This window comes from Nelusetta ayraudi, unplaced genomic scaffold (genome assembly GCF_046127955.1).
Source record: "Nelusetta ayraudi isolate G7.1 ecotype Tasmania unplaced genomic scaffold, CSIRO-AGI_Nayr_v1 ptg000082l, whole genome shotgun sequence".
In the NCBI taxonomy this organism is placed as follows: Eukaryota; Metazoa; Chordata; class Actinopteri; order Tetraodontiformes; family Monacanthidae; genus Nelusetta; species Nelusetta ayraudi.
In genome coordinates this window covers 2158598-2227265 of record NW_027466132.1, presented here as the reverse complement: position 1 = coordinate 2227265, position 68668 = coordinate 2158598, and the positions used below count along the sequence as shown (strand labels likewise).

The 68668-nt window shown below is 46.2% G+C and overlaps 5 protein-coding genes across 10 annotated transcripts; 3 read left to right on the top strand and 2 right to left on the bottom strand.

The window, feature by feature from the left end:
• The first annotated feature begins 29653 nt into the window (after positions 1-29653).
• fkbp3 (FKBP prolyl isomerase 3) lies at positions 29654-31455 on the top strand. 2 transcript variants are annotated; one of them, XM_076044699.1, is made up of 7 exons: positions 29654-29803; positions 30164-30265; positions 30354-30455; positions 30563-30698; positions 30799-30863; positions 30945-31042; positions 31158-31455. In XM_076044699.1, exons 1-7 carry the CDS (start codon positions 29699-29701, stop codon positions 31210-31212), a joined length of 663 nt encoding a protein of 220 aa, XP_075900814.1. In that variant the 5' UTR covers positions 29654-29698; the 3' UTR covers positions 31213-31455. The 2 variants fall into 2 exon arrangements, with proteins under 2 accessions (XP_075900814.1, XP_075900813.1); XM_076044698.1 differs by having other exon boundaries at positions 30796-30863.
• Positions 31456-32036: 581 nt separating this feature from the next.
• Positions 32037-33796, bottom strand: faua (FAU ubiquitin like and ribosomal protein S30 fusion a). The gene is made up of 5 exons (XM_076044702.1): positions 33675-33796; positions 32962-33043; positions 32680-32824; positions 32439-32494; positions 32037-32270 (listed from the first exon to the last, which is right to left on the bottom strand). Exons 2-5 carry the CDS (start codon positions 33034-33036, stop codon positions 32145-32147), a joined length of 402 nt encoding a protein of 133 aa, XP_075900817.1. The 5' UTR covers positions 33037-33043; positions 33675-33796; the 3' UTR covers positions 32037-32144.
• Positions 33797-34156: 360 nt separating this feature from the next.
• prpf39 (PRP39 pre-mRNA processing factor 39 homolog (yeast)) lies at positions 34157-41649 on the bottom strand. Of its 4 annotated transcripts, none has more exons than XM_076044695.1 (15): positions 41510-41643; positions 39005-39385; positions 38580-38773; positions 38317-38442; positions 37973-38091; positions 37697-37864; positions 37401-37581; positions 36896-37003; positions 36644-36808; positions 36067-36193; positions 35683-35951; positions 35247-35431; positions 35069-35152; positions 34860-34974; positions 34157-34755 (listed from the first exon to the last, which is right to left on the bottom strand). In XM_076044695.1, the coding sequence occupies exons 1-15, from the start codon at positions 41637-41639 to the stop codon at positions 34666-34668; spliced, it is 2442 nt and encodes an 813-aa protein (XP_075900810.1). In that variant the 5' UTR covers positions 41640-41643; the 3' UTR covers positions 34157-34665. The 4 variants fall into 4 exon arrangements, 3 of the variants coding, with proteins under 3 accessions (XP_075900810.1, XP_075900811.1, XP_075900812.1); XM_076044696.1 differs by lacking the exon at positions 41510-41643 and adding an exon at positions 40680-40838; XR_012928890.1 differs by lacking the exons at positions 34157-34755; positions 34860-34974 and adding an exon at positions 35520-35550 and having other exon boundaries at positions 41510-41649.
• A 312-nt stretch (positions 41650-41961) lies between these two features.
• On the top strand, positions 41962-44352 carry arf6a (ADP-ribosylation factor 6a). Its single transcript, XM_076044701.1, has 2 exons — positions 41962-42532; positions 42651-44352. Exon 2 carries the CDS (start codon positions 43215-43217, stop codon positions 43740-43742), a length of 528 nt encoding a protein of 175 aa, XP_075900816.1. The 5' UTR covers positions 41962-42532; positions 42651-43214; the 3' UTR covers positions 43743-44352.
• Positions 44353-55136: 10784 nt separating this feature from the next.
• On the top strand, positions 55137-67909 carry LOC142900325 (E3 ubiquitin-protein ligase pellino homolog 2). 2 transcript variants are annotated; one of them, XR_012928880.1, is made up of 8 exons: positions 55283-55516; positions 60055-60184; positions 60588-60689; positions 61668-61865; positions 61986-62171; positions 62258-62463; positions 62951-63528; positions 64887-67909. XR_012928880.1 is itself a non-coding variant. In XM_076044543.1 (7 exons), the coding sequence occupies exons 1-7, from the start codon at positions 55437-55439 to the stop codon at positions 63399-63401; spliced, it is 1353 nt and encodes a 450-aa protein (XP_075900658.1). In that variant the 5' UTR covers positions 55137-55436; the 3' UTR covers positions 63402-67909. The 2 variants fall into 2 exon arrangements, 1 of the variants encoding a protein (XP_075900658.1); XM_076044543.1 differs by having other exon boundaries at positions 55137-55516; positions 62951-67909.
• The last annotated feature ends 759 nt before the right edge of the window (positions 67910-68668 follow it).

Genomic DNA, 68668 nt, shown 5'->3' with positions numbered 1-68668 from the left:
TTAGCGATAAGGCTGGAATTAGGGTTAGGGTTAGGGTTAGCTGAAATTAGGGTTAGGGTTTCGGGGTTCCTCATGGGCTAGAAGCCCCAAATTTGACGTGGTTGTGTCTTGAGGGATCCCGATGAACCTGCAAGTGGTCCCATTTCTCTAGGACAAAGTTGATTTTTGACCCCATAGACTTGCATGGCATTAGGGTTAGCGATAAGGCTGGAATTAGGGTTAGGGTTAGGGTTAGCTGGAATTAGGGTTAGGGTTAGGGTTAGGGTTTAGGGTTAGGGTTAGGGTTAGTCTCTAGAACAAAGTTGATTTTTGACCCCATAGACTTGCATGGCATTAGGGTTAGCGATAAGGCTGGAATTAGGGTTAGGGTTAGGGTTAGCTGGAATTAGGGTTAGGGTTAGGGTTAGGGTTAGGGTTTAGGGTTAGGGTTAGGGTTAGTCTCTAGGACAAAGTTGACTTTTGACCCCATAGACTTGCATGGCATTAGGGTTAGCGATAAGGCTGGAATTAGGGTTAGGGTTAGGGTTAGCTGAAATTAGGGTTAGGGTTTCGGGGTTCCTCATGGGCTAGAAGCCCCAAATTTGACGTGGCTGTGTCTTGAGGGATCCCGATGAACCTGCAAGTGGTTCCATGTCTCTAGGACAAAGTTGACTTTTGACCCCATAGACTTGCATGGCATTAGGGTTAGCGATAAGGCTGGAATTAGGGTTAGGGTTAGGGTTAGCTGGAATTAGGGTTAGGGTTAGGGTTTAGGGTTAGGGTTAGGGTTAGTCTCTAGGACAAAGTTGATTTTTGACCCCATAGACTTGCATGGCATTAGGGTTAGCGATAAGGCTGGAATTAGGGTTAGGGTTAGGGTTAGCTGAAATTAGGGTTAGGGTTTCGGGGTTCCTCATGGGCTAGAAGCCCCAAATTTGACGTGGCTGTGTCTTGAGGGATCCCGATGAACCTGCAAGCGGTCCCATGTCTCTAGGACAAAGTTGATATTTGACCCCATAGACTTGCATGGCATTAGGGTTAGCGATAAGGCTGGAATTAGGGTTAGGGTTAGGGTTAGCTGAAATTAGGGTTAGGGTTTCAGGGTTCCTCATGGGCTAGAAGCCCCAAATTTGACGTGGCTGTGTCTTGAGGGATCCCGATGAACCTGCAAGTGGTCCCATGTCTCTAGGACAAAGTTGACTTTTGACCCCATAGACTTGCATGGCATTAGGGTTAGCGATAAGGCTGGAATTAGGGTTAGGGTTAGGGTTAGCTGGAATTAGGGTTAGGGTTAGGGTTAGGGTTTAGGGTTAGGGTTAGGGTTAGTCTCTAGAACAAAGTTGATTTTTGACCCCATAGACTTGCATGGCATTAGGGTTAGCGATAAGGCTGGAATTAGGGTTAGGGTTAGGGTTAGCTGGAATTAGGGTTAGGGTTAGGGTTAGGGTAGGGTTAGGGTTAGGGTTAGGGTTAGGGTTTAGGGTTAGGGTTAGGGTTAGTCTCTAGGACAAAGTTGATTTTTGACCCCATAGACTTGCATGGCATTAGGGTTAGCGATAAGGCTGGAATTAGGGTTAGGGTTAGGGTTAGCTGGAATTAGGGTTAGGGTTAGGGTTAGGGTTTAGGGTTAGGGTTAGGGTTAGTCTCTAGAACAAAGTTGATTTTTGACCCCATAGACTTGCATGGCATTAGGGTTAGCGATAAGGCTGGAATTAGGGTTAGGGTTAGGGTTAGCTGGAATTAGGGTTAGGGTTAGGGTTAGGGTTAGGGTTTAGGGTTAGGGTTAGGGTTAGTCTCTAGGACAAAGTTGACTTTTGACCCCATAGACTTGCATGGCATTAGGGTTAGCGATAAGGCTGGAATTAGGGTTAGGGTTAGGGTTAGCTGAAATTAGGGTTAGGGTTTCGGGGTTCCTCATGGGCTAGAAGCCCCAAATTTGACGTGGCTGTGTCTTGAGGGATCCCGATGAACCTGCAAGTGGTTCCATGTCTCTAGGACAAAGTTGACTTTTGACCCCATAGACTTGCATGGCATTAGGGTTAGCGATAAGGCTGGAATTAGGGTTAGGGTTAGGGTTAGCTGGAATTAGGGTTAGGGTTAGGGTTTAGGGTTAGGGTTAGGGTTAGTCTCTAGGACAAAGTTGATTTTTGACCCCATAGACTTGCATGGCATTAGGGTTAGCGATAAGGCTGGAATTAGGGTTAGGGTTAGGGTTAGCTGAAATTAGGGTTAGGGTTTCGGGGTTCCTCATGGGCTAGAAGCCCCAAATTTGACGTGGCTGTGTCTTGAGGGATCCCGATGAACCTGCAAGCGGTCCCATGTCTCTAGGACAAAGTTGATATTTGACCCCATAGACTTGCATGGCATTAGGGTTAGCGATAAGGCTGGAATTAGGGTTAGGGTTAGGGTTAGCTGAAATTAGGGTTAGGGTTTCAGGGTTCCTCATGGGCTAGAAGCCCCAAATTTGACGTGGCTGTGTCTTGAGGGATCCCGATGAACCTGCAAGTGGTCCCATGTCTCTAGGACAAAGTTGACTTTTGACCCCATAGACTTGCATGGCATTAGGGTTAGCGATAAGGCTGGAATTAGGGTTAGGGTTAGGGTTAGCTGGAATTAGGGTTAGGGTTAGGGTTAGGGTTTAGGGTTAGGGTTAGGGTTAGTCTCTAGAACAAAGTTGATTTTTGACCCCATAGACTTGCATGGCATTAGGGTTAGCGATAAGGCTGGAATTAGGGTTAGGGTTAGGGTTAGCTGGAATTAGGGTTAGGGTTAGGGTTAGGGTAGGGTTAGGGTTAGGGTTAGGGTTAGGGTTTAGGGTTAGGGTTAGGGTTAGTCTCTAGGACAAAGTTGATTTTTGACCCCATAGACTTGCATGGCATTAGGGTTAGCGATAAGGCTGGAATTAGGGTTAGGGTTAGGGTTAGCTGGAATTAGGGTTAGGGTTAGGGTTAGGGTTTAGGGTTAGGGTTAGGGTTAGTCTCTAGGACAAAGTTGACTTTTGACCCCATAGACTTGCATGGCATTAGGGTTAGCGATAAGGCTGGAATTAGGGTTAGGGTTAGGGTTAGCTGAAATTAGGGTTAGGGTTTCGGGGTTCCTCATGGGCTAGAAGCCCCAAATTTGACGTGGCTGTGTCTTGAGGGATCCCGATGAACCTGCAAGTGGTCCCATGTCTCTAGGACAAAGTTGATTTTTGACCCCATAGACTTGCATGGCATTAGGGTTAGCGATAAGGCTGGAATTAGGGTTAGGGTTAGGGTTAGCTGAAATTAGGGTTAGGGTTTCGGGGTTCCTCATGGGCTAGAAGCCCCAAATTTGACGTGGTTGTGTCTTGAGGGATCCCGATGAACCTGCAAGTGGTCCCATGTCTCTAGGACAAAGTTGATTTTTGACCCCATAGACTTGCATGGCATTAGGGTTAGCGATAAGGCTGGAATTAGGGTTAGGGTTAGGGTTAGCTGGAATTAGGGTTAGGGTTAGGGTTAGGGTTTAGGGTTAGGGTTAGGGTTAGTCTCTAGAACAAAGTTGATTTTTGACCCCATAGACTTGCATGGCATTAGGGTTAGCGATAAGGCTGGAATTAGGGTTAGGGTTAGGGTTAGCTGGAATTAGGGTTAGGGTTAGGGTTAGGGTTAGGGTTTAGGGTTAGGGTTAGGGTTAGACTCTAGGACAAAGTTGACTTTTGACCCCATAGACTTGCATGGCATTAGGGTTAGCGATAAGGCTGGAATTAGGGTTAGGGTTAGGGTTAGCTGAAATTAGGGTTAGGGTTTCGGGGTTCCTCATGGGCTAGAAGCCCCAAATTTGACGTGGCTGTGTCTTGAGGGATCCCGATGAACCTGCAAGTGGTTCCATGTCTCTAGGACAAAGTTGACTTTTGACCCCATAGACTTGCATGGCATTAGGGTTAGCGATAAGGCTGGAATTAGGGTTAGGGTTAGGGTTAGCTGGAATTAGGGTTAGGGTTAGGGTTTAGGGTTAGGGTTAGGGTTAGTCTCTAGGACAAAGTTGATTTTTGACCCCATAGACTTGCATGGCATTAGGGTTAGCGATAAGGCTGGAATTAGGGTTAGGGTTAGGGTTAGCTGAAATTAGGGTTAGGGTTTCGGGGTTCCTCATGGGCTAGAAGCCCCAAATTTGACGTGGCTGTGTCTTGAGGGATCCCGATGAACCTGCAAGCGGTCCCATGTCTCTAGGACAAAGTTGATATTTGACCCCATAGACTTGCATGGCATTAGGGTTAGCGATAAGGCTGGAATTAGGGTTAGGGTTAGGGTTAGCTGAAATTAGGGTTAGGGTTTCAGGGTTCCTCATGGGCTAGAAGCCCCAAATTTGACGTGGCTGTGTCTTGAGGGATCCCGATGAACCTGCAAGTGGTTCCATGTCTCTAGGACAAAGTTGACTTTTGACCCCATAGACTTGCATGGCATTAGGGTTAGCGATAAGGCTGGAATTAGGGTTAGGGTTAGGGTTAGCTGAAATTAGGGTTAGGGTTTCGGGGTTCCTCATGAGCTAGAAGCCCCAAATTTGACGTGGTTGTGTCTTGAGGGATCCCGATGAACCTGCAAGTGGTCCCATGTCTCTAGGACAAAGTTGACTTTTGACCCCATAGACTTGCATGGCATTAGGGTTAGCGATAAGGCTGGAATTAGGGTTAGGGTTAGGGTTAGCTGGAATTAGGGTTAGGGTTAGGGTTAGGGTTTAGGGTTAGGGTTAGGGTTAGTCTCTAGAACAAAGTTGATTTTTGACCCCATAGACTTGCATGGCATTAGGGTTAGCGATAAGGCTGGAATTAGGGTTAGGGTTAGGGTTAGCTGGAATTAGGGTTAGGGTTAGGGTTAGGGTTTAGGGTTAGGGTTAGGGTTAGTCTTTAGGACAAAGTTGATTTTTGACCCCATAGACTTGCATGGCATTAGGGTTAGCGATAAGGCTGGAATTAGGGTTAGGGTTAGGGTTAGCTGGAATTAGGGTTAGGGTTAGGGTTAGGGTTAGGGTTTAGGGTTAGGGTTAGGGTTAGTCTCTAGGACAAAGTTGATTTTTGACCCCATAGACTTGCATGGCATTAGGGTTAGCGATAAGGCTGGAATTAGGGTTAGGGTTAGGGTTAGCTGGAATTAGGGTTAGGGTTAGGGTTAGGGTTTAGGGTTAGGGTTAGGGTTAGTCTCTAGGACAAAGTTGATTTTTGACCCCATAGACTTGCATGGCATTAGGGTTAGCGATAAGGCTGGAATTAGGGTTAGGGTTAGGGTTAGCTGGAATTAGGGTTAGGGTTAGGGTTAGGATTTAGGGTTAGGGTTAGGGTTAGTCTCTAGGACAAAGTTGATTTTTGACCCCATAGACTTGCATGGCATTAGGGTTAGCGATAAGGCTGGAATTAGGGTTAGGGTTAGGGTTAGCTGGAATTAGGGTTAGGGTTAGGGTTAGGGTTTAGGTTTAGGGTTAGGGTTAGTCTCTAGGACAAAGTTGATTTTTGACCCCATAGACTTGCATGGCATTAGGGTTAGCGATAAGGCTGGAATTAGGGTTAGGGTTAGGGTTAGCTGGAATTAGGGTTAGGGTTAGGGTTAGGGTTTAGGGTTAGGGTTAGGGTTAGTCTCTAGGACAAAGTTGATTTTTGACCCCATAGACTTGCATGGCATTAGGGTTAGCGATAAGGCTGGAATTAGGGTTAGGGTTAGGGTTAGCTGGAATTAGGGTTAGGGTTAGGGTTAGGGTTTAGGGTTAGGGTTAGGGTTAGTCTCTAGGACAAAGTTGATTTTTGACCCCATAGACTTGCATGGCATTAGGGTTAGCGATAAGGCTGGAATTAGGGTTAGGGTTAGGGTTAGCTGGAATTAGGGTTAGGGTTTCAGGGTTCCTCATGGGCTAGAAGCCCCAAATTTGACGTGGCTGTGTCTTGAGGGATCCCGATGAACCTGCAAGTGGTCCCATGTCTCTAGGACAAAGTTGATTTTTGACCCCATAGACTTGCATGGCATTAGGGTTAGCGATAAGGCTGGAATTAGGGTTAGGGTTAGGGTTAGCTGAAATTAGGGTTAGGGTTTCGGGGTTCCTCATGGGCTAGAAGCCCCAAATTTGACGTGGCTGTGTCTTGAGGGATCCCGATGAACCTGCAAGCGGTCCCATGTCTCTAGGACAAAGTTGATATTTGACCCCATAGACTTGCATGGCATTAGGGTTAGCGATAAGGCTGGAATTAGGGTTAGGGTTAGGGTTATCTGAAATTAGGGTTAGGGTTTCGGGGTTCCTCATGAGCTAGAAGCCCCAAATTTGACGTGGTTGTGTCTTGAGGGATCCCGATGAACCTGCAAGTGGTCCCATGTCTCTAGGACAAAGTTGATTTTTGACCCCATAGACTTGCATGGCATTAGGGTTAGCGATAAGGCTGGAATTAGGGTTAGGGTTAGGGTTAGCTGGAATTAGGGTTAGGGTTTCGGGGTTCCTCATGGGCTAGAAGCCCCAAATTTGACGTGGCTGTGTCTTGAGGGATCCCGATGAACCTGCAAGTGGTCCCATGTCTCTAGGACAAAGTTGACTTTTGACCCCATAGACTTGCATGGCATTAGGGTTAGCGATAAGGCTGGAATTAGGGTTAGGGTTAGGGTTAGCTGGAATTAGGGTTAGGGTTAGGGTTAGGGTTTAGGGTTAGGGTTAGGGTTAGTCTCTAGAACAAAGTTGATTTTTGACCCCATAGACTTGCATGGCATTAGGGTTAGCGATAAGGCTGGAATTAGGGTTAGGGTTAGGGTTAGCTGGAATTAGGGTTAGGGTTAGGGTTAGGGTAGGGTTAGGGTTAGGGTTAGGGTTAGGGTTTAGGGTTAGGGTTAGGGTTAGTCTCTAGGACAAAGTTGATTTTTGACCCCATAGACTTGCATGGCATTAGGGTTAGCGATAAGGCTGGAATTAGGGTTAGGGTTAGGGTTAGCTGGAATTAGGGTTAGGGTTAGGGTTAGGGTTAGGGTTTAGGGTTAGGGTTAGGGTTAGTCTCTAGGACAAAGTTGACTTTTGACCCCATAGACTTGCATGGCATTAGGGTTAGCGATAAGGCTGGAATTAGGGTTAGGGTTAGGGTTAGCTGAAATTAGGGTTAGGGTTTCGGGGTTCCTCATGGGCTAGAAGCCCCAAATTTTACGTGGCTGTGTCTTGAGGGATCCCGATGAACCTGCAAGTGGTTCCATGTCTCTAGGACAAAGTTGACTTTTGACCCCATAGACTTGCATGGCATTAGGGTTAGCGATAAGGCTGGAATTAGGGTTAGGGTTAGGGTTAGCTGGAATTAGGGTTAGGGTTTCGGGGTTCCTCATGGGCTAGAAGCCCGAAATTTGACGTGGCTGTGTCTTGAGGGATCCCGATGAACCTGCAAGTGGTCCCATGTCTCTAGGACAAAGTTGATTTTTGACCCCATAGACTTGCATGGCATTAGGGTTAGCGATAAGGCTGGAATTAGGGTTAGGGTTAGGGTTAGCTGGAATTAGGGTTAGGGTTAGGGTTAGGGTTAGGGTTTAGGGTTAGGGTTAGGGTTAGTCTCTAGGACAAAGTTGATTTTTGACCCCATAGACTTGCATGGCATTAGGGTTAGCGATAAGGCTGGAATTAGGGTTAGGGTTAGGGTTAGCTGAACTTAGGGTTAGGGTTTCGGGGTTCCTCATGGGCTAGAAGCCCCAAATTTGACGTGGCTGTGTCTTGAGGGATCCCGATGAACCTGCAAGTGGTTCCATGTCTCTAGGACAAAGTTGACTTTTGACCCCATAGACTTGCATGGCATTAGGGTTAGCGATAAGGCTGGAATTAGGGTTAGGGTTAGGGTTAGCTGGAATTAGGGTTAGGGTTTCGGGGTTCCTCATGGGCTAGAAGCCCCAAATTTGACGTGGCTGTGTCTTGAGGGATCCCGATGAACCTGCAAGTGGTTCCATGTCTCTACGACAAAGTTGACTTTTGACCCCATAGACTTGCATGGCATTAGGGTTAGCGATAAGGCTGGAATTAGGGTTAGGGTTAGGGTTAGCTGGAATTAGGGTTAGGGTTAGGGTTAGGGTTTAGGGTTAGGGTTAGGGTTAGTCTCTAGGACAAAGTTGATTTTTGACCCCATAGACTTGCATGGCATTAGGGTTAGCGATAAGGCTGGAATTAGGGTTAGGGTTAGGGTTAGCTGGAATTAGGGTTAGGGTTAGGGTTAGGGTTAGGATTTAGGGTTAGGGTTAGGGTTAGTCTCTAGGACAAAGTTGATTTTTGACCCCATAGACTTGCATGGCATTAGGGTTAGCGATAAGGCTGGAATTAGGGTTAGGGTTAGGGTTAGCTGGAATTAGGGTTAGGGTTAGGGTTTAGGGTTAGGGTTAGGGTTAGTCTCTAGGACAAAGTTGATTTTTGACCCCATAGACTTGCATGGCATTAGGGTTAGCGATAAGGCTGGAATTAGGGTTAGGGTTAGGGTTAGCTGAAATTAGGGTTAGGGTTTCGGGGTTCCTCATGGGCTAGAAGCCCCAAATTTGACGTGGCTGTGTCTCGAGGGATCCCGATGAACCTGCAAGTGGTCCCATGTCTCTAGGACAAAGTTGATTTTTGACCCCATAGACTTGCATGGCATTAGGGTTAGCGATAAGGCTGGAATTAGGGTTAGGGTTAGGGTTAGCTGGAATTAGGGTTAGGGTTTCGGGGTTCCTCATGGGCTAGAAGCCCCAAATCTGACGTGGCTGTGTCTTGAGGGATCCCGATGAACCTGCAAGTGGTCCCATGTCTCTAGGACAAAGTTGATTTTTGACCCCATAGACTTGCATGGCATTAGGGTTAGCGATAAGGCTGGAATTAGGGTTAGCTGGAATTAGGGTTAGGGTTTCAAGGTTCCTCATGGGCTAGAAGTCCCAAATTTTACGTGGCTGTGTCTTGAGGGATCCCGATGAACCTGCAAGTGGTCCCATGTCTCTAGGACAAAGTTGACTTTTGACCCCATTGACTTGCATGGCATTAGGGTTAGCGATAAGGCTGGAATTAGGGTTAGGGTTAGGGTTAGCTGGAATTAGGGTTAGGGTTTCGGGGTTCCTCATGGGCTAGAAGCCCCAAATTTGACGTGGCTGTGTCTTGAGGGATCCCGATGAACCTGCAAGTGGTCCCATGTCTCTAGGACAAAGTTGACTTTTGACCCCATAGACTTGCATGGCATTAGGGGCAGTGGTTCTCAAACTTTCTCTGTCACGCCCCACCTTGGAGGAAGAAGATTTTTCATGACACCTTTTCATGACATTTTATGACACCGTGGCAGCAAATGTGAACTACAAAGGATATAGTTTCAACAAAAAAAGCCTCATTAGCTCTTTTCCACATTATACCAGAATGTTACAGAGTTCCTCTTTCTTGCCTCAGACGAGGCACCTGGAAACCCGGCGAGGCTCGTTTCTGCAAGGGCGGGGGGACAATATCGCTCGCTGTTATCGGGGTAATTTATTGTTCACGTTTAGCGAAGCCTGGCCGTGCCCTTCTGGGGACGTTGCCAGTCACGCTGATAGGATTGGCAACACGCGGCGACAGGTTTTATTGCTGACGGACACGGAGTGAAACGCTTGAGACCCCCAAAAAAAGCGCCTCTAGTCACCTGGATCCTATTTACCGTGAGGCTGTCTGCTTCCCCGCTGAACAACATGGACAGTTGGCCGTGCAGGAGGACTTTACTCGGAGCTGCCGCTTGCACTCTTGTCCTTTTTAATTGCAAGGGCTCCCCTTTTGTGTTTCATCGTGTTTTTCAAGCAGCAGGGTGTCTTTTTGTGCTGAAAGTAAGCGATCGGTATGAGCGGGAGATGCGGCATGTTGTGGTTTGGTTAGCTTTGATCTCTTGCGAGCATCGCTAATCATATGGGATTAGTGACGCCCTTGTGCTGATCAAGAGTTCGCATTCCCAGTGCTAACTGTGATTAGCAAGTGCTATTCACATGTTATTTGGAGCATCAGCTAGCTTTGTGTCTTGTTTAGGACGCTAATAGAGAATGTCTGCCAAGTAAAGCGATGCTGTCTTTGGCATGAGATGAAGTGGGGTCAAATTTTAAAGTGTAGTACAGCGGTGGGCAAATGTTTTGACTGGTGGGCCACAGTGGGTTCTAAGATTTGACGAAGTGGCTGGAGAGGGAGCAGATCTGTGGAGTGCTTTGGTGACCCACCTCATTGGAGGAAAAATATATCAAAATGTGCTTTAATGTCTACTGAAAATGAACAAAATCGTTACAACAGAATGTGTGTCTTTGAAGCCCAATGTTATTTAGCTCTTTAGCTCTAAAGTTACTCTTAAAACACATGCAAAAATGGATGAAATACAGCTATTCAATGACTCACTATTAATATAATTAGTTCAAGTTTGGCGGGCCAGATTAAAAGGCTTAACAGGCCTCACATGGCCCCCGGGCCGTAGTTTGGCCATGCCTGGTTTAGCAGATTTAGTAAATAAAGGCAAATACGGGGATTTTAAGATTTGTTTTAAGGTGAGAAACAGAAAATAGCGCTTTACAGGACCAGACGTGCGGTTCTTAATGGCCTTTTTCTTGTTTTCTGGGCACGGTCACATTCAGTCGCCCGCGCTTTTGTTTTGTTTTGTTTTGTTTTTGTTTGATTTGATTTTCTCCTCCTCAGCTTGGTCTTTGCTCCCACAACATCCACTCCTCCCTGCCGGGCATCAGTGAAGCTAATCTTTCTTCACACTCACCTCCCTCTGCCTCCTGCTGCCACCTCGGTGCCACATCCACTCACGTACGCGCCATTTATTGATGCCCTGGAAAGGAAAAACAACTACACTATAGCAACAGGGGGACATGAGCAGCGTGCACACAAACACACACACACACACACACACACACACACAGACACACAGACACACACACATAAGGAACCATACCTTCAGTCTCGCTAGCGTATGTCTCATCCTGTTAAACTAACAAGCACGCACGCACGCACACACACACACACACACACACACATACTTTTAAAGAGAAGACGAAGAAGGAGAGGCATCAGCCTCTTAAGTTCCGGCACATTGCATTTGTGATGAGACTGGCGGGGCAATCATCGTCGGCCGTCTCCAGCGGTGAAATGAGCCCAAAATTGTGAGGACAGGACGGCCGTTTTGACAGGCGGGTACAAATACAAGGCGATAGAATCTCAATGAGGCCTGAAAGAAGGGAATGCATAAATAGATTAGATTGAAGAGAGACTGGCGCCACACAGAAAAGCAAATCTAATTATGAGTCTTCCCTCCTCCCCCTTTGCAGGAGGAGCTGGTGTCTCCTGTTTGGATTGTGTGCAAACAGAACGTGTGCATATATTTCAGCGTCTAACGGGGGGGAACATTTCATAGTGGGGGCTGCAGAGCCGCATTTGTGTGAATTTTTACAATGGAAAAATGTGGGGGGGACAGCTGGGAGAGGCTCCAGCAGACCCCCAAGAATCGGGTATTGAAAATGGAGGGATAGGCCGCATGTTCCGGTGTTTGTGACTGCAGTGCCAGAGAACCGATCGCCAGAACCGTTTTTCTCCAACGCGGGGCGCCCTCTAGCTTCCCTGAGGAGAATTCCCACCAGGCCAAAATTCTCTGGCTAAGTGGCCGATAAGAATAAACCTATCTAGATGGACTCCAGTCTGCCTCATTTAGCCAAATATAGACGGACCATTAAAAAAGAAAAACCCTTAAAAGTCAACTCGCTGGCGAAAAGTGAATGCGCTGCGTTTTATTTCAGGAGCCGAGATATGACAATTAAAATTCATTTTATAGTAATTATAGGAAATCGAATTAAACGCGTGGCCTCGGCCGCTCCTTCGGGGAAGAAGCACAATGCGTGTGTGTAATTGAAATATTCCCGCACCCGTAATGGCTCACGCAATTAAATGTGCATTATCGAGGAGCGGCCGACCCGATCGGGTGACTGGCGGATGTGAGGTTTCGTGGGGGGCGGGGGGGGGGGCCGGGCCTCGTTTGAGGAGCCGACTGAGAAGGTGGCTCGCTCTCGGCCGTCTATAATTAAAAACACTGGAAGTTCAGGGAGGAGCTGGGCTATCTGGACCTCACACGCTGAGGAGCGGAACCTCCGCCAGTTATTAATTTGCCATTCGGCGGTCAAATCCATTCAGACTTGAAAATGAGAGGGCTGGGGCGGGGGCGGGGTTGTCTGTGGCTGAGGTTTTGTGTTGCAGATATCTTCTATTTCAAGCTAGCTGGATAGCACGCCCGCTACGTAGCGTAGCCGCCTGGAGCCCGAGCGCTGTCAGTTCACATTTTAAGATTTCTGTGCGAATATGGTGAATGTCTTACAGTTTGTAGCTTTAAACACTGGTACCAGTACTTATATACCTCGATTTTTCATTTTTCCACATTATGGACGCAGCATAGTTTTTATCCTTATGATGTCATCGTCAACTTCATGGCAACTTTCATCAAATTCCAGTCAACTTTAAAGAAAACAGAAAAAAAATAACAACCATCAGGCCGAGGCGCCGCGAGCGCTTTGCACACTACAAAATAAGCAGGAGATGGAGAGAGAGAGAGAGAGAGAGAAAGAGAGAGAGAGAGGGAGAGAAAAACAGCACAACTTGTATTGTGCCTGGCGCTGCAGAGATATTCCACATAATTCACTCAGAGGCAGAAGTGGGTGAAAATGAAAAATTGATTCACCGATGCAACCAGAAGGGAGGTTTATTTTCTCTCCGCTCTGCTTCCCCACAACGCACGTCTGTGTTGTTGTTGTTGTTTGTGTGTGTGTGCGTGTGTGTGTGTGTGTGTGTGTGTGCCGCCTATGCGTGTGTGCACGTGTGTCGTTTGATTGATGGCGGAGGAAGAAGAAGACAGATTTGATTTCTAATTACAACGGCGTGCTTTGTCCGTTGACCTTGCGGAAGGCAGCTGCGTCGCTGGGACTGAAGGTCTGAAAGATCCCAGCTTTTTTGTCCTTTTGTTTCATTGCCATTATTTATTATTATTTATCATTCTACCAGTTACTAATATTAGCAGATTGCAGTTTAGACATTAGGAACTCTCTCTCCCTGCCACAGAGCTGCTGAAGGTCTCTCTGGTCCAATCAGACGTCAGCGCCTCGTTCGATCGAATCAACTTGTCTGAATCCGCTTCACAGTTATTGACGGGGCTTTTTTTTGTTTGTTTTTTTTTTGCTTGCTTTGTTTTGTGTTTATTGTTGTTTGAGATCCCGAGTCGCAGAGTCGCTATTGTTTACGCAAAGCGACAGCGACGTGATTGGCCCGGACACTTGTGTCGAGCATCATTGTGTCGGCGCCGACAAAGGCCGGCGCCGACAAAGGCCCACGCCGACGTGCGAACAAACTCCACGGCGGGGTTCGCACGTGCGGATGATTACAATGAGAAAAAAAGAGGAGAAAAAAAGTCCTCCAGTGAAGCCCCCCACACCCCCCACCCCCACCTCCACCCAACTTGTTTGTGTTCGGCTTCAAGGCTTCCTTGTTATCCCATTATCCCGCCATATGTTTTGTGCGCCCGCACCGCCGCCTAAATCTTAAGCCTGGATTTACTTAAGGGAAAGTGTGTGTGTGTGTGTGTGTGTGTGGCGGGGGGTAATAATAATAAATAATAATAACAGTAAAAAAAAAAAAATCTTTTGACAAACACCTCCGACAAAAAAAAAGAAAGAAAGAAAAGAAGAGAGGTGAGGAAGATCGGGCATAATGTCCCATTCTCCTCCACGCCCCGCTGCCCTAAATCCAACAGTAAGCCTGTTTTTCGCCGATTTTCCCCCGAACCTCCGTTAGACCTTGACCTCCTGCTCCGATTCTTCCTCGTGGATGCTGTTGAGGACGAGGAAGGAAGAGGAAGAGGAGGAGAAGGAGGAGGAGGAAGAGGCCAGTCGCTGATAAGACATGATGAATGCAGATTGTTTGCAGCGTGACAGACCCATTCCTTTACAGTGGGGTGCGGCGAAGGAGGGAGGGGTGGGGGGTGCAACAAGGCACGAACCCCCCCCCCCTAACTTCCAGCGGGGGAGAGAGTGAAGAGGAGTGGTTGGAAGTGAGACAGACGAGGTGGGGAGCGAGCGAGGCGGCGTGTCGGGATAACGTCGGCCAGGCCGGAGTGAAGGAAGGACGGCGGAGCGAGCGGAGACGCATATTCATCACCCCCCCCACCACCACCACACCACCACTACCCCTCCCCACACCCTGTTTCTAATCTCGCATCCGTTATCGCCCCAGCTGCGGGATTTATGCTTCGCTCTGCCGTGCAGGAGCACAAAAAGTCGTCTCGTCGCGTCCTCGCACTCTCCATGGCAACTGACAATGGAGCTCAATCCATGCAGCTGATCTTTTTATTAAAAAAAAAAACTTTCCGATGGCTTTCAGGTGGAGTTAAGGACGGAATCCCACTCTAGAAATCAGAAATGTTTCTTTTTTTTTTGCTTGCCGGGATTCATTTAACAGAAAAAATCCGACTGAAAAGCACAAAAGCACGTTTTAAAGATCCAGTGTGTAATAGTTGGAGATTTTGAAGATCAAACAGCGACATCAAGTGGTCACATTTCAGATTGCAGCACTCTTTCACTCTCCTTCCCTCTCCTGAGCTTGCCAGAGTCAGCTACGGTGGCCTGGGCACCCGAACCTGGACACCTCGGGCACCTTTTTCTTCTTCGTTGGTTTATTTGAGGACGCTAGCGTTCAACTACGAAGCGCACCGTCAGGCAGCAGAATTGTCCTTAGAAATATGGCGGTGCAAGATGGCAGCTAACTGGGAGCAAGACCTTGGCTCTATGTATATTCTGATATAAAAATAATAACCGTTCTCAGGGTAGGAAAACCTAAATGACTTTTATTGTACTGTGAGTATACACTTTTCTTAATAATATAAAAAATATAAATGAAGACAAATATTACACACTGGACCTTTAGAAAAAATCCCAACAAACAAATCAAGACAGTATCTTATTGCAGCAGGTCAATTTGCCACAAAGACATATTGTTGCATTGCCCCCACGGCCTCTTTTATTCTGTAAAGTTCTCGACAGCTTGTGTAAACGAGGCCGGTTGCAAACTCTTTTATGGATGAAAGCGACTGAAAAAAAAACAAAAACTGCAGAAAACACTTGTAATGTGCGTGCAATTAGCAAAATCAGCCGCCAACTGCAGCGACCTCGGCGACCTTGGCAGCGTGCCGGCTGGAGCGTTTGGCTGGTATCCTGCACATATTGCATTAAAACTGCAAGGGCATTTAAAGTATGTACGTGTACAAGATCTAGCGACATCTGGTGGTGGGGGGAGTGTACTGCAAACTGGCCAGTTTTACACGTCTCCTTTCATATTTTCCTTATAGATGCCGATTGTGGGCAAATGAAAATGGTCATTTGTATTAAGCTTTAGTTTCAAATGAATGCAATGCTAAATATACACATATATATATATAAAATGATATATTTGAATGCAAATAACTCTATGGACATTTTCCACATTAGGCCAGGCATCATGATTGACAATGAACTCAAGAAAACAACATTATTGCTGCCCAACGGGATGAAACACAGACTCTGTGGTGCTCTGATATCATCCGTTTAGTGACAGAAGAAAATCTTGGGCCTGGAGTTTAAATTCCTTTATGTGAGGCGTCTATTTCCATAAAGAGGCTCATCTGTCTCAATGAAGAGGTTTGCTGATTTATCAACATTGTGATCTGTTCCATGTACGTTCAGATGCCAGATAGTGAGGGCGCGCACACCACTGGGGGCGAGCGTCTCTTTACTCGCCGCGCACGTCCAAGCGAGCGTGGGCGCCGCGCAGAAACTCACAGTTGTGTGCGTGAGCTTGATCTTTAACTGGTGGGCAATGGAAAATACCATCTTAATCTTAAAGTTGGCGTAGCTGCTGTTTCCAATCTTTTCTTCCCACCTTGTGTTTCCCTGACGTGCTCGTGTGCGTTCGTGGAACGGCGTTGTACCTAATGGAGGGTTGTTTTTTTTTTTCTTTATATTTTGCATCTCATTAAAAGGAGATTAGCATGAAATCAGGAGGAAATGTGCAGAAAAAGTTCAGCTTAAAGGAACTTTGGTCAACTTCCAAGGTCCAAGGTTTTATTCTTCGTCTTACAACAATGCGCCTTTCTTCAAACACGTAACCTTCTTGCGGCAATGAATTCATTGTAACTCATCAGTTTTGCAACACATTGAATGGCAACGGCTTTTCCCATTGTCACAGCGCCCCCAGCTGGCCTGGTAGAGCAGGACTGTGCGGCTTTTGTGGCCTTTCCCCGGCGTCATGACGAGTCCTCCGGCCTGATGGGGGCGCTGTGTCAGTGGCAGGTGTGCCTTTCCCTCTGTTAAACGTCACTGAACCATCGTAACAATGATTCTGATACCATCATTTAAAGCATGCAGGTGTCAAACTCTGGCCCCTAAATTTATTATCAGGAAAGAAAAGGGTTACTGTTGAAATTTAAATCAGAACACTGCAAATAAATAAAGACCCACACATTTTTTGTTATTTAAATTGTATTTATTTTGTTGATGTTTTTTTAATTTGAAATTCAATTTATTTATTATTATTATTATATTTATTTTTTTTAATGCCTACAATATTAATCCAAGTTCTACATTTTGGCCCCACTGTGTGTGTGAGTTTGACACCCCTGATTTAAAGGGTATAAAAGCTCCATGGCCTTGCTTTAAATTGTACGCTTTGTTTAAGATTCTGCTTCACTTTAACTTTAAAGCGGCAATAAGGTTGCGCCTCTCATTCTGAGCCACCTCGTCCGACCCCGTGGCGCCTCACCAACGGCCTGATAAATCTCCCAGCCACCAAGATTAGATGGTTTAAAAGAGAGAGAGAGAGAGAGAGATTCAATCGAGCTCTTTCAACTCAGCCGAATAATTAAGACACACCTTTGAAGCCAAGTTGCCCGGCCACTGTAAAATGTGTGAAATGATTGACCAGTTAATTGATAGATACCCTCAGTCGGCCATTCACGGCTTGTTATCTCACCGGCCCTGTAATTACTGACACATTAGCATGTCATTAATATTTAAGCAATGTCTCTCTGGGTAAACCCAAAAAAATGCGGGGGGATAATGGATGGTTGAATATGCAGGGAGAGGTGGGGGGGTGGGGGGGGCGTCTGCGAAGGACGAGATGCTAACGTTGCAAAGTGGGCTAGTCCCCCCCCACCCCGAGAGGGCGTCCCTCCCCACCGGCTGCCGTCGGATCGACACGGGAGTCAGACGTCATGAAGGACAATTGGCAACTAGTGAAAATTTAATCAAGCCATGAATTAATCAATGAAATGGAGGGAGGGGAGGGGGGCGGGGTGAGGATGAGGATGAGGTGAGGAGGAGGGGGAGGATGGGGGGGTGGTGGGCAGGGGTATAAATGAAGCAGGAGCTCACTCCTAAATGACGGCGGGGGGAGGCCCCCGCTGACCACCGCTACACCCACTTCCTGAATAAATCATCTCCCGTGAAGGCCCGGAGTGTCCTCCTCCTCATCATCATCCTCCTCCTCCTCATCTTCTTCATCATCCTCTTCCACCTCCTCCTTCTTCTTCTTTTCTCCTCTTCTCCTTCCTCCTCATCCTCTTCCTCCTTTTCTTCCCCCTCCTCTTCCTTCTATTCTCTCTCTGCCTCCTCCTCTTCCCTCTCTCTCCTCCCCTTCCTCCTCCTCCTCTTCCTCCTCCTTCTGCCTCCTCCTCCACCTCCCACTCCTCGCTATCATCCTCCCCAGCAGCAGCAGCTCCCCGCTTCCAGATCTCAAGGCCGCCACCCGGAGCGGCCGGCCGCGTCTGTAAAATCCGCGCCGACCGAAACTCACCGCCTCGGAATATTTATCGCGGGCGGCAAAAGTTAATTTCTTCGGGGAGCCAATTTGGCGGGAAGCTCCGGCCTGTCAATGTCACGCAATTAGTCTTTACGGCACCATGTATCTGATCGCAATGCGACTGTAGCGTGTTGGGACTTAATTGCTCAGGTCCGCGGCCAGCGGGGAGCGAGCTTAAATACTCGCCTGTTGTCTGTAAGCACTTCGCTTTACTCTCCGTGTGCCCCGACTATAATTACCGGCTATGGCGTCGTTGCATATGGCGGCGCAGAACCGCAGGGGGCTGATGGGAACGAAGCGGTCGGCCGTCGGGATAATTACGTTGTTTTCGTCGGAGATTGTCCCCGTGTTTCGAGGTCGGCTCGTCTGCAAATAGGCTTCCGACTTTCAAGGGTGCGCAGGGCTCGGATGCCAAACATCGAAACAACGCATGAAATAAACATGGGCAGCGCGTGAAGTAGGGAGCGGAGGGCCAACAACATCCGCAGTCCCTACTGACACTATTTTATTCCTGTTTTTAACACTTCGATGTAAATTTCTACTGTATGAAAATTGCTGCGTTACATCTAAGTTGCCTCTGCGATGCACCAAATGGTGCAAACGTATCTTAAAGTAACGTTGGCGACTATTTGTAATACACACTTTTGTCTTTTTTTTTTTAATGACTTCATGTGCCTTATTATATTCTAATTTGCAACATCAAACTATACAATTTATTCAGAATTACCTCGTAATAACATTGTTACGTATAGGTTGGCTAGCCGGCTAACAGGTGCTATGATATGAGTCTGCACTCATGACATCCCATTGTGAGAAATGGACGCAGTAATTCAAGTAGCCAACAGCATGACATTGGTATGGATAAGTTCCATTCTGCTGCTTTTATTATGGCGTACCCAGAACATCATCGTTCCAGACGTAAACAGCCCAATCATAGGCCGGCCAACGAGTCTCCCCCTAGCAAACCTCGGTAAAAGATTCACCCTACCAGCTCCTCTGCGGCTTATTTGGCAGTTGAACGCGAAATGGAAAACCGTAGAAGCGCCCCGGCATGGAAATACTCAAGAGTAAGCTTTACGAAAAAACGCATATACTCCTGCTAGACTGCACACGTGTGATTGGTGTGAATGTCAGAAGATAAAGAGAGGCGCAAGAAGGAGGAATGAAAGGTGAGAAGTAAACAAAAGGCCGCCAAGGGCGGAAACCAGTGTGTGAAAACCACAGAGTGAGACGTGGCGGAGCAAGGACAAGGAAACGAGCCGCAAAGTCCAACCTTGGCTCACCGTCAGTAATATTTTGTCTACTACACCCTGGATATTTTGAGAAAATTAGTGTGCAGTGTGTGTATAAGCAGAGAGACGTACAGTATATTATTTGGTCAATGGTGTTAACAGTATGCGAAGGAAGATTACCATGAGCCTAGCTAACCTACGCTAATGCCTTGGGGCAACTAACAACTTCCGTTTCGTTGTGTTCTCACACAAACATCAAAGCCGAGTTTCACCCTGGAAGCGGTTTTTCAAAGGTTCCAGTTTAAGTGACCTCAAAATGTGTTTACCTGTCAGAGGAAGAGGACAAATCAATTATATTTTATTGTGTTATTTTAACATCACGGAATGCATTCACGCAAACTCTCGGGCTGTTTGGCGCTCATTCAACATAAAGAATGGTACACGTCCCTGTGAGCAAAGCTATGCTATTTGGTGCTTTTTCCCTCTTCTTGCAAATGCCAAGTTGAGAATAAAAGGCAGATAAATGGCAAAGTTGACAGCCTTTGAGGGCGGATGAAAGGAATTGAAACAGTAAATTACAGATTCATAATGGTTGACAAACTCCGGCGACCCAGAGGCAGTAAAACGTCGCCGCTCAACGGTGGATTTCCAGAAAAGCAACATTTCGTGGCTTCCTGCGCCGTCAAGTTCTCATGAGCTTTTTGCAGGACTTTCTTCATTAAAGGTTCCCGCTGACCTGCTCCATCAGTTAGGCTCTGTTCAAATTCATTCTTCCAGGGGGGGAAAGGAAATTGGTTTCTTGGCAAAATCTGGTTTTGACTTCTTCTACTTCTTCTTTTGGCTCCTTCTTCCAGTAATACAAGTTGGCCAGTTTCCTCCTAACCTTTGAAAGATCATATTGAAGAATAAACACACAAGAAAATACATTTCCAAATTTGGAAAAATTTTCCAAAAAACTTTTTGGCTTTTATTTTTTGCAACAAAAAAAAAGTGTTTACCATAAATACCAGCTGTGACCTGAAGGTGGAGCCTCAACATATTTTGCAAACGCTGCAAACAAAGGGCGTGTAATGTTTTTTAATAGATCCAATACCAGCCAGTATCATCGATACCAATGCCGATACTCTTAGCCGATACTTTTAGTGCCGGTCCTGATTTTGGAGCCGATACTATTGAATTATTACTCGCCATGATCCTCAAACCCAGTAGCGCAAAACCAAACTGCTCGCCCACATTTGGAAGAGGAGACGCCTCCTCTTTGTTTTCTTTCTTTGGGTTGGATAGAGGAGGGCAGAAGGTGCGTTACTTCTTGCTGCGGAGGCCAATCAAGGCGATGGGGAAGTGGGACGGTGGAGAGATAAGGTTCATTAGAGGAGGTGAGCAGGAAACAAAGACTAATCTCCATTTTTAACCTTACCTTCGGAGGGAGGCGGCGCTTTCTGCCGCGATAAGAGACTCGAGCGGCTGCGCCGCCGTGTGCAGAATACTCATTAATCCCCTCGCCGCGGTTATCGGGAGATGTCGACGAACGCCGCGCCGCAACACTAACTTGTGCTCGGCAGACTTTTTTTTTTTCTTTCTTTCTTTGTCTTGACCGCTCTCTACGTCTGATCGTCTCTGGAGAATAAGCACCCGGGGTCTCGTGGCGGCGCCGGGAGGCATCGGCGCATTTTGATAAGCGTCGGTATCAATCTTGTGAATCTGAATTTAATGACGGGATGCGCCTGCAGAGAGAGCATTTGTCACCGAGTCGTCACTGAGGCCGCTTCCCGCCATCTGAATCCACGTCGGCTCTGCGTTGAGCCGTCAGATAGAAAAATGTATGGCATGTATTTGTGGACTTGCACTCCAAAACGTCGGCGCTTGGACTCGTTTCGTGTCTTGAGCGAAAAGCCTGGTGGCAACCTGAGGAGCGTGAGGAGAGGTGTCGCAGCACGAAGGGAAACAGTGCACTCCTTCAGTGCTTTTCCGAGCTCATTCCAGCACACTTTACAACAAATCACCCAATCACGCACGCACAGGTTCAACAACAGGACCCAGTGTCCTCTCCCTCTGCCTTCCTCTCTAACTCTCGCTGTGTCTTTTGATGGATTGGCCCATCAGTTGGAGATAATGAGGATGAGCTGCAGTCTCGTTCGTCCAGCCGGCCCGATGCAGCATCGCCGGAGGAAGTCGACCTTTCAAGGCAGAACGCCGTCCCGGTTTTTCCTGCAGGATGGGGAAGGTTTGCATCATCCCACCTTATTACAGCCGGACAGATTGTAGAGGATCACATGGATACATAGATAGATAGATAGATAGATAGATAGATAGATAGATGTATATATATACATATATATGTACTGTATATATATACATATATATATATATATGTATATGTATGCATATGTGTGTACTGTATATATGTACTGTATATATGCATATGTATAAATGTGTATATACGTATATGTATATATATTTATGTATACATATATAAATATATTTAATATTTCCCTGTAAATCTCTACTTGGCTTCTTCTGTGGTTTTCTATAGGAAATGACTGAGTCAGATGTCTGGCTGTTATGTAAGAGGCTCCCTTCTCCGTCTTTGTGACACAAAAGCAGAACAACTCAGAAAGATCTCTCTCCCTCTCACTCTCTCTCTCTTTCTCGCTCTCTGTGAAGCCGTCTTTCAACTCACCGCTTTGACTTCACAGCCCTAAACACTTGCCTGGTTTCGCTCACATCTCGCTGAAACCCCATATCCTGAGACCTGGAGGCAGGTGCTTGCGAGGGAGAGAAAAAAAAACAAACATACATGCGCTAGGTCAGTGGTTCTCAAACTTTCTCTGTCACGCCCCACCTTGGAGGAAGAACATTTTTTCTTCAAATTTGGGCTAGAAATTTGGGGCTAGAAGCCCCAAATTTGACGTGGCTGTGTCTTGAGGGATCCCGATGAACCTGCAAGTGGCCCCATGTCTCTAGGACAAAGTTGACTTTTGACCCCATAGACTTGCATGGCATTAGGGTTAGCGATAAGGCTGGAATTAGGGTTAGGGTTAGGGTTAGCTGGAATTAGGGTTAGGGTTTCGGGGTTCCTCATGGGCTAGAAGCCCCAAATTTGACGTGGCTGTGTCTTGAGGTATCCCGATGAACCTGCAAGTGGTCCCATGTCTCTAGGACAAAGTTGACTTTTGACCCCATAGACTTGCATGGTATTAGCTCGGCAATGGCTGGCATCCGTATTGCAGAAAATAGCAATTTTTACTCAGAAGTCCAGTCCGCCGAAAGTCCATGCTGGGACTCAAACCTTCGACCTTCCATCAATGTTCTTTGTGCGTTTATTCACTAAATATACAGATGTTTTATTTTCTTTTTTTTATTCTATTTTCAATGTTGAGCTTTTCCCCATTTGTAGCTTTATAAAAAGTTGAGCTTGTCCTTCATCAAGTGTCTCCAGCCGACAGCCGACCTCCTCCCCACCAGCCCTGGTGATACTCTTCCATAATCTCCGACAAAAGCCGGAGGCTGCGGCTCGTTCCCTTCAGAGTCATTATTCAAACATGAACGTTCCCCCCTTCTCCACCTCTTTTTCATTTTTTTCATATTTTTTTTAAAGTGGCACCTGTGTGAATTTTGTCAGACACGGAGGTGTCGAGGCGAACAGTGGTCGAGGCGCGGCTTTGCTCTCCTCCGTCATTTTTGATGTTGTTGAGTGTTTGGGTTTATTTTTGTATTTTCTTTTCCTGTGGGAAGAACGGTGGCCTCTTTGACCAAAAAGCCGCAGAAGAGTAGCGACCGAGACACAGCAGATAAAGTGGTGTCTGCCGGCTCTCTCTCTTTTTTTTCTTCTTCTTCTCCTCCTCTTTTTTTTTCACATCCTGATCAAAATGTGAGGCCGAGTGGCTCAGCTGGCTGCCGGGATGGACCCAAAAAAATAAAAGATTCTCTGGCCTCTGTCACGGCCACTGTGCTTTTCTTTTGCACCAGGTGTGCAAGCGTGTGCATGCAAAAGCATTCAGCAATCCCGTAAAACACACTTGCCCACCCCCTCGTCCCAACCACCCATCACCGGTTGCCTTCTATTTTTTTCCCCCTAAAGGGGGATTTGAAGCTCGTGTCCGTGGACTCGTGGGAGAAGCGAGGTGGAAACATTTTTTTTTCTCCAAAAAGTGACATTCCTGAGCCCCGAACCTACCGCATGGCACGATTTTACATCCAAACGACATAATTGCTTCATGGCTTTGCAACACTTGCGACTTTGCGAGGATGTTTCCGCGCTCCGGGAAGATATCGCGCAGGAGCCGTTTCATAAATACAAAGCGTGGGATGCGATCCGCCCTCGGCGGCCTTGATGGATTCTGCCGAGGCAGCCTGGGGACAAAGCCTCCCCGCTGATGGAACACGCGGTGGGACGAGCAGAATCCGTCTCCCCATCCCGAGCCACATTTTTTTTCCCGACGTTCACAGAGACGTGGTGGCGAGCGGCCGTGTAAGGCGGCGCCCCCTCGTGTTCCCATTAGCCAGGAGGGATTGTTCGGAAATCGCCCCAGTAATGGGACTCAAGTCTGAAATGAAAACAGCAGAACCTGTTTCTTCTCATTGGACGACCTGATAATAGAAATGCAGGACGTCTGTTGGCGCCCAAGCGACACGCGCCTCAGGTGGGAATGGGTTGTGCGTCCCGTATTTGCCTCCTACTTTATTTTTTAATTTCTTTCATCATGTTATGGACATGTTATTTACCATGTCCACGTCCGTATATATAAATAAATGGTTTATAAGAAGGTGGAAATTTGTTTAAATTGCTTTTTTTTTTTTTCCTCGGGGAACATTCATTTCGGCGTTGAAATAAGCCAACAGCGTCAGCCTGGCGGGTTTAATATCAATGTATGGGTGATGTTCATTAACTTGTTGTGTCCCTCTCAAGCAAATGAAATTGAATTGCATTTATTCATTCATTCATTTTTTTTTTTTTTGCCAGTGCGTTACCGGAAGGTTTAAATGGTCCTCTGAGTGCAGCAGTGGGTTTCTCAATAATCCTGGTGTGAATTTAATTGAGGCTGATTTAAAAAACGGTCACCTCCGTAAACACACCGTCAGAAGAAACCAGGTGTGGCCGACCCGCCAGAGCTGTGAAATCGATTCAGCCGCAAAACACGTTGATGGAAGTCATTCAAGTAAACGGCGTATTTCCAAGAGGCGGATAAATTGAGAGTGTTTATATTATTTTGATGTAATTTAAAAGTGTGTGTTTGGGTATGAGGCCTTGTTCAAAATATTTTTGGGTTTTGTTTGTTGTTTCTTTTTTTAAAGAAAGCCACCAACTGCTAGCATTGATGCTACACAGCTCGTCCTAATGCATGCCAATGTTTGCCAGTAACCGTCGCTCCATCTCGTGTTGGTATTACATCCAACTGGCGCGTCTGCTGTACGTCCCTCAAAGCGCAAGGTTTTAATGAATGATGTGAAATTTACTATCAGGCAGTAGCCTTGTTTAAGTGCCCTTTAAAAATCCATTACGTGAACTTTGTCATTGTGCAAGATGAGTTAAATGACCATAAAAGAGGAAAGCCAATTAAATCCCGGTCTGAGTGATGAATTAGCTCCGAGGCCGCCGCAGGACCGTCTGACTTTGCCACGAGCGAGGCCATGAGCAAAGTTGGGAAAAAAAACAAAAAAAAAAAACAATGTATGTGCTTAAACGTGGACGACACCCTGAATGACTTTTTGAAGTGAAACTTTTTTTTTGTTTTTTCCGAAAAAAAAAAAAAAAAAAGTTCCTGCACAGCTGTTGCAGAGAGGCATCGATGCCCTCAGCTACGTTTTAACGCCGCGGCGTTAGATGAACAATTCGCGCGCGAGACAGCCGGGCGTCTCTGTGCCGGGATAACATGCAGAGACAACAGTGTGGAAGCGTGTAGCCCCTCGATTCCCCCTACCGCTTTGAGATGCGGAGGCTGGGACCGGTTCCAGTCGAAACTTCAGATCCACCGCTCCTCTTTGGTTTCTAATTAGCGGCTAACAGATGACGCCTCCCGGAGACAGAAGGGAGCGAGCATCTTGCGGCGCACGCCGCTCTCAGATGACTATTGAGCCCTTATGTCACCCTGCTCCTGTGATACCGGAGGGTGTTCGTCCTTTTTTTTTTTTCCCTCGCTCGCTCTCTCTCTTTCCCTCTGCAGGTGACTGAGCCCCATCCCTCGCTCTTCCTCCCCCGTGCTCGCCTCAGATCGGGGTTTGAGCTGATCTCAGTTAAACTCCTAATAAGCCTTATTTCACGGCATGCAGCCAAGAGATTAGATCTGACAGGGCAGACGTGGGCTAGAACCGAGACTACAGATCTGCAGGCTTAGCTTTGGATTGGAAACGTTCCATGGCCCCCGCGCAGCCTCCGAGAGCCTCCTCGCCACGTGATGGGACAAGAAAGAAAAGGAAAAAAAAATGAAATAAAATCCCACACAGTCGCTGCTGGACCGGCCCACCTGCTGTACCGCGCTGTAATCCGACTTCCCGGCACGGCGTCTTCCTCGGAGAGGTCATTATAAGGTAGAGGTTTGCAGCAAAAAGCGTAAACTTTCCTCACAGCCGGATGGGAGAGGGTTTTTTTTTGTTTTCTTTTGTTTTTTTTTGATCCGCTGACCCGGATCACCTTTTTCCACCCCTGCAGGTGCTTCTTCCGGCTCAACGAGAAAAACGTGCGACCGCTGGTGTGAACTGCTGCTGCGGCGGCGCGTGAATCGTTTTCCACACAGAGCTTAAGATGTGTTTTCCCTGCCAACCCCACCACCCCCTTCCCCCCAGAGTAGAGAGGTGAGCCCAGCTTGCTATATGGCTTAGGGGGAGTTTATTAGAGTCTAAGCAAGAAAACACATTATCCACAGTGGGCCAAGGCCACCGAGAGATGATTTCCATTATTAAAGCTTTAAATTCCATTGCTGTAAGCAAGAGGAGGGGGAGGGGGGTGTTGGAGGTTAGGAATGGTGTTGGTGGAAGGTGGGGGGGGGGCTTCCAGAGAGGAGCAGATCCCTTTCTGCTCTGCACACAGAATGTTCCCTGTGCTCAGCCTGAAGCTAATTACATTAGGTGTGTTACAAATCTCACACTAAGTGCTTGGGCAAAAATGATATGAAGCATGCACACAAAAAAATTGGCCTTTAAAACGGTGCAGAGGCTGAGTGTGGATGAATGGATGGATGGATGGATGGATGGATGGATGGATGCTCCATTCCCTCAACAAATATCCTGCATGAGAATTTTCCATCTCATGTCTTCAATGCGGTACAGGCACAGCCTGTACGCCGCACATTTCAACTAGGCAGTAATTTGCCGTAGCGGCGTGTGTGCTTTGTTTTTGTAATGAATTTATTTATTGTTACCAGCTGTTTTTGATTCACTGATAAATAAAGAAGTACAAGCAGTGTCGGAAGATCCGATTTATAATTGTCAAGTGCCTGAAACTCATTTTTACCAGTAGGTTCAAATACAGAAAGTGTGAAAATCGGAACAGCGTTGCGCCAAGTCGTTGGTTGTCGTTGTCGTTGTTGTTTTTCTTGCTGTTTTGTGTCTATAATCTATGTGTTGTGATGCCAATATTGCGAGGAAGCGCATCAGGAAACCTGCAAAGTAATAGAGATAATGGGTTGCCATTATCTACTGTATATTATAGTGGCAGCAATGGCTGGGCTCAACGTTTCCTCCTGCGTATTTTTGAGCTGTTAATTAAATCCGTGATAAATCGGCCGAGAGCTTCTGCATTTCCGCCGGACACGCTTCAATGTTTCAAACCAAAAATGAAGCCACCTTCGCCTGTGTGTGAATGCTGCAAAAGGGCACAGCTAAGTTGTCTTGTGCTGAATATCTTCAGGTATACGGACGCAGTGATGGGGAGTGGACTTTTTTATGATTTGCATATGCGTAATAAAAACAGATGCAGTCTCCGCCACAAGACGCTGAGTTATTGGCTCTGTCGTGTGGCTCTGTTTTCCCCCCCGACTCCCCCTCCTCACCCCTCCTCCCTCTTCACCAATGTGGCTGTTATTTATTCACACAGTATTTATTATTGTTGCACTCTTCAAGAGGGTGAATCATGGCCATTTTCCCCGCGCGTCAAGCCGTATTGTAAAGCTCATATATTGAAAATATCAATCTGCTGGCGGGGAAGGAGAGCCGCGACAGATCTCCGTGACCAGCGTGTGCACACTGCCCCCCAGAGGTCGCGGACTGCAACTGCAGGAGGATCGACCCGAAAGACTCGATGAATGCACAGAATTGTGAGTAGCAGGAATTCAGATGCAGAGGGGACCGTCTGCACTGAATTATATTAAAGGCCTTTTTTTTTTTTTTTTTTTTGTAAAGGTCCACTGGGTAACGAAAATGGAGAAAATCTACGCATCTATGTTTTTACTTGGATAAAGGCGATAAAATAACGGTGGAGTTTTCAAATCAATAATCTTCAACATGAGCAGCGGCCTCTACACAAGGCCCATACTCAGTGCATGAAGAAGAATTTGAGTGCTTTAGGGGTTTGGAAACTCAGGGGTACACAACTGAATTGGCTTTCATGAGAAACTTCAGATTATAACCTTAAGTGTGTACTTTTGAGGTATTTATCTGTATATGTATGTGTGCGCTAACGAAGGAATGAATACAAACAATACAAAATACTAATGTGTGAATTTAGTTAGATAAAGAAACTAAAATGAAACACATCTGTATCACTGACTATTGGTGATTGTTCATGTTTTATGCAACCATGCTTCTACAAGTAGTCTAGAACATGGATGTTGTCAGGGTTCTCAGGGTGTCCTGTGTTGCAAGTTTGATCAAGGCGCACTCAGAGATGCATGCTCATCACTGTGGAACGCAACAACAAACATTCTGCCGGCAGCATAGTAATAAGGCAAGGGCACTAGGAAGACAGAGGAAAATTATGAGTAGTTATCTGTGGCCAAGTCAGAATTAGAAATCCGCGATGGAAAAAATCTTTTATTTTATTCCGTTGATGTTTTTAAGCCTGCAACAAATGCAGGCGGGATCCCAATCCCTCTGATTTCTGATGCAGTTCACGTCCACAGTTTGCACACAGCTTTGTGGGCATCTGAGCAGATGAAATGAGACGTGCAGGAATTTGTTCTACAGCGAGGGATGTGTCCTTCCTTCATCTTCGGTTGCTGCCTTGGCCTTGTTGGGACTGCACCTTCCTGTGCAACCACGTACAGTAAAGTAATAGTCAGTTTTTAACTCACGTTTTTTTGTTGCTTTTTTGAAGCAAACCAGTGAATAGGAGGAGGCAGAGTTGTGTAGGCACAACTCTGAGAGAAGGTCAGCAGGATCCCAATGAAGAGGCTCACACTCCTGATTGGACAAAGATGAAAGTGCCCATCTGTCAAATCTCTGTGCCTGGAAACATGTTCAGGCGTATCTCCAAGGTCAGTGAGAGGCCGCCTGTAAAGAAAACTTTGATTATGTTCTTGGAATAGCCTTGCACTATCCATAATAAGTTAACTTCAGGTGGAAGTTTCTGAAGAAAGCTGAAGTAGATGACATGAGAAGAATCTGTTTCTCAGGGTTGTTTAAATATATTTTTACTTGCAAGCTTTTCAGATTAAACATGGGCATTGTTGGATCGCCTTATTTTCGTGTGTCGTGCTGACGATCCGCGTGTTCGTTTAATGAAGAGTCTTAGGAGAAGAATGCTGATTTTATCTTTGGTATGCAAATTAATTCAGAATACAAGTATACAGAGCTCTGGGTCGAGTTCAAGCCTAACATCAACAAGTGCTATCAGGTCCTGAAGTCTGACTGACTCTTTGTCCCCTGGTCAGTCTATTAGATAGAAAAGATCCAGTTGTTCTTGCTGGCGCGCTCAGATTACGTCCTCCTCTGATTGGCTCTCTGGTCTCCGCATCTCTGGTTGCCGATGCCTTTGTTCCCAGATGCAGGCTGAGGTCCGAGGTTGAGATGCTTGGTAGAGAGATGCTGGATCCTCTCTCGGCTTGGTACCACAGGTCACCTAAGGTCACTGTTTTACGATGGCCGCATTCCTGTGTCCTCTCTTAGGTATCATGTTACTCTGCACAAAGCTTACAAGGCATGTTATGCATACATTCCCCATCTTATGAATGGGTTAATTTACTGGATTAAACATATTCATATCAATGATTATATAATTATGCATATTTATATCAGTGAGTATATGATTATGCTCAAGCATCTCGATTAAGACATAATGTTACCTTCAGCATTCTGTACATATCATTGCTCAGTAGTGAAACAATATTTACATTTTCACTGGCTTTATAGTGCTTAACGTTTTTGTTGTGCAAGACATTTCAGTTCTTTTTTGCAAAGAAAATCACTCTCTCGTTTGTAAAACTGGATATATGTCATGAGAATGCGTATATGGCCAAAGAAAAGGATGATTAATGAATTCTGATACAAAAAAAATATATTCCGGGGTATAAAGTCAAGTGTTATACCAACATTGTCCACTAGAGAGAAGTGCACGCACGTATCATTGCCATGGACATTCTATAATTCACCCCAAACTAAATTAGCACATAGAGCCTTTCATTTAATAGTAAAAACGTGTGGTTGCATACTTATTTTTGGAAATCTTTTTGTTAATTTTTTTTGTTGGTTTGCTTTTAAAAAAAGAAATTTGGTGTTTTCACTAAAATATTCGTCACGGAGGTCAAAGTTCGTCTATCGTCTCCAAAATGGCGGCGGAACCAGCACGGGAGTGGAGCGAAGAGCAGCTCAAAAGTGACGATTTGCCCAAAAAAGACATCATTAAGTTCCTACAGGACAATGCAGCCCACTCGGTACGTTTGTCCCAGTGGTTCTCCTCTTGCTTCCCGCTTCAACACCTTGAGAATAAAAAAGCTGACGTCCCTCGCAGCGGCGCTGCTGGATGCTGCGCGGTTAGCGGATGAAGCAGGTTCTCGAGCCTACGCACTGTCACTCGAACATCAATATACAGAGCAAGACATTGTTATTTAAGTGTTCTGCATGCCGCATACAGACCACAGCGTCTTACTTTAATTGACAACTAACGTTAACTCTGCGCGGTTTTGTCTTATTCTATCCCACTTTACGAGGAACGCCTCGGGAGAGAATGCTACGTCACAGCGCGAGATGTCCAATTCTCTCTTTGTCTAATCCCATTTTCTTTCTCTGTGCAGTTCCTGAACGAGCACAAACTGTTGGGAAGTATCAAAAATGTTGCCAAAACAGCGAAAAGAGAGCAGCTCGTCACTGCCTACAACCAGCTCTTTGAGAGCAAAGTGAGCAATATTGTTGCTTTGTTGTTTTCTTCTGTTTCCATTTGTGCCTGTTCTATATTTTTGATGACTTCTGCCGCCCCATATGCAGAGGTTCAAAGGCACAGAATCAGAGGAAGAACTCGCAGAGCAGGTCAAAGCGGTCAAAATTGACGAGAAGCCCAAAGAGGTCAAGGCAGAGGTGGTGGATGAGGTACCTGCTTGGAGATGATGATGATGCTGCTGCTTGCTACCGGCCGTCTTCTTTGTTTGGTCTACACGCCTGTTCTAACCCATGGCCCGTGTGTTGCTCTTTCACAGGGTCCACCCAGGTACACCAAGGCCATCCTGAAGAAAGGTGACAAGACAAACTTCCCCAAGAAAGGCGACACTGTGAGCTGCTGGTACACCGGCTCCTTGGAGGACGGAACCGTGTTTGACACCAACGTTGTCACAGGTACAATCTTTTTTACACTACATGCACCAAGTCAGTCTGTTGATTTTACCATTTTTATTATTTTAAAATAAAAATAAAAATTGCTTCACTTATACAGCAGCAAAGAAGAAAAAGCAGGCTAAACCTCTGAGCTTTAAAGTTGGCGTGGGCAGAGTCATCAGGGGGGTAAGTCAAACCATTGCTCTGCCTTTTTCATTACTTTTTTCTTTTTAGTGGTTTCCCTGCTGACCGTGTCTTACTTCACAGTGGGATGAGGCCCTTCTAACCATGAGCAAGGGTGAGAAAGCCAAACTGGAGATTGAACCCGAGTGGGCATACGGAAAGAAGGGTGTCCCCGACTCCAAGTATCCTTTGAATTTGCGCATGCAATGTTAAATTCATAAATGTTGAAGGCAATTATTTTTCACACTGCAATTACTCTTTGTCTGCTGTGTTGTCCTTTAACTCGAGCTCTTCCAGAATTCCTCCCAATGCGAAGCTGATCTTCGAAGTGGAGTTGGTGTCTGTGGACTGAAACGCTGAACGCGGGCGGCATTTCAATGTTTCAACGGTTCTCTTAAACCTGTCAACACACAGTGGCTTCAGGACTGGGCTGCCATTTCTGCTTCAGTCAACACACAAGAAATACTTTCCAGTTTCCATTATTTGGGCCTGCATGTGATGGCTTGTCAATAATGTACATATGAGAAACCTTTCTTGTGTATAGACTACTTTTTGCATGTGCACTGTCAAAGATAAACACGTTGTGTTCCAATAACCTTTGGTTTGTTTTCTTGGTTGCAGACCGGTGCATTTTAATTAGTTTGATCCTAAATGGAAAATGGCATCACGACAGGATTGATTAACTGTTAAAGGCACAAAATGAGAAACGTGTTGAGGTAGAATGAGCCTGTAAGTGAGCGTGCACCAGTTCACTAACCCCCAGAGGTGCTTCCTTTGAAAGTAGTCCATCAAATCCTGTCTTCATAAGGTTCAGGCTTGGGTCGTTCTTTAGATGCTTGTTCAGTTTTAAGCTCAGCTTTTATGGCATTCCTAAAGTGTTCCTGACACCAGTGATAATGAGAGTAACATAAAACCACACATGTACATCAAGACTAGTTTTTAAAGGGCCATAGTTCTGATTTCGCACAAACATTCCTACTCATTTAAACTCATTGTTAGGATGCAGTACCTGTGTGACACAGTTCTACAGGTACCTGTACATCTGTAATTAGGCTTCAACGTGAAACTGAAAATACCTACTTGGAAATATAATAGGAATGTAATTATTATTCTTTGAAACTTGAGTTTGTGCATACGCATAAAATACTCATTCCTACCAGAGAGAAAACAAAGAGCTCACTTTTGCCCAAGCCAACTTTTATTCTGTACAGCAGGATAACATTAAACTTGGTAAAAACTGATGGGTGGTGGCGACCATGGTTCTCCTCTGGGCAATTAAAGCATTTAGGAGTTGGCATTTGGTCCCTTCTTCTTTCCAAAGGTGGGCACAACATTCACAAAGCGCCTATTGTACTGGATGCGACGCTTAGCACGGCCAGTCCTCTTCTTCTTCTTCTCCTGCTTGTCAACCTGGACAGTGGAACAAGAGATATGGGTAAATTTCACACTACAGATGAATTTATCTTGAAGGATAGAAGATAAATTAGGAGATTTTAACGTTGAGAAAAAAAGAGGGAAAAATCAGTATGCCTAATGCTGAAATGTAATGTATTAGAAAAAGAAAAAGAAAAATCTTACCTTGGGTGTCTGTCCCCTCACTTTTCCGGCACGGGCCAGAGAACCGTGGACCTTTCCTGAGAAGGGAAAAAATGAATGATGTCATGAATGAAATTCAAGATTTTTTTTTTCATAATAGTTGTCCCCAATGTTTGTTTCTGGCAAGAAAGGTAAAGTTTAAAAACGCAAATCAAGCCACTTCTGCCAACGGATCAAAACTGATTTCAGCTGTCAAAACTCTTCGCAGTTGCTAGGTTTTTACCTCCAAGGAGCCTGCCAGCTACCTCCAGGGTGCAGTGCTCTGAGACACCACAGGATGCCAGAGAGGCCTCATCCTCCAGAGGGCAACCAGCCAGCTGCAGGACCTGATCCTCGACCTGGAGACCCTCCAGAGCCTGGACATGAGCCTGAGGAGCAACAAATAAAGAGCATTTCACTGCCTCTGGTCTAACAAACCAAATGGACGGGACACATTTTAACTCAATTTTACAAATGGGGGGGGGGGGGGGGGGGGGGGGTAAGCAAAGAGTGCACACTTTCTTACCTTGATCTGTCCAACAGTCTCCTCTCCAGTCACCTCAAGGGTGTGAGTGTTCTGGGCACGCAAAAAGAGCTGCATCTTGGTGCTGGAAGAAAATAGGCCAAGTTTAGACGCTGTCAATGAGGCAATAACTTCTTGCACATGACCAGGGCCAATTGACACGTCGAAAGCGTTGTAAACATGACCTGAGAGTTACACCCTGCCCTCTACAGACAGGTAGTTTGACACCAAGCTGATGTAAAAAAAAAAAAATATATATATATATATATCTACAACACGTTTCAGAACACTCCTAAGAACGCAACATAGCACACAGCCTGGATGTACAACGGCGCAACACACTTGTAGACAGTTATAGTTACCGGCTCGTCGCAACTAAGATAACTCGTTTACAGGTCGTTTACCATTTTGTTAATATTACTAAGTACTGATTTGCTTAGAACGCCTAGTAGTCAGAAACTGGAAGAAAGAAAACAGCGTGTCGGAGACAGGAAGACTTTTCTCTCTCCGCATCTTGCTAATGCCATGTTAGCTTCGCTAGCCACATGGAACACGCGTTTCGAAAGGTTCCTTTCAAATGGCCGAAATACCGCCCAACTGATCAGTTTAAAGTACTTGGTGTGGAAATAACTGTATTAATAGCCTGAAAGCGACGTCGAGTCTTCAGTTTCGACAGATTTTTCGGCATTTCTTCGTAAATAACGCACAGGCCTCACCTCGTTTGATGCTAGTCGTTCAACGCTAAGCATAGAAAGGACTGGCTGAGGGTCGTCACTGCGCATGTGCGGGTTTACTTAGCTTCGTCACGCCGTGTCCACGCCTTCCGTGCTTTGGACTCCCTATCGCGGCTTCCCTAGTTTTCAGATCGATCTGTTTTTCCGTTTCCGTTATCTAATCCGGAACAATGCGAAACCATATTTGATTTTCAAATGTAGGTCGTGTTGTCTCATATATTCCCAATAAGCCGTTATGAGTTATATACCGATCCAAATACTGTCAAGTCGTTACTTTCTAGTGACTTCTCACTTTATAAATCCCATTCACTACAACTTTGTTAATCATTTAAATTAGAAATTAGAGTAGGTCTGGACCTATACAATGCAATAGTGTCTGTACTACATATCCCACTTAATAATAATTCTGTGTGATTTCTTTAAAAAAAAAAAAAAAAAAAAAGCGCAAAAATGCACCATGAGCATTCATTGATATCAATCTCTTTATTATGAAATCAAGTCAAAATAAAAAAGGAGGAACTCTTTATTTGCTTTAAAGGAAACAACCATAAAAGTCTTTCAACTTGGGAAGCAAAACAACTCAGGAACATTGAATGGTTTTCTATGAGTATCTTGGACACAGACCAAATTCAACCTTCTGGTCTAAAAAAAAAAAAAAAAAAACTCTTAGCACTCAAGGAAATACAAATCTGCCTTCACAAAACATGCATTAGAGAACCCAAAAAAAAAGGAGCAACCAGTGACGGAGATGATGAACTAAGCGATAAACATTCTTGTAAGTATGACTGCCATGGAGGGCCGAGTGCATTTGAATTGAAACCATGTATCAGCTGTAATTATATAAATAGACACTAAACCAAGAGGGAGCTAATCAACTTGTTGTGGTCAGATTTTTGAAACTCCGTGACACCATGTTCAGAGGCAGATCCGAATGGACGCATTCCCCCCCGACCATCGGTCAGGCATTTGCACATCATGTCGGAGGAGGGGGGTAGTACTGGCTATACTGGCCGTATTGGTTGTACTGTCCCCAGGAGTTCTGTCCCCAGCCGCTGTACTGTTGCTGGAGAAAACAAAGGAGGGAGGGGGAAAGGAACAGTTAATAAGACAAAGGTTTTAAGTGAATGAGCGACGCAAAGTGTCAACAGCTGGGATGAAGAAACCCACCTGGTACCAGTTGTAGTTGTAGGCCTGGCTGTTGGCCTGTGCGTCTGTCATGGCGGAAACAGCAGCTGCAGAGCCATCGTCCATGCGCTGTCTCTTAGCGTCGGGTTCTTGAGAGCTGCGTGAGATTTCACACAAGTCAGGCAAAGTCCGCTGTCAAGTCTGACGTGATCCCGAATTTTGCATCGCTTCCTTCCCGTCCCATTATTTACCTGTCATAGCCGTTCTCTGCCGTCGTCTTTGACGTTTCGCTTTCCTTCTGTAGTTTTTGATTTTCTTCGTACGCAGCTACAAGTCTGGCGAGAGGTAAAAGGACGGGTTTAGTAATCAAACGCGACCACGTGGGCATTAATTAAATGTTTTGGTGGTGCGGCTGGGGAGGGAGCTCACAGGTTAATGTCACTGCCAAAGTCCTCGAGGAACTCGACCTTCCGCTGGCTGAAGAGGAGGCGGGAGTCCAGCGGCAGTGCACTCGTTAAGGCCCGGTCGAAACAGGCCAAGATCTCAGCCTCGTTCTGCGTTACGTCTCCGCTGTATTCCAGCTCCAGCAGGTTTAAATAGAGTTTGGAATTTGTCTGGAAAGAAGGAAAAGATCAGTATACAAACATACGGCAGTGAATCTCCAAAAAAAAATAAGAATAATAATCAGATTCATTTCATTACATTTTTCTGCTTTCCCAAGAGGCTGGTGATGCTGTCAACAAACAGCATTTAATTAGACAAATTTGGCTTCTGCAAGAGTCCCAGGATGAAACACATTTGTAATTGACACGCAACGTCTTCGGAGGTCAATGTCCATATTAATCTCCGCGTCCCGGCATCTCACCTGGTCTTTTTCAATGGCGTCCAGCAGCACCTTCTTCGCCTTGCTCAGGCTTTTCTGCACCTTCATGTAGTGTCTGGCCAACTTCACGGCGTAGAACGCCATCTCGGTGTTGTCCTTTCCACACTCCATGGCCTCCCTTAGCAGGGCTTCCGCTTCCTCCATGTTGCCGTGGCGACGCTCGAGGCTGACCCGCCGAAGCCGCACCATGGCCAGGCCCGGGATCGTTGCCTCCAGGGACTTCAGGATTTCCCGAGCCTCATCCACCTTGGCTGGAGAAGGACGCACAACCCCGTGAGTGTGATTTTTTTTACCTTGTATCAAATAATTTTTGTGCTGTGTGTGTAAGCATATAGTTCAACTGAGTGGAGCTTGGCCACTACCTACCTTGCTGCTCCTCAAAGGCTGCCCAGAGCAGGTGGATGGCCGGTTTTCTGGGCAGGTGGGTGCTGCAGGCCTTCTTGTAGATGTGTCTCACAACGTCAGCGTTGTAGCTCTCTACATATTTTGCATACTTCAGAGTGAAAGAGAAAGAGCAAGTTGGAGGAGGTGCAGGGGGAGGGCAAGAGAAAAGGAACAGGGGAGAAAGAAAGGCAAAAAAAAAAGAGACAACATGTTTGAAACCTATTTTTTCCCGGACGACAGAAACACTGAATTTCTTCATTGACAAGATCGTTTTTTGAAATTTTCTGTGTAAACCCATCAGCACCTTCATGGAACCAATTAGATAAGTTTCTGTAAGGTAGTGGGGAGACGAAGAAGATGCAACGTAGTAGTTGGCAAATGCTGCAGTCATATCTTGTGTGGCAAGCTGGCCATCCCCTAATACAACAGATACAGTCACATATCAACGTTACACGCAAAGAGAGTGCAGGACGTTTACTGTCTCGATGTGATTATCATCGTGGATGGGGAAGTGCAGGGAAAGTAGCGGAGGTGACGCCAAGGAAAAAGACTCGGCTACCTTGAGCCAGAACTCCTCATAGAGTGCGCAGGCGATCAGGCATCTTTCAAAGAGGACCAGCACGCGCGCCTCCTGCCCCTGCTCAATCTCAAAGTCCAGATACTCCTTCCAGTTGTTCAGCTGCGTCTTCTCCAGGGCTTTCACGTGGAAGTATGGCCTCTTGATCTGCAACGGGTTCAAACGTTTTATTAGCAGAATTGAAAATTGAGCGGGGAAAGTAAAAAAAAAAAAACGGCCAACTGTGGAACATACCCCTTCTTCAAAGGCCCATCGCTTGCTGACTTCATGTTCGTTGTGGTTGAACACTTCCTGCCGAGCCTCGATCACTTTGTGTCGCATGTTTTCAATTTCCGTCACTCTCTGTGTGAAGATAAACACGACACATTTGTCATTGTGCTGGGAAATGACATGCAACATCACTTCATGATTTCAAAACCAGGCAGAGATGTATATCAATACGAGCTGGCTCAAGCCAGTAGGTGGGCAAGGTGTTAATCCACCATAGATTAACAGCTGCAAGCTCTTGGGTCTTAAGGACAAGTGTTTGATTCCTGAACAGTGTGAAAACTTTGCCCGTGCCTTGGCTCCAGTAACAAAAAAAAACCTCAGGACCTGAATAAGCCTTCCTTAGGAAGAGAAATAAGAAAAAAAGGGGGAAAAAGAAAAAAAGAAGGAAGCGACAGGCTTCTGATAATCCCTGCAAGCAGCTTGTTCAGAAAGTTAGAATCTCCTGTAGGACTTGAAATTGGATTTGTACCTTTGCAGGGTCAGAGAGGTCTTCTGTACCAGGAGGCAAGTCTTCCTGAACAGCAGGTGTCTCGTCTTGTTCGCCGCCCATCTGTGCCAGGCTGGCTTTTGAGAGCTCCTGCCTCAGCTGAACAAACTCTTCTTCCGACAAGAAGTGTTTTGGGTTGTTGCTCTGAACGTGCTCTTTGAACCTGCGCAAATTAAACACACGGTCAGTTTTCGTGAAATGGCTGCAGGGAACATGGTTTTCTGGAGACGTGGTATGATAACAACCACATTTTTTTTCCTTTTTTACTTGAGCCCGACCTCTGAAAGTGCTGGGAATACGACTGAGTCGGGATGGCCAAGATGCGGTCGTAGATGGCGGTGACATGCGCCAGCTTTTGCTGCTCTGTCTCCCAGGTGACGTAGGACTCCCACAGGCGGTCTGAGCGGAAGTCGATTCCTGCCGAAAGCACGGCGTGTTCGTAGGCACTGAAGACGGGGAAAATTAATGCATTGAAAGATAATAAATCTCAAAAATATTTGACTGTGTACAATTCTCAGCGAGACAAAAATGCAAAGGTTATTGGAAACACTTACGCTCGAATGCGTCCTTCAGTTTCAGGATCTGTAAGGTCTGAGTTCTCTTTGATGAAGGTCAGGTAGTGCAGCCACAAGTCTACACTGAGAGGGATGGCCTGCAAGCCTCTTCTGTAAACCTATGGTAAAAACCAATCACATACAAAAAAAAATTTAGATTTTGCATCTCTACTGTAAAAACTCACAGAAAAGAACTGCAGAGGAAACAACATTTAAGACGGTAATTTGACAGACTTCTCAAAAGTTTGTAGAAATCTCTTTAGCAAGATGAACTATTTAGATTTTTTTTAAAGATCATCACAAATGGGGTTGGATAGCAAACGTGTCAATCTGCTTCACTTTACCTCTTCTGCAACCTGTACGTTGCCATGCTTTTTCTCAATGTCAGCGTACTTCTTCCAGTAGCCATAGCAATAAGGGTAACGCAGGAAGAACACATCGAATGCCTTTCTGACGGCTGTGAGCGCGTTCTACAAGAGAGAATGAAAACATGAATATTAGAATTAGCTTGATGCATAAACAGACCCACTTTGACCAGGCATTACTGCACAAGTCTCTCCTTTGGACTGATTACAGCAATAACAAAACATGCATCACCGGTGCTTACCTCTTGCTCCACATACTGCAACAGGTAGACCCAGCCGTTGAAGTCCTCCGGGTTCTCCTCGCACCCTTTGAGGAGCTTCTCAAACTCACTGGGCAGCTCTGGCTCTGGGGGAACAGCTGGTTCCTCAGTTGCCTCTTTGGGTGCTTCTTCAATGTCCATTCCATCGCCCATCTCTTGCTGGGCCTCCGTCCCTTCTGAGGAATTTAACAAAGAAGCACGGCGATGTTTCTACTCTTTAATTCAACAATTATATCTAGATTTTGATGATATAATCTAAGTTGACTTAATTCTTAGGTTTGGTTTAAAAGATGGGGTGGGAAAAGCTTTGTGAGAAAACTGCTGTTATAATTCAATTTAAGTGATCCTTAAATCACAGATTTAACATCACAGATGCGTTTGGCTAAGCTACAACACTTGTTGTTTACCTTGAGTATCATTGTTCCCTGCGGCCTCTGGGTTATATTGCTGGGCCTCTCCTGCCTCTGCTGTTGGTTCTGATGGCAGTTCTGCCGCCACTTCTGGCGGCTGGGGAGGTTGTGGCAGAAGTGGCGGCTGCTGCTCCTCCTGATAAACCTGCAACTGCTCCACTGAGCCGAGTTGTGTGGAATTCTTCTGCTGGTTTGGTTCTTCCTGGGGACAATCTGTGTCTTGAGGCAGCGCAGCAGTGAGTGACTCTGGAGCGACTTGGTCCACGGACCAGGCAGCAGTTTGATCTGCAACAGGAAGGAAGGTATCCCCATTGCTACTCTCCATGGTAGGAGCCTCAGTGTTCAGCATTCCAGCACTGTTGTTGGAGAATTGTAGGCCTGCCAGAAAAGAAGACCAATAAGTCTCAGTACAGTTTGGGACAAAGGATATTGATTGTACACTACCAGTCAAAAGCTTGGACACACTTGTTTCTTCTTTATCTTTACAATTTCTACACTGCAGACACATACTGAAGACATGACATATATGACCAAGATATGTGGATTGTTGTGGCAAAAGAAAAAATATTATATTAAATAGATATAAATTTTATAAGAAGGGTGGCTCTTCTAGATCATCTAAAATATTAAAACTTCTTTGAGTTATTGATTAATACATATTCCATATGTGTTTATTCATAGTTTGCCTTGAGTGACGATCGACAATTTAAACAGTCATGAAAATGAAATATATGGCATTAAATCAGAAGTATGTGTTCAAAACTTTTGATTGGTAGTGTATATGATACAATAAATTTTATTTTTTAGCATTATTTAAACATTGAATATTACATCATAAAACAAAATTAGAATTCCCTTATTCTGCTATTAGTTGTTGGTCGCCACTGAATTTTCCCAGAGCTTTTCTTGATAACTTTATGTGCGCAAACTTTCAACAATAACCAACGCATGGAGCTACCTCTGAAATGAGCAAAACCATGCTTTCCAATACCCGTTCTGTTCTATTTGCATTCAAAGTTTGATTTGAAGTTAAATAGGCTTATATAAAACATGATAATTAGGCTTCAAACTAACTGATAGGGGACTTCCGTGTTCTGGGACGCCAGTCGACTTGCGCAGCCGGCCGAAAATAGGACATCTGCGCGTCTGGTTTTCCACTGAATACAGGTCAGCGCGTCAGGGGGAAAAAAATAAGCCCAAGTGACAACATGTGTGAGGTGAATTTGTCTGAGGGTATGGGGTGAATTTCTATTTGAGAGTGCGTTGCACTCGGTCTGTTTGCACGGTCTAAGTTCAACCTCATATTGGGCCTACAATCCAACCTACTTCCGAGAAAGTACGCCGCGGCATGGCTGACGCCGCCTTCGCGTTAGCGCTCATTCAGAAACTTAGCTCACTTATTTATGTTTTGTGACCGTCCTGAGTGATTATAACAGACGCGAGCCGATTGCCGTACACTACCGGTATCACTGTAATACGCGTTTAACTACCGAAACCCACTAACTAGGACCAAGTGCGGCGTGCTAGACATTATCCTCCATCTCAGGCCACGTTAGCTAGCCAGCGAGCTAACGCTAACATTAGTCAAAGACGTCGGCTGGCGGTTAGAACAATGTGAACAATACTCGCGCTACACCAACTGCAGTCATGAACAAACATTTTTCGGCCTTACCGGTATCATCCATGAAATGTTGAAAACCTCGTGAAGGCGTCTACACAAGTATCGAGTAACTTATTCTTAAACATGGACGGCCAGCCGGATTCCAGCCACCATTCTTGAGTTGATAGAACAAGCGAGAGGTACAGGGTGCGCATGCGCAACCAAGTGCCCGCCCTTTTTGTGCGCGGTTGGACAGAGGCTTTCAATATAGCTGCCCTGGCGATTATTTTAAGTGTATTGGCGATGGAGATGTTGTACAGCGGTTTCTCGAAGTACAAAATGGCCACTGTGGTGGAGTTTAAAATAAGTGTGTGAGAGAGAGAGAGAGAGAGAGAGAAGAGAGAGAGAGAGAGTGTGTGTGTGTGTGTGTGTGTGTGTGTGTGTGTGTGTGTGTGTGTGTGTGTGTGTGTGTGTGTGTGTGTGTGGCAACATGTGAGCCGGGTGTTTCTCTCCACCCATCATGCCGGAATCAATGTGCGAGTGGAATGAATGAGTAAAAGGAACAGTAGGGGGCCGCGTCTATGCCTTCACACACGCCGACTAGTTACCGCGACCGCACGCTTAACTCGTGGTCAGGGTCACAATGGCGACGATTACACGCATAATAACTGTTCAAATGGCGTCAAGTAATGACGGCGTAGGAAACCGGTGTTACGACGATCGCGGAGTACGTGAGGAGGGGGTGCATCTCTCGGGAACGCGCACTGTCAGAGCGCTCGTACACATTACACATTAGGAATTTTGCCTCTAGGTTTTGAACCATTGACATAACGTTACCTACAAGTTGTCGTGTTTTCCAGGGTTACGTTATGTTTAACTAAATTCAAAGCAGGCAGCGTCACCTTTCGAGCGCCCTTTCGTGGTATACATTTCCGTTTTTACTGAGGTAACCTGCATATTTGCAAGAGCTATCCGCATCCTCTTGATCACGTCTTGATCTCGTTTGTTATTCGTTCCTATCCACGCTTGCATTGTGTGAACGGTATCTCAAACTACAGATTTAGAATTTCTCACGGTACTAAAGGGAAACGACAATGCTGGCTTTGAACTCAGAATTTGACTTAAAAAGTCAGCGTTCCAAACATTAAAACACACACACACACACACACACACACACACACACACACACACACACACACACACACACACACACACACACAATAAAAGTCTGGTCGACTGTTTCCGTTCTTGTCTCGTGCGTGGGTGAATTTCTCACCAGGCATGTGGAAATCGCCGTAACACCGATACGCGGCTCTTTGGCGTTTTCGTGTATGAAATTGCGCATGCGAAATGGCGTATGACTACTTTAGGCGCGGGCGGAATTTTGACATGAGTGTTCTGTGCGCGCCTTACTTTAAATCACATTGTAGATTATCCCTTAAAACAATAACCCAAAAGGTGTATCCACACATTTTAATCAGCGACTTATTTAAAATAGCTAGCAAACGCTTGCTTAGCAGGTTGCTGATCGTGTCAGTGATAAGTTCGCCCTTTCTCTGGTCGTTCTCAATTTTTTTTTATGCCTCTTAATAAGCCTTTATGCAAAGGTGGGTACAGCATAAGTGTTGACAGAAAGCGCTTTATAAATGATTTCGTTCCATAACGCAAAGTTCTACGTTCCACCCTTGGAACTGTGATATACGAGCATATGGTGAGGTCCTTGAACGAAGCCCCCGTGGTGCGTGAGCAGAGTAGAGGAAGTGGCTGCTGATCCGGGTCCGCACCTTTTCCGGTAACACAGTACCGCCACCGCCGTGACTGAACGGCCGAAGAGGGAGGGAGAGCAGCGAGACGAGAGCCAGAGGGCGGCAAGATCGGGGCGAATTGGCCGGGGGGACCGTAGGGGCGAACGCCGCGCAACGCAGGTAACATTCCGCCGTGTGATTTCCGCCTTTTGCCGCCCTTCGATTGTGCCGAGACAGTATTTTTTCGAATCCAAAGTTGTCCTCTGTACCAACACCCCTCCCTTCTCTTGTGTCACAGGAGGGGTAGAGGCGAAAGTCGGATGAATCAATGACATTTTAAGCGCTCCTCCTCTGTTGGATGTCCCGGACCCAGGAGCCTCCCAATTATTTATTTTTTTAGCGCGTTTCTGCTTTTGAAATCGAAACTGCGCGCTTTTTAAGATCCATTCGAGGGGATTTTGTTTGAAAGTGTGGACAGCCGGCAGCCGAAAAGGAAGTAGGAATCACGGGCTCGGTCAGGGCCTGATTTGTGTAGTAGTTGTCCTGTATCGAGTCTGACTGAAAAGCAACAGTTTTTTTTTTGTTTTTTGTTTTTTGGTCTTTAAAGGAGACTTTACGATCGGAAGTGTGATTCGAGACGGATGTAATTTTTTCTTGATACATCAGAGGACACTGGATCATGAACATACATCCCCACCCAAATCGGCCAGGACTTGAGACTCGTTGCTTACTGTGAAAGTCACCTGCCTCATTCTGGTATCTTTTGTTGTTGTTCTTTCATTCAACCAACAAACATTCTGCTCTGTTAAGAGTGCTCCTCGTTTTCCCTCCTCCCGCTGAGAATTTATGCACATAACGCACAATGGGAAAAGTTTTGGCAAAGATCTTTGGCAACAAGGAGATGAGAATACTGATGCTCGGACTTGACGCCGCTGGCAAAACGACGATCCTCTACAAGCTGAAGCTGGGACAGTCCGTCACCACCATCCCCACCGTCGGCTTCAACGTGGAGACGGTCACCTACAAGAATGTCAAGTTCAACGTGTGGGACGTGGGAGGCCAGGACAAGATCAGGCCGCTCTGGAGACATTACTACACCGGCACCCAGGGCCTGATTTTCGTGGTGGACTGCGCCGACAGGGACAGGATCGACGAGGCCCGGCAGGAGCTCCACCGGATCATCAATGACCGAGAGATGAAGGACACCATCATCCTGGTCTTCGCCAACAAGCAAGACCTCGCAGACGCCATGAAGCCCCACGAGATCCAGGAGAAGCTGGGCCTGACTAGGATCAGAGATAGGAATTGGTACGTCCAGCCTTCGTGCGCAACGTCAGGGGATGGACTATTCGAGGGGCTGACCTGGCTCACCTCAAACTACAAGTCTTAATGTCTTTTTTTTCCTCGACATCACCAGCCTGAAGACTTGGAGGCAGAAGAAATAGCTGAGAACGTGAAAGAATTTTAAAGGATGCAATCTGGAACAATTGATACCACAGTGTCTGTACCCAAGTCAAATAAAAAGCAATTATATTTTCTCTTATTTTTCTTTTTTTAATGATTTAAATATAACTTCATTTAAACAAGAGGAAGCATTTCCCTCTTTGTCGGTTTGCTTTCATTTTTTTTTTCCTTTTGGTTACAATCTGTATAATCAGAACCATTTAAATATACCTTAAGTTTAAACTTCCTGTCAAGCTCTTTGTAAATTTTGCTTTCTTTTCCTCTATTATCTCGTGTATAATTTCTTTCCAGGGGACTTCTAAGACGCTCTTCTTCTTTAGCGTCACCTTTTGAGTATTCCCACGACCTAGCTGCTTATCAGGACGATGGGAAAATCCACAAACCTTAAATACAACAACATCAGCATATCAATTTTCATGGCACCAGCTGCCTCTTGATTGTTTTTGTAAGAATGTGTATGATGCTACGATATGTTTAGGATCTTTAAAAGATGAAAGAAAAAAAAAAGAATAAAAATGTTTTCATAATTGATTGTACTGGGATGACTGAGGAAATGTCTTTGTACCTGCTTTTGTCAGCTGTTGGTGAGTCCTTTGAAAGACACTGTGGAAGCCGGATGTTCATGCTCACACTGTGACTTTGGAAAAAAAAGAAAAAAAGATGCTTTTTATTTCTAGCGACTAAACTTCAAAGTTTTACCTCCAGGGTTTCCATCGCTGTTGGATGTTTGTAGTTTCAGCTGCCTTATGCGGCACCACAGGTGCCCCCCAAAAAAATCCCAGCAGTCACTGTGGCAGAAGACTCAACTGTTGAGTTTGCACTTTGGGAGTGTGTGTGTGTGTGTGTGTGTGTGTGTGTGTGTGTGTGTGTGTGTGTGTGTGTGTGTGTGTGTGTGTGTGTGTCAGGGTGGGGGTGGTGGCTGCAACTAGCTGGCTGTGCACATTTTAGTTTTCCTGTGACTGACTTTTGGACCCCAGCAAAAAGAAAAAAGAAAAGAAAAAGCCTTCCCAACCCCCACCAGCTTTATTTTAGGTGCTTGTGTAATGATTCACGCCATCTTATACATCCTTCCACTTTGTACCCATCATTCCTGTCTCCCTGAACACTTTTCAATTACGGAGATACACAACCACACACGCACAAGTGCATTCTTAGCTCATCGATACTGCTCATTTTTTGGTCTTTTTGCTATCCTGCAACAATAAAAATATATATACATACAGATCTGTAAAATAGAGATGTGCTTTCTTTAAAAAGAAAAAAACAAAATGGGGGGAGGAGCTGGTATTATCCGATCAGGGGCAGGAGAAACGCAATATTTCACTTCTGAAAAGTTGAGAGCCGCCAATGAAAAAAAGAGGAAGTGAAAGTTTGGGGGCGTTGGGATGTTTTATCAGAGACGGACCAACTGTGAAGTTCAGCGAGTCCTCGGCCTGCTTCTCTTCTGGTGTGAGTCGGCCGCCCTGTCAATAAGTGATGAGGTTTCTAGTTTCCGAGGTTGTGATTGTCAGGTAAACCAGTGCCTCTACAGTGTCGCTCCCCCACCAGTAGCAGAAATGAACCCATATTCGGCCTCTGCCTACTTAAAACAAAGTAGAAACACTTTTAAGCTGAAATGGAGGAACAGGATGTTCACCGCTATTTTTGTCGTGGGTAAGTGCCAGGTGTCAGTTTAACAAGGCTGAAATGTGGTCAGGGGGAAGAAGAAAAAACACAAAGATTTACACATATGGCTACAATATAGATGTTCTTTTCATATAAAAATGTGCCGCCTTACTCAGATCGCCCCCCCCCCCCCCCCCCCCCCCCCCCGGACAGTCCCCAGAGTTCACCCTAAGGTTTCAAAGTGACACTGCACTGGTTGAGAGCAAGAGGCAGGAAAACGGCAGAGCGGTTGTAAGCTCACCTCCCCGCCTGCAAGCGGTGAAAGCGTGCGTGTGAATTCTAGGGGGTGACATCACCGGCGTGAAGTCAGGAAACGCTTCAAAGGAGAAAACAGTTGTCATGGAAATTGTCGGTTTGAAAGTGGCTGTCAGTGAGAATAGGAAAGGGGAAAAAAAAAACCTTCAATGACAGTGCGTCACTGCGCCGAAAAATATCATTCTGGTGGTTGCTCTTGTTTTTTCTTTTAACTTTACTTTTACTTGAGTGTGTGTCAGCAGCGGTTACGAAACAAATCTTGCAGAAATTTCCAGGGATCGGCTTTTCAGGTTGTCTCACTGTGTTACAAAGGCACAATTCCCAAAGTGTCACAGTCCAGGAATTTGTGTGCAGGAATGCTTCGCCCTCCCCTCCTCTGTGTGTTTGCTCTCTTTGGCCATATGCTGTTTGCTCTGAGACTCGCTGCCGTGAAGTTTGACCTGTTGCTTGTGTTGGAGAGGCTGATGGGTCCGCGGTGGGGAAGAGGTGAGGGGTGGATGTGGGCTGCTTATCTCTCCTGAAACTGGAAAGATCGGCCACCCCGATAACAGGAATGTCCTGCACTTTCACATCAACCACGTCGCAACCAACCAACCAACCAACCAACAGACCAAAACCCGCCCTGTTTGAACAGTCGAGTCGAGGCGTCAAGTACGATCTTGTTCGGCCAAACAATTAGACCGTTCATGGAAACAGTCGTGCTGCTACGACTTCGGGGGATGATGTGAGACGTGGAACAGAGTGAGCGGGAGTCTTCGAGCGGCTCCTGATGTTACATCAGCGCCGGTGGAGCCTGTGAATCATGCTGCACACGTCAGAGGGCCCTTTGTACAGCTGTCAGTGCGGCCCTGGCAGCAGACATGCTGGGCGCACTCTGCTGTCAGACTCACCTGTGGTCCCACGAGTTTAAAAAGAACCGTTTGAGATTTATTTTTTTTTCTTTATTTTTTTCATCTTGGTCCTTATATTTTGTGTTCCACGTCAGCAGGAATTTGCCTCTTGGAGCATCTCCAAGTATGCAAGTTTCCTGGATGTTGTGATTGTGAACAACACAATGCGACGACGATCATCATCAGGACCCCGGTTGTTTTTCCCCCTGCAAACGGTTTCTCAGTGAAAGCGGAAATGCGGAAGTGTTGGATGTGAATGAAAGGCCCCCGGGGCCGACCTGCTTGCTCCAGGTTTTAGCCTGAGACCACTGCCATTGTATGCTGCTGGGTAGGGGGAAGGACCGCACTATTGTACAGAGTACAGAGAGGGCGGGTCGCTAACAATACTCTCACATGGAGTTCAATGGCAGTTCCCCTTGTCATTTGTTTACTCAGGCGCCGTCTTTGACTTTAATCACAGTTCTTCATTCAGCAAAAGCAGGAAACGTACAATGTGTTTTTTGTCGTGCTGGAGCTTTAACCTGGCTGTGAACTTAAATCTCAAAATCCTCTCTATATCACTCACTATTATGCAAGACACATTTTGGACAATTTTTTTTTTTTTTTTTGTTCAGTAAATCCCAACTCAGGCCGTCACCGTCTGCCACTGCCCACGACGTTTCCACAGAGATGAGGAGTTAAGAGACGCTATGCTACACTTACTAACTCGACGAGTCAAAGGCTAAATGAAGCACTGCCAGAGAGACTCGTCCTGAAAGTTCTCCTCATGTTTGAGCGAGTGTGTTTGAAAGTTAGCCAGCCAAGAGGCTAAAGATACAGATGTACAGTGTGTTAATAAAAAAATTGCCATTACTGCAGCTGAGACCCAGCTAACTAGCTAGCTTCAATTTGCTAGGACAAACACTAGCATTTCAATTTTCTACACTGTAGATAGATTAAATATATGAGCAAGATATATGTAATTATGCTGCAAAGAAAAACACTCTAAATGTTTTTTGTGAACGGTGGCTATTTTGAAGAATTTAAATATAAAACATGTTTGAGTTATTTTACACTTTTATTGGTTCCTACATAGTTCCATGTGTGTTCATACATAGTTTTGATGCCTTCATTGAGAAACTGCATAGACAATAGTCATGAGAATGAAAGAAAAGACATTAAATGCATAGGGTGTGTCCAAACTTTTGACTGGTCGTGTGCTAATGTTGGTACTGGCACTTTTTTTGCCGCTTGCGTGACACGCTACATGCAATGCTTTGTGTTTACTGCTCAACTCGTGACGTTCCATGACATTCTTGTTCAAAGTTTAGGAGGTGATGATAGAACCAATGCAGCCACACAGACAGTTAGCTTTGCCTAGCTGAAAAACAGCAAATGAGGTGGAACAGCAAGTCTAGTTCAGTAGCATTTAGCTTACTTATTTACAGGAGCCCTTGTTCAATAAAGAGCAAAGTTAGCATTCTGTTTAGGTTAAACCAGGCTATCAAGCTCCTCCTCTGGCTGTCTCCTAATTTTTTTTTTTAGCCAGTGGTTCTCAAACTTTCTCTGTCACGCCCCACCTTGGAGGAAGGGGTCTTGTTTTGATGAAATTGACCACATCAACAACATCAGTCATGCGACAACATCACATTTTCTACCGGCCACACGGGATGACGTTGAGCGTTGCGTGCTCTAAGTCCTAATATGGCGCCAGTCGCGGCGTAGATGACGTACTGATGCAAAGGTGTTTGATTAACGTTCTATCAGCGCTGGAAAACTCTTCATTGCCCTGTGGCTTTTTCGCTCGCGCATTAGAAAGAAAATAGAGCAGACGCCGAAACGGTCGCTGCACGGCGCCAGCCGGCCGCAGAGGTGCACCGCGCTTCAAGTCTGGCGTGGACGACACCATCGTTCCGCAGCTACTCGCGGAACGATTCTACAGCCAAAAGTGCACAACAACAGAACACTGGCCACCGCCGGACTCACTTTGAGAAACACTGGTCTAAGCTAACATGTTATTTGCAGTGGTGAATAAAACATATACTGTAACAGAGTGAAGTCATGAGGCTTAACCATTGTAAGATTAATTAGTAGCATGTCATATCAAAGGGTGTTACAAATGTTAGCACAAGCTCAACATGGCTCAAAGGTAAATGTGTAAACCGAACCAATGATGACAAGTAAAACTCACACAACCTGTTACACTTTGTTAACTCTTCCACGCTAACCGATTAGCCTTTAGGCACTTCCCCTTTTTTTAGAGGCCTGGTGGGCAACTCTGAGCACTATTAAGTTCCTCTCCATCACACACGTCCACTGCTGCACCACCAGATTACATTGAGTTCACCGAGGTGAAAGATACGCCTAGCGACACGGTTTCACGCTTGGTATTACACAAACCACCTCGTTCATCGATTGGATGATTATCTTCACAGGAATTTCCCGTCAAAACCACTACTGACTCACAAGCGCGGAGGAACTACAGGGACAGCTCAGACCCTCGGTCGTCGTGAGGCCACTCTGCACCGCTAATAAAACCAACATGCGGTGTGACATTCAGCTTGCAGCCATCTGAAAGCCTCCCCGAGTCTGTTGCATATTGCGCTTTTCCTACCCGTCTAAGACAATGTGCTAATAATTACAGGGAGCCTGAGGCCCGTGTTTGCATTTGGCGAAGAGGTTGTGCTGTGGGAGGGATGTGCAACAGGCTCACATGCAATTACTGGTGGCTCAGTCTGTTGTTTTTACATGTAGTATAACCCGCGCCTGCGTTAAGCAAGCGCAGTACAGGAGGGAAAATCACCATAAATTGACATGCAAGTTTAGTTCACTTTAACTAAATCTTTCTAAAAATCACCTCTAAACCAGTCTCCCAAACTGTGAACCAATGAACAGGAAGCTGGTCCAGCAGGAGGAAAGAACCACTCTTGTCGCTTCAGCATGTTTTCAACGGACATCGATTAAAAAGGAAGCAACATGCGTCGCTTCCCACCAGAGATCAGGACCCGGTGCGCTCTGATTTGTGTCGACTCTCGTACTTGACAGGAAGTGACATGTGCAGCGCCTTCCTGCGAGCCAGGCAGCCGCTTTGTACTAGACTGAAACGCTCGTGAAAAGCAAATAATAATCTCATAATAAGCATAATGATGATGATAATGAGGCAACGACAGAGTTGAACCGGAGCTCAAGAGGATTGCGCTGATCTTATCCCAAAGGAAAATTATAGGGTCCGTACGTCTGGAAGTGACTTTCTGTGGCCGACGTCACTCATGTCTCTGTCTCCTACTGCTGCTCTTGAGGGGTGGTTATAAAAAAGACAAGAAAACAACAAGAGGCACAGACACATTCCTCGAATGCTGCAGTGGTAAGAAAGAAAAAAACATAGAAAAACAGGCCTAAGTCGGGTCAAAGGCCGCCGCACGCGCACAATGTGTAATTATTAATCAGTCGGCTGCTGAACCCTGTCAGACCGAGCGGGGAGCCAATTAATCCAAATGTCGCGTCTATTCCGCTGGCGGCCTGCTGGTGGCCTCCTCCCGCTCGCTCACGCACGCCACCAAAATAGAAACACAACTTTCATCCCTAAATAACACACAACGCTGGATCCCAAAATAACCGGCCTCCCTGTTAATGACCCGTCTGAGGAGCCACCTGCTCCCGCTGCGTGGCAGGTTGTTGGTGGCAGGTGCTGCCTTGTTGTTGGGTGACTTGTGTTCTGTGTGTGGCGTGGGGGGGGGGGGCTTTCTGAGTGGGGTTAGCGTGTTCTACCTGTGTGTGGGATTAATTCCAGCATCTCTACAACTGCAGCTGCAGCTGCAGTATAATCAGTGATAGAAAAAGGTTGGATGGATTTTTAAATTCAAACTGAATGTTTCCTAATCATCGAAATATTACAGTTGATGTCTTCCCTTGAGCGTTCTGACCCTCTTTTATTTTTAAGCCTTTTTCATGTCATTTTAAATTGGACAGTGTATTGGAGAGAAAAAAAAAAAATTCCCGGCCGAGCCTGTCAGGCATCCAGCGGCCCTTTCTGCTCCACCTCTGGCTGATTCAATTCCTTCTGTGAGGTCTTCGAATGACCTCATGCTCCTCACATGATGTCACGTCATTGTTTCTTGTATTGCTCAATGACCTGCTGGCCTAAAAAAAAAAAAAAAAAAAAAAAGAACTGTGGGCAGTAGGAAAGAAAAGCCGATATTACGTCCAACAGTATTGTTGTGAAATGCAAAGCGTACAAAAATTCACAAAACTAAAAACTGCAACTGCTAAACACTGCATGGCTGGCGTCCAGGAAAGCTGTTATCTACTCAAGAATCAAGTGCCATGTTTGGAATCTCGTCCATTTTTGGTGTTTAGCAACAGAACCTGCTGCTGTTTGCAATTAGTCTTCCCAGGAGGGAGTCCCAAATCACCGAGGCGGGTCTGTTGTGTTCCAGTGCACACAAATAATGGGAATTTGCGACTCTGTCTGCACTGTTTCACCTGCTACTTGTCGGTCGGAGTCTACCTTCCTGCCAAGCACAGAGAGACAGTGCTGTCTCGCTCTCTCTCTCACACACACACACACACACACACACACACACACACACACACACACACAGAGGCGCAGACCTTGCAGGCGTGTGTGCACTTGTGCGTCCATGAAAGGCGGCTGCCGATTTTACAGGCGAGAAGACTTCATATTTAGAGCAGAAGCACGTCGCACTCATCCCACGAAATGATTTTAATACATTTGTTGCTTCTGCTGTGTTTGGAATGTTGCAGTATCAGGAGTCTCACATCAGCCGGCAGCCTGCGCCCGAAACTACCGGCGGTTGGAATTAGAGAAATGCCATTTCTTTATTTGCCCACTTCTCTATGGCAACGCTGACAAAGGCTCGGCGGCAGATGGCTGTAGCACATCTGAGTGGTTTAAAATGTCTTTGCTTCGGCACCTCGCAGAGTGTGTTTCCAGTCACCTGACGGTTCCTCGTGTGTTCTTGCCCCTGATGCTGACTGGCGTCCTGGATATTAATCAATTTAAAAAGAAAAAGCACGCCATAGAGCTGTGTGTGTGTTATATGTGTGTGTTCATTTTGACGTTGCCACCTGTTTATTTAGACAAATGTGCAACAGGAGAAACAAGCCAGAGTTTATGTACACTCACCGGCCACTTCATTAAACACACATTTCCGACGAGGTGCACCTAATAAAGTGGCCACTTCTTCTTTTCTGACGCCCCACGTGAGCTGACGTCCTTCTTGCAACAGCTGTGTGTCAGGACTAAAACCACGAAACCCAGAGCAGATCCATGTGTTAAGTTACTGATGGCACCATTCGGATGCCTCATTATGAAAGGGAGCAGTTTTTTGTAAATCAACGTGGAGGCTATTTTAGTGTCCTTATACATCAATGTGTAGACAATTTTTGTACACTAACAGTCAAGTTTGGCCGCACCTTCTCATGCAATTTCGTTTTTCATCTTTACAGCTTTCTACACTGCCGATAGCTACTGAAGACATCAAATATATGAGCAAGATATATGTAATTATGCAGCACAGAAAAACACGTTAAACAACTCTAAATATGCCTTTCATGAAAGGTGGCTATTTTGAAGGATTTAAACATAAAATGTGTTTGTTATTTTACACTTTTATTGTTTCCTACATAATTCCATGTGTGTTACATACGTAGTTTTGATGCCTTCTGTGAGAAACCGCAATGTCAATTGTCATGAGAATAAACGAAGACATTAAATTCATAGGGTGTGTCCAAACTTTTGACTGGTAGTGTAAATTTAATCCATTTTGTGTTGGCATAATTACTATAAATGTTAGACGTTGAGCCTTTAAAGCAGATCATTGACTAACACCCGCTGACACGCACGCACACACACACGCAGACACACACACACAAAAGAGACATATGTTTTGCTTGACGTCAGTGCAGCCTGCCAAAAGATGCATTATTACAGCGGCCGTAATACATTCCACATGTTCACCATTAGGCACACAATCTGATCTGTGATCTGCAAACCAACAATGGCTCCACTGGCACAAAGCGGTTTGTCGCTGTGCGTGTGCGCGCCACCTGCTTGCATCCCGTGCGTACAGTGCACGGCGGCAAAGGTGTCGCACGCAGTAAAATCGTCACTGACAAGAAAAAAGAAGACGGCTCAGCAGGAATGTCGCAGAATTGGCCCGACTGTAGAGGTCAACGTGAAAACTGTTAGTTGTAATCAAATTTGTATGATTTTGCTAAACTTGTGTGATCTATTTTTGTTGTTGTTGTTGTTGTTTGCCTCCACAAGAAAAAAAAAATCTTCCTTTCTCATTTCAGTGGATTTTGATCAGCGAAAAGCATCCCCCCCCCCCCCCCCCGATTTAGAAAAAACAAAACCTCCACATTTCTCTTCTGATAGCTCAGAATGAACAACACGAAATTAAGCGGGCGCAGTCTCTGCATTCCTCGTGCACGTTGGAGGCCAGACCTCCAAGTTTGCTGCTGCAATTAGGCCAAAAGGATAAAGGCAAAAAAATTGAAGGACGGAAAAGAGGCCCAGAAAATGGGAGATATGTAAGAGCAGAGAGCGAGGAGGGTGTGACCTTAATCCCAGAGTAGGAGGAAAAAAAGTTGCACTCATTCAAACACACACACACACACACACACATGCAGACACACACATCTGGTCCATCCAGTTTCTGCGTTGTATCTGAGTTTAGACAGAGAAAACAACCGCCAGTACACACAGAAATTGTTTACCCTCAGGAGGAAAGACGGCACTTCACTCCCTTAATTAATTTTAGCCCACGTTCACGCCCCACCAGTGCGGTTGCATGATTGGTTTTGTCTTATTCCCATGTACGTCGTCACCATTTCATGCGTCTCCAAGCAGTTACAGTACTATCTCCGTGTGTGTGGGAGGTGGGGTGGGAACATTTCCATTATCGGTTTGTAATCACTGTGCTGCAAATTAATTGAAGCAAACAGACGCTTCACGTAAGCGACATGCGTGGCACTTGCATGGCGATTTCTGCCTGCGGAAGGGGAGCAAGTCGCAGCACGTTGCGCTTACTTCACCAGAACAGTGCGATTTTGTTACTGACACCAGTTGAGAGGCCTGCAGCAAAGGCTTTGCTCGCTGTCTCATGAAATAACAATGAAGACCAAGCAGGTTGTTCAGGATAATGCGTCATTTACCGAGAGGGCCTCTGTACATGTCAGAGCTGCAGGCCTTGTAAAGCAGTCGTACTTTACCTGAAACCTGTTGAACAAAAACGAAACAACAATTTGACACAAACTGTAAAAACTAGCATGTGTCAGATGTCAGTGCACAAGTAGAACTGTGGTGTAGAGAAACTGATAAGTGGACTTTGTTGTGTTCACATACTGGGTTAACACGTTAACACGCCTCATTTGTCTGCAAAGTTTTACTTTATATCCGCGACACACTGCCCTCCTGTGGTCACACTGTTATGGGTGAGTGCCCTGCACACACAACAGGACTGGGTGTGTGCCTGTATTATGTACACGCCTTATATTCCGATATAGACAGACGAGGTTTCATTATTATTATTATTATTATTATTATTATTATTATTATTATTATTATTATTATTATTATTATTATTAGCTGTTAAGCTCAGTTTTAAAGTTTAAGACTAAGGAGAACTTCAGAGGAGTATGTATGTCGTCTAAACTGAGGTTTGTGTTGGTGCAGTTAAAGTTAGTGGCAGGATAAAGGTTTGGATTTGGTTCTAAATAATAAACAAAACAAACAAGGAAAAACTTTAAATGAATGGAACGAATGTTAGCTTCACAGAACGATTGCCAAACCAATATTTGCGCGTGTGCGCGCGCGTCCGACTCAAACGCGCGCAGACAGACAAGAGACACTGACGGCTCCAGTCGTCCTACATCTGTCTCCACACTCCCACAATCCCACATGGAGATGCAGACGAGAAGAGCGGGTGTCTCGTCTGGGTCCAACGGTGACCCACATCCCCCTGTTTTTTTGTTTTTTTCTCACCACACCCCCCTCGATATGTACTTACGTCAGACTGTCTAACCAAACGCTAGGTACACCAAATAGCCGGTCAGGGATTTGTATTTTCACTTTAAACGTTGCCTGAGCGTCAAATACGTTGGAACTTCCAGTGAATTCCGAAATTCCATCATTATTACTCCAACGGCGCTGACTGAGGCAGCGTCTCGTCGAGGCGGAGTCCATTTTACATTGCGGGGCGGGAGGGGGGCGGTGCTTAGTTAGTCTCGCTTGCTAGTCGAGATTTAAATACCTTCTCCGACGTGTTATGGTTGCCATGGTATTTTTTTTTTTTGCATAGTCACGCCTGTAACTCACACGAAGTTCGGCGCACAGGCGCATCTTTGTGGATTTTTCCAGCCATTTTTTTCTCTTCACGTCCACCCCTACGTGAATGGTACGGCCCACTCCCCCCTGCCGCTCGCCGTTGTTGTACCCTGCGCTACCCGAACAGACAGAGACCCGAAGGGGGGAAGGCTGCTAGCTTACACACCGGCTGTAAAGCGATATATGTATTTATGAAAAAGATGCTTCTTCACGGGATGGACATTATAAAAGAGAACCAGACACTTCTCAGAAAACTTTGCCAAACTGTGGCCAAACTCTGATAGAGCGGCTCTTCTTTCAAATCACTTCTCCCCCCTCCTCTACTCGTTCCGAGTGTGTTAGCTTTGTTTTATCCCAACACTACTACTACAACAACTGGACTCGGGTTTCTTTTCTTCTTCTTCTTCTTCTCCTCCTCCTCCCACTCCCACTCCTTCTTCTTCCCGTTGGCCGTCTCGTAGAAAAGAAGAAGCCCAGTCTGATGAATTCGCCGAAAAAAGACGGAGACGATGATGTGCCCGTTAAAGACCCGATAAAATACGGAGAGCTGGTCATCCTGGGGTAAGTCGCTTCACTTAATAACCTCATCCGCTAGCAGCAGCGGCGGCGGCGCCGCGTAGGAACGGAACCGAACGGACGCTTCGGTCGTGAAATCAAACGGTCGCTATCCGCCGTTCGCATGTTAAACTCGACGTGATGCTGGACGTCCACAGCCACGGAGGATGCCCACTTTTACGTGATTTTTCTGTCGGGAAATGCCGCCGTAGTAACACGTCCGTGCTCCCTTTTCTTTTTTTCCACGGTACAACGCGTTCACACCGCTGCTGCTCCAAAACTAAGTTTGCGCTCCGGATGCCATCCCGTATTCTTTTGTGTCTGCATCGGTGGCGGCATCCCGTCAAAGTGTTCATTTCATTTTTTATTTTTTACAAAGAGGGGAGTGGGGGTGGGTTGGGATGCTCTATACCGCGGAGCCCCGCACACTGGCTGGGCTACTACTACGGATGTGGCCGCTTATTCATCAATGGTTGTAAGCAGGCGTAGGAGATTGCTCAGACTGAAAATCCCAATGATGTCATCATATACCCCTGGCTGGCACCGAGATTTCCTAAAGTGGGGCTGATGGTGATATCACTGTCTGGTAGGGGGTAATAAAAGATGCGTTTCGAATTGTTTTTGTGTTTTTTTTTTTTTTTTCCCCCCTTAGTATTGACATTGATATTGTTGAGTCGTGCTGCTTGTTTTATCAGCCAGCAACCTGCTCGCCGCCGTGGCTGGTGATCAATGATGTCAGCGAGGAAGAAGAAGCGTGAGAAAAGCCCCCCTCCTCTTCCCTTCTCGTCTGCTCTTCGTCGCACACACCAAGCGCCCAGTGTGGGCAGGATGTGCAGCTGACGGCCGGCAGCTTTCACAGCATTTCCACCCCTTGCAGCTCCACCACCACCATCATGCTGTGCAGGCAGGCAGGGGTCGGTTGGTCGGTCTGCAGGGACCGGAAATGCCACAATCGCGCGGTGATATCCAAGGCTTTGCACACAGGCCTCTCCCACCCTCCAGCCGTGCTGAGAGCTTCCTGTGTATGCCAAAGATAACTGACCCAATGGCCTATCTCTCCCCCCCCCCACCACCACCACTGCCGGCCCAGCCGGCCGGCTGAGCGAGGAGGCTGCGAGTCCGTCTGAATGTTAACTAGTTGAGCCGCCTCCTCGGTCTGACTTTGAACCGAGCCGGGATGGGAGGCCCCCCACGACCTCTTGAAGGATGAGATGGCTTCACGTCGGATGTCTGACGTTTCGCTTGGCCGTGTGACGGAAACACGCGAGTCAGCTCTGCAATGTGCTGCGCAATGCACGGTCAGACGAATTAAAGGTGCCGTTTGTATTCGCTGGCAAACTGCAGCGGTGCAGGTGTGCGTTTGTCTTTCTTTCCGCAAGCTGTGATGCTGTAATGCTGCCATCTGCGTGGTGTTTTAACAAGCGTCGGGTCAAACGGAAAGACCGACCTCCATCTCTGCTGTCATTTTGACGCCTAAGTTAATTCAGTTGGACGATATTAAACTTTTTCTTTCAAGGCCAGCTATTTAAGACTCAGCAGCATCTTGTGGTACGAGATCATATAGCAAGCAAATGAGTACATTCCATCACATACAGCGTGCCACCCCGCAGTCGTGTTGTCACTTTGGATTCTGCCATCAAACAGATAAATTGCTCTCAGGCTGGTTGGCTGCAAGAAAGCGTGTGGCTGCAGTGTGACTGTGCAAACATCTGGGCTCTGGGAGAAGGCCGCCTCGATGTCAACGCCGGTGTTTTTCTGACGTTCCACTTGATCTCACGTCTTTCTCCTAGCCAGGTGTGACGTCAGAGTAAAGTCACAACAGCAGCAGCAGCAGCAGGAGCCCTGAATTCTAAAACACAGTGGTGCAATATGTGTATAATTAAAAGTGGAACTGTTTTGTGTGTAAATAAGAATACTTACAAATGAAAACCCTGAAGTATTTTAGTGAGTTTATGCAATAAATCGCTTACATATTTGTATAGAGTGTCTCCCTGCAAATGTGACTATTTTTTTTAACATCATTCACTGCATTTTGATCACCCCTAGAATTACGCAAGACCTAAATATCAATTAAAAAAAGAACTGCTGATGGAAACACCTAAACTTGGAAAAGCCTCTCAAATGTCACTAAAAGGTCTTGATGCTCTCATGAGGTGGTTTTTCAGACATAAGAGGTGTATCGCAAAAAGCGTCATGGAAACACTTTTTTTCCCATTTACACGTCACTGGATGTGACGTCCGGGGTCACATGACCAGTTCACTCCAAGTGAAAATGTTGCGTTATGTTTGGACGGAGGAGGAGACGGAATATTTTTTTTTACAAGTAATCAAAGAGAAAAAAATAACAAACCATTCTTGACAGCAAACAAATGTAAACAAACAAAGTCAAACGTAATTCATAAATACGGCTTATGCGCTTCACACCATTCAATGGAAACACCTGCAAATCGCAATCGTGCTTAACTCACTGACTCAATTTCTTTTTTTTTTTTTTTTTTTTTTGCAAAAAACTGTAATGGAAACGCAGATACTAGAGTCATTTTCTCTGTGTCGCATTCCCGAACTCAACAGTCCCCAGACGTGTAGCAGGTTGCCCCCTCTGACGGCAGATATCCGGTGTAAGAACAGCCTGTTCCCTCTGCCGCTTCCTGCCCCGTATCGCATTTGCCGCGCCTGTGTTGTCCGAGCGGTGAGGGTCAGCGTGGCGTCACATGGCCCCTGTGTGGTCGATGGCTGCCCCACTGGCAGGCGATGTGATCTCTCGCCGTGGCTGCCTGCCACATCTGATCGCCTCGGTCCGTGCCCACCCCTTGTACGGCTCGGACCCCCCCCCTCCTGCTGTGTTTATCTCTCCCACACCTTTTTTTCCCGCTTCCAGGGCGTCCTGGTAACCCTCTTTCAACACCGCCGCCGTCGCATTCCTCCGTCTATCGCCCGGACCCCCTTTGCCAACTGGCCTCCCAGTGTTTTTTTTGCTGAGCGGCTGGTTTTGGCCGAGGCGGCGTCTCTTCGGTGGCCTCTGCCTCTACAAAAATAAACCCGGTGTCGGGGGCAAGAAGGAGTGAATATTTTATGCCGCGCTCGGTGACGTGCGCAGCTGCGTGTTGCCGACCAGAGATGCTCTCGACAGATCGTACGCCGTCAACTGGCCTTTTCCCCCTCGGCTGCCTTCCAACTGCCCTCGCAGTGTTTTTCCCCTGCAGTCCACAGGCGACCTGCCCTTTTTTTTTGTGTACTTTATTTCCTCCCCTTGTGCTTGATTTCCTCTCCAGAGTGCTGACGGTGGCTGATGACTTCTCCCCGTCTCTCAGTGCGCTACCTTTTCTCTTTCAATAAGCTGATTTCCTCGCCCGTGCCTTTTTTTTTTTAATCTTTGGCCCCCGCTTCACATCTTCTGCCTTTGCTCCACGCCGAGAAAAATGTCAAAAGTAAAACGCGCCCCGTTGGAAATGGCAAGAGCCGCCCTTCTGTCACTCTTCAAAACATCGCCCAGGGCCAGCGTGTTGACCTCCAGACCTTAACCTGACTCAACATCTATTGGGTTGCATTGAAGAAGCACAGTGATCAGCTCCTGGCCGGTGGCCTGCGTGTCCGCTGCAGTGTTCTGGTGCCAGAAACGACAAGAGTAGCAATAAATAATTGTCGATAAATAATCATGAAGCCGGCTATACTAGCATTTAGTCCTGGCATGGGCAAACTACAGCCGGGTGGACCATGTGCGGCCCATTAAGCTTATTAATCCGGCCCGCCTAACTTGAAGTAATTATATTCATAGAAAATTAGCCATAAAATTGTTGTATTTCATCAATTTTCTCAGTGTTTTAAAATTGCTAAATACCGATGGCTTCAAAGACAAAGATTTTTAATGCTTTTTTTGTCATTGTCAATTACATCCTATTCTATATTTTTTTTCCTCCTATGAGGTGGGTCACCAAAACACCTCATCCATCTGCACCTGCTCCAGCCCCTCTGTCAAATCTTAGAACCGATTGTGGCCTCACCAGTCAAAAAGTTTGCCCACCCCTGGTTCAGTATGACGAATGGCATCCGTCTATTATGGTATTTTGGATTTATTTTCTTCGGGTTAAGACAAGAAAATAATTTTTGGAATGATTACAAGGAGAATGCAGTTTGTAATGGACAATTTGCAGGTCATTTTAGAACCATTCTCTGCTGCTGGAATAAAACAATGAGCCAAATCTCTAAATACGACGCAGTGAGTGACTGAAATCAAGCAGTAGTTTCCTTTCCAGTGAAGTGCTGCACTTCAGTCTGAACCAACACGTGGCTTCTCTCGCTCAGTTCAGTGCATCTGCAGAGACACGTGCAGTTTCACACCTTTAATTGCTGCCGCTTCACTCAGTGCCTTTGACGCATTATTTATGGCGCCGTAATCCACCCCCCCCTTTCCCCCAACAAATGGCAGCGGGGAATCATCATCATCACAAATCGACGCGTTTGAACGGATCCGGATCACTCCGACCCAGTCCGGCCCGCTTGTGTTTCGTCTTTTTAATTCATCCGCGTTTGCGCTCTTCCTGCAGCTACAATGGCTCCCTTCCAAGCGGAGACCGCGGGCGGCGAAAGAGCCGCTTCGCCCTGTACCGACGGGCCAAGGCCAACGGCGTCAAACCCAGCGCCGTGCACATCCTCAACACGCCACAGGACAGCAAAGTACGTGTGTGTGTGTGTGTGTGTGTGTGTTCGTGGAGTGTCTGTTCCATTTGTGCGTAATCTCCGTTTCCTTCCTGTGACCCTCCTGTTTGTCTTTTATTACAAAAGCCAGAGGATGTATGACTAACGTAATGACTGTTGCGTCTCTACTGCGTGTGTGTGTGTTCGTATGTTCTTCTGTGTGCTCGCAACTATGCATAATCGAATGAAGACAAATTACATTTCTGGAAAATTCCATTTCAATAGCACTAATATGATGTTAGATCCACTCCATTGTCTAATCTTGAAGTCACATCTTCCCTCGTATGGAGCTGCAGCACTGATGGTTTTTAAGATGTTGTGAAAATAAAGGACTTCCCCCCCAGAATGTGCAACGCTTCAACTTGCCTTGCTGCCGTTGCAGGCCGTCCACAGCAGGGGGCAGCACAGCATCTCCTTCACTTTGTCCCGCAACCAGACGGTGGTGGTGGAGTACTGCCATGACAACAACACAGACATGTTCCAGGTATCGTTTTTTTTTTTTTTTGTGAACTCAAAGGCTTCACGCGGTCGTCTCCACTTATCTGCCTGAAGTCGACGTCTGTTTAACGGCAGCAAAATCCCTGGCAGGCCTCCCAAAATATGTTCTTACGTAACGCCATGAAAGAATCCTGTACAGAATAAATTATTCTGGTTCCCAAAGTGAAACGTTAAAAGGCGGCGGAAGGGACATGCGCGGGGAAAAATTGCAAGCTGAGACTATTTTTAACCGCACGGTTCTGCTCTTATAATAGAATAATAGATTTATTTGCTGTCAGACGAGCGGTGACCCAGATCTCCAACAACAACAACAAAGAGCAGGAAAGATTGAGCTTGTAGAAAACTACATTGACAGACAGTATCTACTGTACTGTAAACTGAAATAAAAATACATGTGTATTTTATCGGGATAAACTGATACCGCTTTTACCAGATCAAGTCAAGTACGAGTACTTGCATTTCAGTGCTCGCCAACACTGACACCAAGTACTTAATAAGGCCATTACACATTATAGAATTACAGTGATTTTTTTTCTTCCCCCCACAGATGTTCTGTTATTTGAACAACATTCCTCAGCATGTTTTTCTCAAACAAGTTTCACTGCAGTACAAACACAAATGTAACAAGATGGCCATAAACCTACATAAACAACTGGTATCGGCGTCACGTATTTTACGAGTATGAGTAGAGTACTAAACCCCGCTATCGGTACCGATACTGATATTTGCATCCATAATATTTTAGCAACCAAAAATGGCAGTGACAGTGATGTTGTTACACGCTTGTTATTATTGTATATGTTATTACTGTATAATTATTGTTCTTATAGAGTAATAACAAGCATTAATATTTTGCTGAGTGTGGAACCACCTCGGTTCTACTGGAGCTGCTCGTGATGGTACAAACGCTAGACGTGATGAAGAAACACAAGCTCATTGGCTCCTGTCTGTGCCGTGTCCGCAGATCGGCCGCTCCACCGAGAGCCCCATCGACTTTGTGGTGACGGACACCTCCGGAGGCGGCAAGGAGGGCGAGGACCCCTCCATCGCCCCCAGCACCATCTCGCGCTTCGCCTGCAGGGTGGTGTGCGAGCGCCACCCGCCCTACACCGCCCGCATCTACGCCGCCGGCTTCGACTCCTCCAAGAACATCTTCCTGGGGGTGAGTCGCCTGACGCAGTTATAGATGAGTGTTTTTAAGAACGATGTCTTTGAACCGTTTGAACGCACGCCGAGTCCCGTTTTTTGTTCTTTTTTTTCACACCATCTCGTCTGTGCTCAGGAGAAAGCAACCAAATGGAAAAACCCCGACGGGCACATGGATGGCCTGACCACCAACGGGGTGCTGGTGATGCACCCACAAGGCTTCCCGGAGGACCCCAAGCAGGGTCTGTGGAGGGAGATCTCAGTGTGCGGAGACGTGTACGCCCTGCGGGAGACGCGCTCGGGTCCCAGCAGAGGGAAACTGGTGAGCCGACGAGCCCCTCGCGCTTCCTCTGTCTTCCATTTTTTGAGTCTGATTTCTTCAGCCTCTTGTCTTGTCATCTCACGCAGGCGGAAGGCGAGAGCAGCGCCCTGCGCGACGGCTCCCTAGTGGACCTCTGCGGCGCCACCCTGCTGTGGCGGACGGGCGAGGGCTTGATGCGCGCTCCCACTCTGCGCCACCTGGAGGCGCTGCGCCAAGAGCTGAATGCCTCCAGGCCTCAGTGTCCCGTCGGCCTCAGCACGCTGGCCTTCCCCAGCCTGCCACGCAGCCACAGGTGGGTAAAATGGAAGCAGTTAAAGCCAGGGTTCAAGGAAAACATGGAAAAGTTATGGAATTTTGTAAAAATAACTGAAGGTTTTCGAAAAGTCGTGAAATTTTACAGTGCCTCTTACAAACTTTCAGAATTTATTTGTTGTTCGACCCTAATTTGGCTATGTGTCAGCCATGCATCTCATGTTTTCAACAATGAACAGAATTAACAGAATTAGCTATTTATTTTAGTCTCATTAATTACCTGTGGATTTAACCAGTTACCTTTATTTTAGACCAGAAATATGAGAAAATTTTTCTTTTTTCAGTGTTAATGCCGTGTGTGTTGGGGTCTCGTCTCATGAGTTCGTTTTGATCTGCGTGCTAATGTGTCTAGTGTCGCAGATGAGTTCCGGCCTTATTGATAAAATTGTTTTTTTTTTTTTTTTTTTTTTTTATTTGTTTTTTTTCAAATGTTTTAATTGCGTCTTTTTTCGTGTCCTGTCGTTCAGCCTTGAAGAGCGCCAGCCCTGGGTCTACCTCACTTGCGGCCACGTGCACGGGCGCCACGACTGGGGCCAGCGGTCCGAGGTGGGTGGTGGTGGCGGCGGCGGTGGCGGTGGCGGTGGTGGTGGCGGCGGCGGTGGCGGTGGCGGTGGGGAGGAGGAGCCCGGCGAGGGCGACGGCTCCACGGTGCGGCGCGAGTGCCCCCTGTGCCGCAGCGTGGGCCCCTACGTGCCCCTGTGGCTGGGCTGCGAGCCCGCCGTCTACGTGGACGCCGGCGCCCCCACCCACAGCTTCGTGCCGTGCGGCCACGTGTGCTCGGAGAGGACAGCCAGGTACTGGGCGGAGACGCCGCTCCCGCACGGGACGCACGCCTTCCGGCCCATCTGCCCCTTCTGCTCCGCTGCCCTCAGCACGCCCGGCTGGACGCGGCTCATCTTCCAGGGGCCCATCGACTAACCCACCAGCCCACTAAGCCCACTAGCCGCCCTCAGTAACACAGAAAACCCACTGTCACACCAACGGGACGACGCCCCGAAGCTCCGTTCACAGCGCCAGTGTTGAATCGTGTCCAGTGGGAAACTGGGTGAGTCGGCCGCTCGGCTCACAGCGAGGCTGCGCTCACACCAAAAACTGTCAGACGTGGTTGGTGAATACAGGTTGAGGTCAAAGGTTCCCCTTGTTTGTCCTTGGATGCAGGTTCATGTACCGTTCTCGGTCAGCTGACCAGTCCTGTGGCTGCAGGCCCCATTAGCTTCAAGGCTAACGTGGCTCCAGCTTTGAGGCCTCTGACTGCGTGCGCCGGTGCAGTTCTTTTCTTTTCTTTTGTTTTATTCTATTTTTTGCAGTTACACTACCGGTCAAAAGTTTGGACGCACATTCTCATGCAATTCAACTTTCTTCACTGCAGATAGATACTGAAGACATCAAATATATGAGCAAGACACTTTCAATTATGCAGCATAGAAAAACGTGTTAAATAACTCCAAATATGCTTCTTATGAAAGGTTTCCATGCGTGTTCATACGTAGTTTTGACGCCTTCAGTGAGAAGCTGCAATGTCAATAGTCCGGGGAATGAAAGCCAAGACATTAAATTCACAGGGTGTGTCCAAACTTTTAGCTAGCAGTGTATTTCATTCCAGCCGGATTTTCTTTCTTTGCACGTGCGGTGCCAGGTCAACAATCCCAAAAACAAACAGATGACGACGCGCGGCGTCCCGTCTGTTCTCCAGTATCCAGGTATGGAAATAGCCGGTCGTATTTTTTGCACTTGAGTAAAAAAAGGAATGGCCTTTTGATTTTCGCAGGACCGCCGCGGCGTCCTGGCGCGCTTACCTCGGTGAAATGCCACCTCCTTGCACTTCCCAACCTGATATCCTCACTGCTTCTCCGCTCCGACGACGACGCGTTACTGTAACCGTGAAATGCTGCAGCTCAACCACTAACACTTGCACTCGTACTTCTATTTTTTTCAATCGTTTTCCTTCTGCCGTAGCGTGTGGTAGCACTTCTCATTTATTCAGCCGTTCCATCCGTCTGGCCTCAGGTCTCGCAAACCTTCTGATATAAGCAGAGCCAAGCAGGCAGGTGGATCCACGGCGCTGCCGCCGGGTTTATAGTTTCATCGCAAAACTTTTTCAGTTCCAAGGGAGTAATAAAGCATTTTTTATATATGCAATTAGTGTATTTTATTCTTATATATTCTTCTAGTCGGGAGTCTATGCATAGAGGAGCCCATGACTGAGACCTCTCGTGTGGTAAAAGGCTGGGATGAAATCTGCAAAGGTGAAACGAGAGCTGCACCTCGGCATCGGGAGTCCCGGTTTTTCCGAGCATCCGAGGGCAAACAAGGGGCCGGGAATCTCATCGGGTGAAGGCTTCACTCCACAACTCTCAGCAGCAATAACAGCACTCCTCCACTCTTCCACTCTTACTCCCTCAGATAAGCTAGATGCCGCACTGCGTTCATCCCAGTGTCGCCCCCCGCCCCCCACGGGTGGCAGAAACTGAGGTTCAAGGGCTCGAAACCGGAGGTGCGTTCAACGTCGTGGGCTTTTTTTTTTTTTTTTTTTTTGACATTTCCAGTTGCCGTGATGGTGATGTGCGTGCGTGCGTGTGTGTGCGTGCGTGTGTGTCGTTACCAAAGCATAAAGATGAGTAACAGGATGTTGAGTGTGAGAACCTTTTGCTTGTATTTACGCTGCAGGATCCAGAGGCCCAATTCTGATTTGTCTTTCATTCATTCATCTATCTTTGAGTGACTCTCCCACTGACAGCTGCTGTGTCAAGATTTGCAAGCTCTTTAAATGACCTGCTTGACCACAAAGTTGTGGGTGTGGCTAGAGAAATTTTTTATTTGATCAGCAAGCAAACGTCTTCTAAGTTCAAACTTCCTCGTTTGTTTTTGTCTTTTATCACGAAACAAAATTTCGGATGGAAGGTTACGTAAGCTATGTTATGTAATGCGACTCCATCTCTGTATAAAAAAACTGTGGGGAAAACTCTCAGTGCCAGGTAATACCTGACCTGTCCACTCACACCGGAGGCCTATTGACAGATAAAAGATTCATATCCGATCTATTTCCACATACGAATGAATCTGATCTTGACGGCGGGCGGGTTTTTTTTCCGCCTGCTTGTGCTTTGATGTTTCACATTCAGCTCGTGTCTCAAAATCTGAATTTGGGTCACTGGCACCCTGTCGTGTAAATCCAGCAGGATTTAGCAGAAGGAAGGAACACTGCAGCCATGTTGACGCAGCTCACTGACGTTACCCTGAACGCACCTCCGGTTGGCCGAGTCCTGCGGGGGAAAAAACAGGGTCCACGTTTGATGGAGTGTCAAAAAACAAAAAACAAAGTGTCGTTTTGTTAAAGAAAATTATTTTGTTAAGAAGCGGGGGAGGGGTTGGGAATAGGGGGGTGGAGGGGAGGGTGGGCGTGTTTTAAATGTTCAGTGTTGAATTAAAACAGCTATTTTTCTAACTGGTTTGAGTTAACCGATGTTACTCTGGTGTAAGCAAGTTGTGTGTGTTTCTGAGCATTATCGTGCGGTAGACTAGGAGAGCTTGTGAGTGAGAAAACATTGCCAACACTGTGTCTAACGAAAAAAGGGAAAGGAAAAAAAACAAAACACTGCTACCGTAAAGATATTTAAAAAAACAACAACAAAACAAAAAAACAAAAAAAACAAATGTTGCCCAGACAATGAATGTAGCCAAATACTCGGGCTATGTTTAGCCTTCCGTGGTGCTCATATTGAATGGTCTATATTGTGATACTATTTTTGTAGCCCAACATTACGGCGTAGCTCGGTGAACATAGCAGAGTCGGATCATTTTGAAACACTAGCCTCAAGTGTGGGAGACGTATAACTGATGTGGCCTCCCCGACCCTTGGGGGGCGCCACCCATCTAGCTTGCATGTGCTGAACGTACACGTAAACACGGTGTGAACACGACTACCCGCACTCGGAGTTAAAAAAAAAAAAAAACACACACAAAAAAAACTACTTTGCACGGCTCGGCGACGGAGGCCCGAGATGTCTCCTGAAGCAGCGGACTCTCGGACCCTGAGGCGTTCGTCTCTGTGGAGAGAGGAATTGGGAACGAGACGCTATCCTCATACTTGACGCGTGACATGTTGTGAATTCAATCCACTTTGTACAACTATGCCAACATCTTCCACCAAAACGGGACACCTGCATAAAAGTGTGCGCACGCGCGCACGCACGCACTCACACACACACACACACACAGACACACACACACACACTACGCTTTCGCATCGAGTCTGACTCGTGGGAAATTTTAAAGGTCTCATATTATGGAAGCCAGCCTTATGTGATGTCACTAAGGGCGTCAATAATACCTCAGCCAGGATTGTTCCCTCACAAACAAGTGCAAGGTCCAACAAAGAATCTAAATGAACAGGAAGTCAAAACCTTTTTTCTTTTCTTTTTTGCTGGAAGCTGTAAACAGAGGGCTAATATGCTGTTTTCTGAATCTCTGTTTATTTTCTTTCTTGGATAATTCATCACCCAAGGGGAGAAAAGAAACACAGATCTGACAACGATTATAATATGGGACCTTTAATGTTTTGAGCGCCACCGTGTGCAGGATGAATGAATGAATGGTGTTGTGTTGATAACTGCTGTAGCTCAGGATTAGTGACCTCACACACTCACCGCTGGAACGGCCTCCAGGGCAGTCTGAAGGTGTCGGAGGTCGTGATTTGATACACTGGGCCCACTAGGAGCCCCACGTGCAGGCTTTAGCCACAGAGAGTCTTGAGAGAGCGCCACCTACAGGTTCTGAAAACGTCTTGATCCGCTGGCCTTTTACTCAGCACGCTAAAGAACCCAGTCAAACTGTACTGCTTCCGAAGAAAATACATTCAGCGATGGATGCACCAATATTGGCATGTGGTTGCGAGTTGCAGCACCCACAGTGAGTTTTCACCACTACTATTATTATTATTATTATTATTATTATTATTATTATTATTATTATTATTATTATTGTTTTAGTTACTGAGCTGAGTTTTATGCCGTTCTACTCCTACTTTTCATTTTAACCACTCCTGGAGTTCATATGCAATTTTTCTTTGCCTATTTCTCAAGTTTTTTTGTTTCTGTAAATCTTCCTAGTGCTTTCCTCTTTTAGCGTAACAACAGTTTGTTTCACTTTTGCTCCATTTTTTAAAATCAGATTGCTCTTCAGTCGACGCTCGTGTCACATGACCAAACCTCAGTCCATAAGCTTGTCCCACCGCAGGTGAGATGCCTATTGTACAACAGTATTAAACCTCACAGTTAACAATGCATTCCTTTAAAAAAAAAAAAAACTAAATAAATAAACCTGTGTCATGTACAGCTGTTTTGCATTACTTTAATATCATAACCTGTAATTGTTTGGTGCACAGACAATCGCTATACACATGTCAATAAAACTGTCAAAAAGTTGAATTTCTGCTTTTTATTTTTGTCTTTAGCCCTTTTTGTAGATTTGATTATGTAATTCTGTAAAATCTACACTTTTCCCCAAAGGAGGCAAATTGTCACTGTGGTAATTTATTTTTAAGTTATAAGAAATAACTCAAGGAAAAGCGTTAAAAAGCTGTTTTCAGGGTTCTGACAGCAGAGGGCGCTGTTTACCCGCGCTGCGGTTTGAGAGCGGGACACACATTCATGCGATGTTGCCGACAGTTGCATCAGCTCTTTAAAAATAATCGCACCGTTTAAGTGAGCCGCGCTGGCAGTCGCGCTCGTGTGATAAGGCGCCGCAAAAAATGTCTGCAAAATCACACAAGGCTCCACTCAAAAGGAGGAACATAAAGGAGTCGGCGGTGCAGATTGTCTGCTTAAAGAGCAGCTCAGAGTTGGGAAGTTTTTTTTTCCAGAAAATTAGTTCAACTCTCAGATCAAGAGTTGGAGGCGAGAGGAAGGATTACCAAGTCTTGTTTCAGGACCGTTTCACTGTCACACTGCGTTAAGTGTCTAAAAGCAAGAATTGGAAGCCCGCCTCAGACATTATGGGGCAGATGTGCTGCAATTTCTCTTTTGATTTTTTTTTTTCAGCTTATTTGATGTCTCCATGTCACTTGAGGAACACGGTTGAGATCACAGGTTTTATGAAACGCGGCCTTCAGTTCTGCTCAGACACTTGGGATGTTCGGTTCATGCGCAAAATATGTAAGAGTTTTATGCCTTGGCTGTTCTGAAATG

Bases quoted from the DNA above. Each gene is read 5' to 3' on its own strand.
- LOC142900325 (XM_076044543.1), top strand. From the start codon at position 55,437: ATGAATTCGCCGAAAAAAGACGGAGACGATGATGTGCCCGTTAAAGAC. The intron at 60,185-60,587 runs GTACGTGTGTGT...CTGCCGTTGCAG, and splicing joins ACACGCCACAGGACAGCAAA to GCCGTCCACAGCAGGGGGCA. The intron at 62,172-62,257 runs GTGAGCCGACGA...CATCTCACGCAG, and splicing joins GTCCCAGCAGAGGGAAACTG to GCGGAAGGCGAGAGCAGCGC.
- prpf39 (XM_076044695.1), bottom strand. From the start codon at position 41,639: ATGCAAGCGTGGATAGGAACGAATAACAAACGAGATCAAGACGTGATC. The intron at 38,774-39,004 runs GTAAACAACAAG...TAAATTCCTCAG, and splicing joins AGGGAACAATGATACTCAAG to AAGGGACGGAGGCCCAGCAA. The intron at 36,194-36,643 runs GTAGCCGAGTCT...TTCACTCTGAAG, and splicing joins ATGAGGAGTTCTGGCTCAAG to TATGCAAAATATGTAGAGAG.
- faua (XM_076044702.1), bottom strand. From the start codon at position 33,036: ATGCAGCTCTTTTTGCGTGCCCAGAACACTCACACCCTTGAGGTGACT. The intron at 32,495-32,679 runs GTAAAAACCTAG...TTCCCTTCTCAG, and splicing joins AGCTGGCAGGCTCCTTGGAG to GAAAGGTCCACGGTTCTCTG. The intron at 32,271-32,438 runs GTAAGATTTTTC...TCCACTGTCCAG, and splicing joins TGAGGGGACAGACACCCAAG to GTTGACAAGCAGGAGAAGAA.
- fkbp3 (XM_076044698.1), top strand. From the start codon at position 29,699: ATGGCGGCGGAACCAGCACGGGAGTGGAGCGAAGAGCAGCTCAAAAGT. The intron at 29,804-30,163 runs GTACGTTTGTCC...TTCTCTGTGCAG, and splicing joins AGGACAATGCAGCCCACTCG to TTCCTGAACGAGCACAAACT. The intron at 30,456-30,562 runs GTACCTGCTTGG...GCTCTTTCACAG, and splicing joins AGGCAGAGGTGGTGGATGAG to GGTCCACCCAGGTACACCAA.
- arf6a (XM_076044701.1), top strand. From the start codon at position 43,215: ATGGGAAAAGTTTTGGCAAAGATCTTTGGCAACAAGGAGATGAGAATA.